Source organism: Podarcis melisellensis, assembly GCF_964234715.1.
Source record: "Podarcis melisellensis genome assembly, chromosome: 3".
Taxonomy (NCBI): Eukaryota; Metazoa; Chordata; class Lepidosauria; order Squamata; family Lacertidae; genus Podarcis; species Podarcis melisellensis.
Window position 1 is genome coordinate 29,507,973 of NC_138530.1, and position 71,516 is coordinate 29,579,488.

At 44.2% G+C, this 71,516-nt stretch overlaps 2 protein-coding genes and 1 long non-coding RNA gene across 3 annotated transcripts; 2 read left to right on the forward strand and 1 right to left on the reverse strand.

Annotated features, from left to right (window-relative positions):
• Window positions 1-362: 362 nt before the first annotated feature.
• On the forward strand, window positions 363-9,495 carry LOC309365821 (mitochondrial amidoxime reducing component 2-like). The gene is made up of 7 exons (XM_081904327.1): window positions 363-661; window positions 2,952-3,125; window positions 3,597-3,759; window positions 6,255-6,395; window positions 7,102-7,163; window positions 7,244-7,315; window positions 9,231-9,495. The coding sequence occupies exons 1-7, from the start codon at window positions 399-401 to the stop codon at window positions 9,352-9,354; spliced, it is 999 nt and encodes a 332-aa protein (XP_081760453.1). The 5' UTR covers window positions 363-398; the 3' UTR covers window positions 9,355-9,495.
• An 11-nt stretch (window positions 9,496-9,506) lies between these two features.
• LOC309366121 lies at window positions 9,507-13,713 on the reverse strand. Its single transcript, XR_014166526.1, has 2 exons — window positions 13,601-13,713; window positions 9,507-10,584 (listed from the first exon to the last, which is right to left on the reverse strand). It is a non-coding gene; the product is annotated as an uncharacterized lncRNA (long non-coding RNA).
• LOC309365820 (mitochondrial amidoxime reducing component 2-like) lies at window positions 13,691-26,926 on the forward strand. Its single transcript, XM_081904326.1, has 7 exons — window positions 13,691-14,089; window positions 15,984-16,157; window positions 17,474-17,636; window positions 18,704-18,844; window positions 22,302-22,363; window positions 22,439-22,510; window positions 26,281-26,926. Exons 1-7 carry the CDS (start codon window positions 13,830-13,832, stop codon window positions 26,408-26,410), a joined length of 1,002 nt encoding a protein of 333 aa, XP_081760452.1. The 5' UTR covers window positions 13,691-13,829; the 3' UTR covers window positions 26,411-26,926.
• The last annotated feature ends 44,590 nt before the right edge of the window (window positions 26,927-71,516 follow it).

Genomic DNA, 71,516 nt, shown 5'->3' on the forward strand with positions numbered 1-71,516 from the left:
TCTGATCAAACTGTGGGAGGCAGTGGAAGACAGGAGTGTCTGGCGTGCTCTGGTCCATGGGGTCACGAAGAGTCAGACACGACTAAACGACTAAACAGCAACACTGAAAAGTCACTCCACCACCCTCCTGCTGGGTCTGCAGCGACAAGCGCCTGAAGAGTCCTAAGATGAACCATTTCCCCTCTTCATGGACGGCCAACAAGGGATCTCACGGCCTGTTTTCTGGCCGAGATTCCCGCCCAAACGCCGCGGCCTCCAGTGGGGCTCGAGGGGCGGCGTTTCCTCTGCCTCCGCAGCAGCAGCGAAAGCGTCGAGGGAGCGGCCTCCTTCTCATATAAACTCGCGCTGGCCTCTCCACGGCGCTGCTTCTCTCTGGCGCTACTACAGCCGCCACCGCCATGGCCGGCTCCGCTCTTCAGTCGCTGCCGAAGCCTCGTCCCGGCTGGCTTTTGGCCTCCGCCGGCCTGGCCGTCCTCCTCATGCTGGGGGCTGCCGCAGCCTGGCGCCGGCGGAGGCGCCTCCGTCCAGGGCGGCGGGAGCTCAAGCCGGTGGGAAGGGTCTCGGGCCTTTTCATCTACCCGGTCAAGTCCTGCCGCGGGGTGGCCGTGGAGAGGGCGGAGGTGACCGAGCTGGGCCTCCGCAACGGGGACCTGGGCGACAGGTGGGTGTGCAAGTCGGGAGGCGTCGCTTTTTCTTGCTTCTGTGGGTTCCCCACCCCACACCCCGCCTCCCAGCCTCCCTTCTAACTTGCTTTCCTCCCAAACTTTTGGAGAAGCGTGTGGACAGGTGTTTTAAGAACACGCGCATCAAATTTTTATCGAATATAGATATCGTCTTTGATCCCAGGATCGTGCGCCTGTTTACTCGGACTAAGTGCATTTTGGGGCTTGCTCCCAGGTAAGTGTGCAAAGGATCAAAGTGTGCATTTCCATGCAGCTAACCCCCTAGGCGAGCTTGCATAAGATTGTAGCTGTTTGCGCAAATCCTTTGCACACTTTCATGGGCATAGCCAGGATTTATGTTGGGGGGGGGAGATTTTATGTTAGTGGGGGCTGAACCTCAGTTAAGTATTTCTATTTATTTTCTTGATTTAGGGGGGCAGCTGCCCCCACTTGGCTACGCCTATGCACACTTCCAGCCCTTGCACACTTCCACAAAAATCTTCTAGTACAGCAGGCTTGCGGGATCTGTTCCATTTACAGTGGTACCTTGGGTTAAGAACTTAATTCGTTCTGGAGGTCTGTTCCTAACCTGAAACTGTTCTTAACCTCAAGCACCACTTTAGCTAATGGGGCCTCCCGCTGCCGCCGCACGATTTCTGTTCTCATCCTGAAGCAAAGTTCTTAACCCGAGGTAATATTTCTGGGTTAGTAGAGTCTGTAACCTGAAGCGTATGTAACCCGAGGTACCACTGTATTTACTGGAACCCTGAGTGCCACAGTCAGAGCCAGTTGTGAAGAACATACCGTTAACAATTCCTGGATCAGGGATTTGTTTTTGAGTAGTAGAACTGCAATGAGTTTACAGTCCTTCCACACAGAAGTCCAGCCCTAATGTAAAGTTGGAAGGGACCCCGACAGTCATGTAGTCCAATGTAGGAATCTCAACCAAAGCATCCATGACAGATGGCCATCTAACCTCTGCTTTTAAAAACTTCCAAGGAAGGAGAGAGCACAATCTGCTGAGGGAGTCTGTTCCACTGTCAAACAGCTCTTACTGTTCAGAAAGTTCTTCCTGATGTTTAGTTGGAATCTCCTTTCTTGTAACTTTGAAGACAAAGCCACTGGTTCAAGTCCTGCCCTCCAGAGCAGGAGAAAACAAGCTAGTTCTGTCTTCCACATGACAGCCCTTTATATAAATTGCTTGATTCACAGTAAAACGAAACTGCTCCAAGTGAGATAAAGGTTACAGCTGCCCATGCCTGTTCTGGAAATAGGTTCTTTTAAACAGCACTTTGCTGTGAAAAAGAGAAGCACATACCATAGTCAAAACACCCTGAAAGTGCCAAGTTAAGCTTAATCTCCTTTCACTCTCCCACCCCCAACACACAGACTCCTGCCCCCATGAGCCTTTTTACATGGAAGAAAACAAGGGCAGTGGCAGAGGGTGGAATATAATGGCATTTTTACCTGGTTATGATGTGCAACTCAGACTGTGAGTAGGGACTTAACCCTTTTCTTCAGAATGTAAGACCTTTTGAATCTTGACACCTTTCACCTTGGCTTTCCTCTTCTCCAGTTGTACAACTCAGTACAGTTCTTGGTGCTGGCATACCCTGTTGTTGGTGTTTTGCTTTCTGTCAGGCTGTATCCTGTCCCTCCCGAAAGAGGAGCTTTCTCCACTGTACAGTGGTACCTCGGGTTACATACGCTTCAGGTTACATACGCTTCAGGTTACAGACTCCACTAACCCAGAAATATTACCTTGGGTTAAGAACTTTGCTTCAGGATGAGAACAAAAATTTTGTTCCGGCGGTGTGGCAGCAGCGGGAGGCCCCGTTAGCTAAAGTGGTGCTTCAGGTTAAGAACTGTTTCAGGTTAAGAACGGACCTCCGGAATGAATTAAGTACTTAACCCGAGGTACCACTGTACTTACCATGCTTCTTTCTCCTTAGGGTTTTTGCTTGGCTTGCTTCTTTCCCTTTTAACAGAGCTTTTGCAAACAGAAAACATCAGAGGAAGCTCTTCAAGACATGGCATTAAACATTATCACCTGCTATTTGCAACAGATGAAAGGGGTGTTGTTAAAGGGGCAGCTACAAGGGCCATTTCAAAAATGGACAAGCGTATTCTTCCTCTTCTTTCGCCTGCTTCACCTTTCAGTAGAGCAAAAAAGTATTGTGGCACCATGAAGACTGAAATGTATGTCTTAAGCTTTTGTGTGCTACTGTCCATTTCCATCAGATGTATAAAGCCTTATCAGCTTTCAATTTTGGTCTGTTTCTAACTCAGGTGTTGGCTTGTAATAAAAGAAGATGGACATACGGTGACCGCTCGGCAAGAGCCTCAGCTAGTATTGATTTCTGTCTCCAGTGAAAATGGCTGTTTAACTCTGAGAGCTCCAGAAATGAAGGATCTTCGTATTCCCGTCCAACTATCGGTCAAAAACCCAGTGCAGAATTGCAGGTGCTTTAGACTTCTCTGTATGTCACCTCTTAGTTGTTGTACATAATATTCCCCACCCCACCAAGCTACAGCAATAGAGCTGGCTTAAAAGGCAATCTTCCATTCTAAAAAATCTTGACAATAACCACAAGGGGACACCTGTGAATGACATTAATTTTTGTGTGCGCGATGCAACTGATTTTCAAGTATTGAGCCTTATTGTCCATTCTGAAGAGTTACCACAAACTATGCTTCTGTATGTAGAGGTTTTCTATATTTGACCCTAAACTGCTTTAGGAAATGTAGTTTTTGAACATGTGAGCGCCTTGGCTTTGTATATGTTTTCTCTAGTAGGGCAAATGACAGGTATGGGTGGGGATTTCCATTTGAGAAAATGATTAGCTCCCCCCCCCTCTCCAGCATTGTAGTATTAATTATTTTAATTACAGTTGTTAGGAAAGATAGTACTGATGCCTCCCGCAAATCTTGCAGGCTGTTTGGCTTTGATGTCCAAGGCAGAGACTGTGGAGAAGAAGCAGCTCAGTGGATCACAACCTTCCTGAAATCAGAACCATACCGTTTAGTTCACTTTGAGCCAAACATGGTTCCTCGGAATTCAAAAGATCTTATGGAACCTTTCCGACCCACTGATAAGGTTAGGAAACAACTTTGTAGTGATTTGGAGCGTGCCACACTCATAGTTTTGTAGTGTGAATTTGCTTTTCAAAGGTTATATTCTTTTGTCTCATGTTTAACCAACCAACCTACTGTTGGTTTAAGCTGAGTAGTAATGACCAATATAAATGGATTGCAGGCAAATAAGTTATATGTGCAGGTTGGTGCTGGAAGACCGCTAGTACAAGCTTAAAGTAACTGAATTTTGGCTCCAGTAGAATGTTGTTTGAACAATGGCATTTGCTATAAGAAGTTTTTGTTGCTTTAGTTAGATGTTTCCTTTACATTAACAGATCCTTTACGTCCTTTGCTTATCCTTCCTCACCGTTTTATCATGTCTAAACTTGTTTTCCAAAGAGGGGCTTGACCAAACTAGTGACCTCTGCCTTTGAAAAGCAAGTGGGAAATTCCTACATATTTGGTGGCTGTTGCGTTGAGGGATACTAAACAGACAGGTGTTTCTAGTTGTCAAGCTTTCTTCAGAGATAAGCATAATGTTGATCACTTACATTAAACTGCAGTCCATGAGCCTGATAATCTCAATTAGCTAAATGCTGCTCTCCTAGTTCTCATTCTCATTTCATTTTTAATTTGTATGCTGCCTTTCTACATAAGGCATAGAAATGGGGGGGGGGGAGTATAACAAAGATCATATGTCCTGCAACAATCTGATTCAATACAAATAATTCATAATGAAAAATGTAAATATATAAAAATAAGCAACTAAAGTAGTCCTGTTCCTGGGAAAGTAGTTGTTTATGTATTAAATAAATTTATAGACTGCTTCACAACGGAAAGCTATTGAAGCAGTGTACCTGCTAAAAACAAAATAGAACATGGAAACATGTTCTGAAAACAATAAAATAAATTCAACTTACTTAAAAACAATAAAACAATTCATACCAGCTCTAGAAGCAGCATGACAATTTCATCAGAGATGAACTTGATTAAATGACATGAGTTACACCCCAGGGAAAGTCTTCCTAAACAAAAATGTACACACCTTAAGTCCCTATTATACCTTTAAGCTGAGTGTCTTCTCAGTGCTGGCAGCTGCTTGCGGTGTTTATTCTCCCAAGCCTTTTATGTATTGTAATTTATTGTGTCTTTTATTGTTTCTGTAAATCTCCCTAGAAGCCTTGTTAAAGGGTGGTATACAATTTTTAAATAACTAAAATGTTGGTACTTGTATACAGCGCTGGGGATTTTCTTGGAAAAAATTGAAGTGTAAAATTTCCCTATGCAAATTGGAAAAATTGGCATAAGGTAATTTGCATCAGAAAGTTTCAGTTTCTATTGGGAAATTATCCAGTGCCCTAGAGCAGTGAAGGAGAACCTATCCCATGGGTCTAATGAGGCATGGTAGATCCCTCCCCATTTGGCCTATAGCAGGCATAGGCAAACTCGGCCCTCCATATGTTTTGGGACTACAATTCTCATCAACCCTGACCACTGGTCCTGTTAGCTAGGGATCATGGGAGTTGTAGTCCCAAAACATCTGGAGGGCCGAGTTTGCCTAGGCCTGGCCTACAGTATGGTTTGGTCCCAAACGACACATCCCTGATGTCACGATAGGTAAACCCACAGAGCCAAAATAAAAAGGGGAAATCAGGAGTGCACTTAGAGCATACTCCTGATTATTTCTTTGAAGCTGAATTACCTGATGGGCAGCTCTGTCAAAAGCTGCCTGTGGGATGTTTAGGAATTCTGGATCCAGCCCCTTGGCTCCAGTTTCCTACCCTTGCCCTACAGAGTGACCTAGTTTAGCATGTTTGTTTACTGGGCTAAAGACTTTGGAACTGCTGCTGTTGCCTAATACTTCTGCAGTTGCCATCAATTAATTGCTGCTATTTGAACTTCGAGAACGTTCTCTGCCACACCAGTACTTGTATAGATATGTCTGCTTTGCGGCAGCCAACTCCAGTATTCTTGCGAGCCATTACATTTACTATCCGCCATAAATAGTCTAAAAAAAAACACCACCATCACACAACATGATTCTTTCACAAGAAGGAAAGGCTTTTTAATCATTTTCCAAGTAGCTACTGGCCCAGAGCATTACATACAAATCCAACAGACCCAATACTAAAACTGAAAAATCTTTGAGAACCATTTTCCCTATACCAGTGGTCAAATATTTTATCCACACCTTCTGCTGTAAGGGGCCTTTAATGGTCATTACCAATTCAGGCTGGCCTTTTAAGCAAACATTTAAATAATCGTTGAACTTTCTGATCCTTTTGTTTGTTTTCTTTTAAATCTGAGCTGTTAATAGTTTTATTCTGCCTCTGCTAGGAGGAAAGTTGTTTTTTAATCACTGCATATGGGATGTTGTTTTTCCCTTTTTGTTCTGTAAGCAGCCCAGAGAATATCTGTTAATGGACAACCATGTACGTTTTAATCAATAAATAAAATGGCAATCAGCCACTGCCAGATTAAATGCTGACTGTCTTGCAACAATCTCTCTCTCTCTAGATTGCCTATCCTGACTGTAGCCCGGTTATGGTGCTTTCTGAAGCGTCTTTAGAAGAATTAAATACCCGATTGGATAATAAAGTTACAATACGCAACTTCAGACCAAACATTCTGGTCACAGGTTGCAATTCTCATGAGGAGGTAATACATGGAATATCCCCCTCACCAAACAATACCTTTCCATTTGTATATGTCAGAGAGATAAAGAATTATATGAACATTTGAAGCCCTGTATTGGGAAGCTTTTACTGTGTGATGTTCTCTTGTGTTTTTGTATATTCTGTTGGAAACCGCCCAGAGAGGCCAGGGCAACCTAGTCAGATTGGGGGTGGGGTGTGTGTGTTACAAAAAAATCAAATTACCGTATTTTTTTGCTCTATAAGACGCACCAGACCACAAGACGCACCTAGTTTTTGGAGGAGGAAAACAAGAAAACAAATATTCTGAATCTCAGAAGCCAGAACAGCAAGAGTGAAGAGTGCAACAGCTGCACAGTGAAAGCAGCAATCCCTCTTGCTGTTCTGGCTTCTGTTGATAGCTGTGCAGCCTGCATTCGCTCCATAAGACGCACACACATTTCCCTTTACTTTTTAGGAGGGAAAAAGTGAGTCTTATAGAGCAAAAAATACGGTATTGTTTTTAAACTGTCACTTGGAGCAAAGTACTTTTGTATTTATAAGGGTGCAAGTTTCTATATGCAAGTAGAACTCTTTAGTGCAGCCTTGGGCTCCTTCGGGAGGAAGGGCAAGGTATAAATTTAATAAGCAAATAAAAAATACGAAATGAAACACATTCTACATGCAAAGCTTACAAATGACCTAATATTGTGAACACTATATTTCCACAGGATACCTGGGATGAGATCATTATTGGTGGTGCAGAAATGAAAGGTGCAATGGGCTGCCCCAGGTAAGCAATGTCGCATTGCATCTGAAGAAGCAAGGAAGTACTTGAGGTTGCTGTTACCTCATTCTGTTTCTTCATTACAGGTGTATACTTACTACTGTTGATCCAGACACTGGCATCATGGACAGAAAAGAGCCTCTTGAAACCTTGAAAAGGTAACAAAAATTTTCTGAGTTCCTCCTCCGTCATCTGAGTAGGTAGACTAATGATTGTGTGCAGCCCTCAAAATGTGATCATGTCTTGAAATTCTGGTTCTGTGGGAATTCTCTCTGCATTTTAGTGAGGCAGTAAACTTGCAAAACTAGACTAAAAATAATACATTATTTGTTGAACTGACCATCCTGAATGCTTACTAATATGAAATCTGTCAACAAAACAACTTTTAAGAGTGCAATGTTCTCTGCTTTTTCTCTTTAATATTCCTAATGATCTAATGGTAATAGCTGAACCAACGAGTATTATTATATAATAGTAAACAACAAATTAATATTTAGAATGAAGCATGCCAGCTGCTTTTCTGGTCAACAAAGCATTCAGTAATGGCAATAATATGTTGTTATTGTAGGTGAGTATGATGGCATGCTTGTTTAGGATCAAGATGACTAGTACAAGCCTCTACTCAGAAGTAACCCTCATTTAGTCCAGTGGTACCCATTCCCAGATAAATGTGCAAAGAATTGCTGTGTGGTGGCACAGCAATGAAACTACTAGCACATTTGGAAAGCTAAGCAGGTTCCGGCATGGTTTCAAAGGGAACGTGGTCTGGGTTTCCTGCCTTGCAGGGGGTTGAACTAGATGACTCTCCTGGTACCTCCCAGTTCTACATTTCTATGATTTGAGCTGAAACGCCCTAACACTTTGACTCCAGCCTTATTTTTTAAAACTAGAAAACGTCTTGTGGCACCTTAAAGACTAACATTTACAGCATTAGGCACAGACTTTCATGGACTAGAGGCTACTTCATCAGATGCAGATTGGACATGGACAGTAAACCTCAAAAGACATATCCCATAAGAAATGTGTTAGTATTTAACGTGCCACAGGCCTCTTGGGTGTTTTTGCTGCAAAAGACTAACACTGCGTAATCCTCTGCAAAAATTTTAAGCAGTAGCTGAGTTGGTTAGAGCATGGTGTTGATAACTCCAAGTTTACAGGTTTGATCCCTCTATGGGACAGCTGCATATACAAGCATTTCAGGGGGTTGGACTAGATGAACCTCAGGGTCCCTTCCACCTCTAGTTCTGTGATTCTAAATATTAAAGAGCCTCTTAATTAAGTCTGCTTCATTTGCTATAATGTTTTTCACAACAGCTCTGATTAATCAACAAATTTGGCCCTCTGATGTGTAAGTAAAACACTCAAAACGAAGTCCTGTTGACCTGAATGCAACCAGTTTCCGTGCAACTAGCATGCAATGGAATTCTGAGCAGGTTTACTCAAAAGTTAAGACCTATTGATTTTCATCAGTGCATCAGTGCACCACTCTAGTACAGTGGTGCCTCGCTAGACGAAAAGAATTCGTTCCACGATTCTCTTCGTCTAGCGGTTTTTTCGTCTTGCGAAGCAAGCCCATTGACAGTTTAGCGGATTAGCGCTACAGCTGTCAAGCGGCTTCCAGCGATCAGCTGTTAAGCGGCTTATCAGCGGAACAGCTTAAGAAAAGGGCGAAAAAAGCGAAAAAAACCCGCGGGGGGGGGGGATGCAAGATTTTTTTCGTCTTGCGAAGCAACCCCATAGGGTAATTCATTTTGCAAAGCGCCTCCAAAACGGAAAACCCTTTCGTCTAGCAGGTTTTTCGTCTTGCGAGGCGTTCGTCTTGCGGGGCACCACTGTAAGTACATTAATTTGGCAGTGGTTTTCTCTCTGTCAGATGTCCTTTCCATCTACTCCCAAAAGTAATTGTTACTAATTTGCCAATCATGAAAGTAACAAAGTGAAACTTTTTATATGCTTGGAAATCCTGTATTTCTATCAGCTTCTTACCAAAATGTTTTCTTAGTCACTTAACTTGAAAACAAGCATATTTAGCTATTTTGTGGATGGCTTATTGTTCTCTAATCTTCTTTACAGTTACCGCCTGTGTGATACTTCTGAACGGCACATATACAGAACACACCCTCTCTTTGGATGGTATTTCGGAATTGATAAAACAGGAACAATTCAAGTTGGAGATGTGGTGTACAAGGCAATCTGATGGTGTAAAATACATCATAAAAGGAACTATTTTGTACGTTTTTTATGAAAACTGTGCCAAAAATAATTGTTTGGGGGCCTTTTTAAATGAATCTTTTCTACCTTATATTCAACAATAATAAATGTGGTGTTTTAAGACAAACCATGGGTTTATTTATTTTTATTAATTTTCAAAATTATTAAAAATCATACCAAATTAAGTTAACAATAAAATATCTTAAAATCAGGTTTCCCGCTTTTGTTCTGAACATACTATCATCATCATTTCTTCACATTGCCAAATCATTTCTTATGTATAGTTGAGTTGACATCCTTCACTTGCCATTAAACATTCTTCAGCTTCCCTCTTTTTTTCACCTAACAGCACCTCCATTACATCTTATAAATAAGTAATCTGTTTCACGTATGCAGTCCTTCAAGCTGCTCTTCTGGTCGACATAGCATTCAGTAATGACAGTAATATGCTATTATTGTAGGTGAGTATGGTGGCATGCTTGTTCAGGATCAAGATGACTAGTGCTTGATTTATGAGAGTATCACTTGATGATCTTGCGCTCATTTTGAAAAGATATCTATCTATCCATATTTTGCAAATTAAAAATATACTTTTATACTTTGGTATGTTCTTCTTCTTGTTGTTGTTGTTTAGTCGTTCAGTTGTGTCCGACTCTTCATAACCCCATGGACCAGAGCACGCCAGGCACTCCTGTCTTCCACTGCCTCTCGCAGTTTGGTCAAACTCATGCTGGTAGCTTCAAGAACACTGTCCAATCAACTCGTCCTCTGTCGTCCCCTTCTCCTTGTGCCCTCCATCTTTCCCAACATCAGGGTCTTTTCCAGGGAGTCTTCTCTTCTCATGAGGTGGCCAAAGTATTGGAGCCTCAGCTTCACGATCTGTCCTTGCAGTGAGCACTCAGGGCTGATTTCCTTCAGAATGGATAGGTTTGATCTTCTTGCAGTCCGTGGGACTCTCAAGAGTCTCCTCCAGCACCATAATTCAAAAGCACCAATTCTTTGGTGATCAGCCTTCTTTATGGTCCAGCTCTCACTTCCATACATCACTTACTGGGAAAACCATAGCTTTAACCATACTGACCTATACTGAAATGTTTAAATGTTTATTTGATTGTCCTTGAATCTTCCTGCCACACACTCTGAGAACCACTGTGATAAGCCAATGGTTTGGGCTTTGCGTTACATGCAAACTGACTTCAAGTTTAGAGCATCAAGACTGAGAAAACAGAAAAGGACAAGAGTTTGTGTTCAGTATCTTTTTCATTGCAACACAGCTTGCATTATCTTCTGTTGTGCGTAGTAGTGCTAAGCTCGTTTGGAACGATGCTCACTTATTCCAAAGTCCCCCCCAAAATTGGCGGAATTTCAAGTTCTCCAGAACTATTCGTTAGGCAAGACCATGCAAAAGGTGAGATAGAGGGTGACTGGACAAGGAATAATAAACAAAAATTAGGCCAGGTGTTAAAGCCACAAGATCTGCTTACAGACTTAGTTGGAAGTGGAGATAGCAGGCTCAGTTTTCTTCTGGGTTGAAGAAAGAAAATATAACTATTGTTCCATTGGTTTGAAAAGAATATTGCTGGACTTTGTTTTGTTTTTCATCTTGTTCAACCACCCCATAACTTGTATAAACCCTGATACAGGGTTGAAAAGTTTGCCACGTTTTGATACTTTTGGGTTCATCCTACCCTGTGAATGTTGGAGGTTGTTTCCTAAGCACCCGACTCCCCTTGTTCTTTCATGTGCTTAGAAGAATTGTACCGATTGCAATTGTTGCAAGTGATCTGATATGGGAAACATTTGAATGTATAAAAAGTGTCCTACTTGCATAAAATCATTGGACTGAAGTAGCAGAGATAAATTATTTGAAAACATTGTCCAAAGTTTTTATAGTAGCTAGTAAACTGAACTAAATGTATACATGTGTATCTAATGTGGAGTCTTTATAGCTTTTTCACATGGTAAAAGTATCTATGTGCCTCGTTTTCGAACCGCCCTGCTGCCTCATATCCCAGTGTAAATGTTCCAGCAAAATGTACAGTGAAGCTTGAAGAAACTGGAATTTAGGTTACAATCCTAAACACTTCTGAGATTAAGCCCCATTGAATTAAATCGTGAACTTACACCTCAGTAGACATGTATAGGATTCCACATCAAGACTGTAGTCTTTTGTATGCTCTCCTGAGAGTAAGCCTCATTGACCTAGTAGGACATTGTACTTCTGAATAAGCATACTGTACAGCAGATAGTGCTGTTAACTAGAAACCACCAGTCTGCGTATTCCTTTGTATGTGAAAATGACAGATTTCTGTCTTGGAGAAGAGTAGCAAAGGTTGATAGCTGTTAGAAGAGCAATAATTATTTCAGTATCTCACCAAAAAATAAAAGGACCAAAATAGTGCAGCTATATACTTTTCTTTCTTTTTTTAAGGCCTTTTATGGTGGTGAGAAGCAACTTCGTTCTACAGCCAGTTTTAGTTATGTTAATAAATGTCTGTGTGTGTTAGGGAGTTTAAAAACAGCAAGAAGAATAAGCTTCAAATGACCCTCATAGTCCCTTCCAACTCTACAATTCTATGTTGTTGGGAATAATTAACTATAAAACACATTTAAAGGCCTGGGCTATGCCAGTAGGTTCCAAACACCCAAGTAATCTTTCTTTTATATTTTACCAGATAAGACTTCAATAAGCTTAACTTTTATCTCTGAACTTTGTCACCATAGTTTTTTCCTACAAAAACAGACTCTTAACAGTATAATTCCCAGCAGATTGTCACTGAGAGAGGGAAATATTAAAGGAGTTGAGTTCTTAGTATAAATGGTTACTTTTTCCAAAGCAGAAGTTTAATGTAGAATGAAACACAACTCAAGCCCAATGTAATTAAATTTGTTTTTTTGAAATATACTTGTCTTAACTGCAGTTCACAAGGGAATTGTTCTGATCTAGCTGTGCAGTATCCCAATATATGTCATTGGACAGCTCATAAATAGTTGATTCCTGCTTAAGCTGAATATACTTGTTCTAAAAACAAATCCTGATAGTCTTCTGCGCAATAAGCCCCGTATCAGGAAGTTTTTAATGTTTGATGTTTTAGTATGTTCTGATATATGCTGTGAGCTGCCCAGAATAGCTGGGAAAATCCAGCACCAGATGGGGTATAAATAATAAAATTATTATTATTATTAAGATTCACCTTACGGTCCCTGGTGGGTTACAACATTGAAGCACAAGATTAAAAGGGTTAAAATTTCTTGCAATCACGAAAATAAGGTGGGTCTGAAAAATAAAACACTTCAAATGTCAAAAGCCAATGCAAAATGGTTCTTGAATTAGCACTGTAATATTTTGTTCTTTGAAGCACCTTCATGTGTTTTCCAGTCAATAAATTATTCCTCTACCTCAATATCTTGGAGCAAGGGGCTATAATGTATGCATGTATAGAGGTATTGCTCTAAAAAGGACTACTGTACTTCAGATGTGATTGTTTCCTTACATGTGAGTGTACATGACTACCTAAATTCTGTAGGCGGCTTTGGAAATTTCAGCTCCCCATAGGACTCTTTCATTTGATGTAAATACATTATGTTGTTACAAAGTCTGCCAGTATGATTTCCCCCCCAAACCAGGCAACATGCCCAGATTTAACCTGAAGTTAGTTTTGGGAAGGAACAATCAGTTTACTTTTCATATATACAGACACAGGAATGATCCCAAAACTGGAAAATATGGCATATTAATCAGTTAATACCCAACTGGAAGAAATGGATGTTTCAAGTGGAAGATGCACTTTTGCACCTACAGTATATGGGAGCTGCCTTCAGTGCCTAAGGGGAACTGGGAGAGAGGTGGACTGTCTTTAGTCTCCCTCTCTGCCATTTGTAGTGAAAGAATGTGTGGATTTGGGAAGGTGACAGAATTAGGGCATCTAACAAAGTCCCATCCATCACTGTGGGTACCATGATGTATAATCTGGTATTCTGGCTGACCTGAAAGGAAAGTGGCAAAGTGTTCCAACACAAAGAGTAAAAACTCATTGATTTGTTTTTTTTTAGGTCTCTGCCTAATAACTTTCTCATGTTGAGTCCTGAAAGTGGAGTGTTTCTATTCTTTCAGCTGTTTTCTTTGGGAGGGGTGTGTGTGTTTCCTCCCTCCCCAAAATACAGCCAAGAAACCCAGCGGTGAGAGTAAGCCCACATGCGCACGCTTGGGTTGCAATCCCGTAGGCACTTACCCAGGAGTAAGTCTCACTGAACTCAATGGGGCTTGCTTTGGAGTAGCTCTGCCCAAGAACGCAATACCAGCTGCCATAGCGTCTGGATAAAGGCGGGGGCGCCTGCAGCGACGGCGCCTGCCAAGCGAGAAGCTGGCAAAGGAACCGGGCCGAGGGAGGCATGGCCCGGCCTAGGCCCGCCTCGGGTTAAAGTTCTCCCGCCTGCGACACGGTCTCCCCCTCGGCAGCCATGGCCGCGTCGCTAGGCCGCTTCTCGATGCCTGCGCTGCCCTCCTCCCGCCTGGCCTTGTTCTGCGCCTCGGTCGCCGTGGTGGGCCTGGGAGCCGCCGCGGCCTGGCGCTGGGGCCGGCGCCGCGCACGCCGAGAGCTGGTGCGGGTGGGCGCCGTGTCCAGCCTCGCCATCTACCCGGTCAAGTCCTGCCAGGGGCTGCCCCTCGAGAGCGCCGAGCTGACCAAGCTGGGCGTCCGCAGCGGAGACCTGCGCGACAGGCAAGAGCGCGAGGGAGGAAAATGGAGGGAGGGAGGCGACGAGGCTCCGCTTCCTTTCGAGAGTTGAGGGGAAGGAATGTGGGGCCGGGGGCGGAGGAAGGGCCGCGCGTGTGGTTAGTCCGTCCTGTGGAGACTTGAAGACTAACGGGCTTCTAATGGCTCCATAAAGCTCTCGTGGACCGCTGCGTCCTCTTCCTTCTCCCGCGCGCCTGTGCAGGCCGCTGCAATTCTTCACGCGTGGGGCAAACTTGGCGCGCAGACAAATGAGGCCAGTTTAGCGCCTCCCTCCCTTATTGGGGTGAGAACCGTGTTGGTTTCGGGTGTCTGCGCGTCGTTTTTTGGGGGAAGGGGGCGGCCCTATTGCAGCTGCTACCCGCGCGCCACGAAGCTTCTTAGGACCCTTGCGCCCGCAGGCGAAGCCCGTTCTGCCCTGAGTGCGGCTGCTGTTGCTACACGTGTCCCAGAGCTTCAGTCAGGCGGTGTCCGTGGGGAATTACAATCTGGAATTCTATGACGTTTGTATTCAATTTCTATACCGCCCTTCATCCGAGGATCACCAGCTGTTTGCAATATAAAAACACAAAAATGCATAACATAGTAAGGTAAGGTAAAGGACCCCTGGACGGCTGAGTCCAGTCAAAGGTGACTATGGGGTGCAGCGCTCATCTCACTTGAGGCCAAGGGGGCTGCCATTTGCCCACAGACAGCTTTCTGGGTCATGTGGCCAGCATGACTAAACTTCTACTGGTGCACAGAGGACCGTGAGGAGTTCCAGAGTGCATGGAAACACCATTTGCCTTCTTACCACATCGGTACCTATTTATCTACTTGCCCTGGTATGCTTGCGAACTGCTGGGTTGGCAGAAACTGGGACAGCAAGGAGAGCTCACCAATCGGCAAGCCCAAGAGGCTCAGTGGTTTAGAGACCACAGCGCCACCCGCATCCCTTGCATAACATAGTAACAGCGACAGCAGCACCACCCCCAGTTTAAAAGGCCTTGTTGTTGTTGTTGGCATCCATCTGCCAATGGAGTGTGCCTTTGGGGTTGAAGGAGAATTACACTGCCAGTGGGTGTAGAGACCGATAGGGGAGAGACATGTTTTGTTGCAGCTGGGTCAGATGAAGGCATCCACATGTTGTGTTCTGCAACAAACCACTTCATTTATCAATAAGGATGCTTGCTTTGATAGTGTGTTAAAAAATTGCTATAGGTTTATAGGTGCTAGCATATAGGGCGTCAAAGCTAGACACGTGCATTTAAGCCAGACCCAGTGTGTAATTAAACTGTGTGCTAGACTTAGCTAATCCCTCAATTAAGCTAAGTGTCAAAAGCCAATTAAGCCAGGACATGCCTCCTGTGTGAGGTGTTACTTTGGAGTAATGAATCGTTAGCATTTCAAAGGATGAAAGGGTAAATCTCATTTGCAAATGGGTGGGTTTCCTCCCTCCCTCAGCTGAGAGTTTAGTTCATAAATACAAGGCCAGTGTTTTAGGTAGGTGGCAGTTTAGAATGGCAGTAAGGAGCTAAGCAATGGAGTGGCAATGGACTGGAGCGAGAATCAAAAAGCAGGGTGCTGATGTCTGTTTTGGATCCAGTGCTGTGGCTATGGGGGAAGCCAGAACCTCTTGGAATGTAATGCTGGAGATCCCTCCATGGTAAACTCCCCTTATAAATCTGTATAATTAAACCATATATCATAAAGACACCACAGTCTCTGTTGTGCCTCGTGATCTAAATGGAATCAAAGAATGCAGATAAGCACTCCTTGTAGTCCTGGAATCTTACACAGCTTGGAGATTGGGGTGGCAGGTAACACTATTTTTCTCATGGCCTGTCAGCAATTTAGGTATAACATTTAAAGGATTAACAATTCTCTCTATGTTTAATCATAGATTTTGGCTCGTGATTAAGGAAGATGGTCATATGGTCACAGCTCGGCAGGAGCCTCGCCTGGTTCTGGTCTCTGTAAATTGTGAAAATGGTCTCTTAATCCTGAATGCTCCAGAAATGAAGGAACTGACCATCCCTATCACTGCTCCTAAGAACAATCCAGTGAAGACTTGCAGGTGATGAATTAATAGGTTTTAGTCTCTCTCTTTTTTAATCGGGCTGAAAACGTTACTTCCACATATTGTTTTCTCTTTGCCTTCTTGGCCTTTGTTGTTAGGTGTCACATGTCCCTAACTGTTCGTGATGGTACTGAACAAGAGTCCGGTATCAAAGACAAAATAATCTGTGCTAGGACCTCTTTCTTAAAACCTGATTCATGATACTCAGATGGTTATATCAAACATATTGTTTTAATTACGCAGACCTGATCACCGTGAGTTCTGCTGTTTTGAGGTTTTTCTAGATAATGTTTTATGGATACTCCAGTTTGCAGGAGGTTGGAATAGATTACCCTTGGGGGTCCCTTCCAACACTATGAGTCTATGATTCAAATAAATAAAGAAGTAATAAGGCCCACAGGCTAATGTGCCCCTGCTTGATTCATTTGTGTTCCCTACCTGAATTCCATTTCCCCCTTCTGTGCTTTCCCACTTCAAGGTGGGAATACACTGGTACCTTGGGTAACACATGCTTCAGGTTACACAGAAATAGTACCTCGGGTTAAGAACTTTGCTTCAGGATGAGAACAGAAATAGTGCTCTGGTGGCGCAGCAGCAGCAGGAGGCCCCATTAGCTAAAGTGGTACCTCATGTTAACAGTTTCATGTTAAGAATGGACCTCCAGAACGAATTACGTTCTTAACCTGAGGTACCACTGTATCTTAAGGCTCACTCAAGTTCATCAAAAGTAGAAGTTTGAATAGGACAATGCTTGTTTACTGGTTCTGCATTGCTCGTCCTCTTTGAAAGCACATGATGCAGCTGGCACCAACTTTCCCATTCAGCTAGCTAGTAATGTGTGCTTCATCCTGGAGAATAAAAGTCTTTAGTGCTACTACTGCTCATCTCAGCAGGAAAGAGTAGAGATGGGGGTACAGATAAAAAGAGGGAGCTAATAGTGATGAGGCCTTGTGATGTTGAGAGAAAAGAAGTATATGTTAAAAGAGTAGAGCACAGGAGGGAGGGCCAATAGAGAGAGGGATTTGTTTTTCTGTAACAAATTTAAATATTCAGACACACCCGAAGTGGTGTGAAGAGAAAATGCACAAAGGTGCGCAATGAGAAAAATAAAGTGAACAGCAAAGGGGTTAAAAATAAAACTGGAATAAAAACACAAACAACATGGTTCTCTTGAATTAGTTAAGTGGACCTGAGGAAGATTTGAGTTGTACTCCCTTACAAGAATGTCTTCTTTTCAATTGAGGATAAAACCAACGTCCTTACAATGGTATTACCTTGTGTAGCACCTGTCTCCATTTTGTAATTTCCAACAGGGTGTTTGGGCTTGATATTCAAGGACGGGACTGTGGTGATGAAGTGGCTCATTGGTTCACCACTTTCTTGAAGTCAGAACCATATCGGCTGGTACATTATGAGACCGACATGGCGCCAAGAAAATGTGAAAAGATTCACAAACCTTTTCAACCTAATGATGAGGTTAGATAAATAAATAAATATTGTTTTATTGTGAGCATTAATCATTTGCCATCCTGCTTAAAAAAAACAAATCCTTGCCATATTTTTACATCTGAATTGATAGCTGATTTTAAAAATGTAAGTCAGGACTAGCCTGGGACTAGTCATCATTCAGCCCGGACACTGAGGTCCAGCTCTGAGTGCCTTCTGGTGGTCCCCTTCCAGCGAGAAGTGAGGTTACTGGGAACCAGGCAGAGGGCCTTTTCAGCAGTGGCGCCCGCCTTGTGGAACGCCCTCCCGTCAAATGTCAAGGAAATAAACATCTACCTGACTCTTAGAATACATCTGTTTGATTTATTGTACTTTTAATATTCTGTTGGGAGCTGCTCTGAGTGGCTGGGAAAACCCAGCCAGATGGGCAGTGTATATAATAATAATAATAATAATAATAATAATAATAATAATAATAATAAATAAAAAATACATAAATAATAATTTACTTGGAGCCCTTGGCCTTTCTGAAAGAGGATGAGCCAGTGTGGTGTAATGGCTAGACTAGGACCTAGGTTTAAATATCTGCTCCGTCATGGACAGTGCTATTTTTGTAGAGGGGAGGTGAGGTGCCTAAACTCACCATGAACACCTCCCTTGTTCTCTTATAATGGCAATGGCACCCATCTGAGAACTGCTGGAACTGAGTTCAGGCTGGGGGAAAAGCCCTAGTCATGGAGTCATTCACTCTCAGCCAAACCTCACAGGGCTGTTGTGAGGATAAAATGGAGGATGAGGGGAACTGTGTATGAGAGACTGTTTTATCGATAGATAAGACTTCATGGGCTATTCATTGCATGGGATGTCACAAATGGCTTCCTTGCATTCTAAGTACTGAAAGAGGGAAGAGATTAAGAGGTGTAAACTGGTGGGATTTTCCAGAGCTAATAATAAATGGCAAGGCAGCTTTTTGCTATTGCTGCTGAGGAATCTGTGGAATGTGCTCATGATGAATGCTTGAGAGGGATGCCAGCAAGATGCTTATTAACCTGCTATTGTAGTGACATTGGTAATATTTATGTATCTTTGCAACACAGGTTCCCTATAGTGACTGTGCCCCCCTCTTAATCATCTCAGACGCTTCCATGGAAGATTTAAATTCCAGAATGGAGAAGAAAATCAACATGCGACATTTTAGACCAAACATTACTGTTTCAGGCTGTGGAGCTTATGAGGAGGTAGAGAAAATGTTGTTTGTCTCCCATTGGTTTCTAAAACAATTCATCGAAAATGTGTGCATGTTTAAAAAGAAACATTTTATGCGAGCATTTGGAAAAGCACCTGAGCTATAGTGTAGCAACTGCAGTATACAGTATGTATCTTAGAATATAGACAGTTACAAGGATTTTATGTTGGCAGCATTTACAACATGTGTAACTGAGGAGAAAGCAATCATTTCCATTTCCAGACTATTTACAAGATGCACTGATTTAAATGCAAACAGTAAGATAGGCTTTTCATTGAACCAATTTGTATTAATGAGCACCTAACCTAAATGTTTCACTTGGAGTGACATTATCCCTGGTTTCATTTTCATTTAAAAATAAGCAATCCAGATAGAGGACACAGGGCACAGGGATAGAATTTTAACCCATTCCTTCCTTACCATGATCCTGAAAAAATATATATACAGCAGTAGAACTGGTGTCGTTTTTTAATTTAAAGTAATAGGCATTGTGCAGGTATATCTCCAAGCCCTAAAAGTGATGAGCTTCAATGTTTCTTCTGTGTGACATTTCCTTTTGGAAAAGGATCTCCTTCTTAGGGGCTTGCCTGCACCTTCCACTTTATTCACTGGTTACTGTACTGTTTAATCTTTGCATAGCTAGCAGAAATATTAGCAGACAATTCAGCAGTCAGTACCCTACTCAGATGCACTTCTAGTGTTGTGTGGTGCTGCATGGCAGCTACCCTAAGGGAAACTAGTATTCCCTCCATAGAAACTTTCTAAGCATTCCTAGCAGAGCTAAGAGCTGGAATGCATATCGGTTTGTTATGGGTTTGCCTCTGAAAATAACACCTCCCATTTCCGTACACACACAACCTGCTGTTGAGATTTTACGTTCTCGTTTTCTTTATGAGAAAATGCTTTGCATTTGGTTCCATATTGCAGCCTTCTCAGCCAAGGTTATCTCACTTGGCCTTGAAATTTCCAAAAGTATTTTATTCTCTGCTGCCGCCGCCTTATTTCTGAAATGTTGCAGGTCAGGATGAATCAGGATTTTCCAGTGTAATATGGTAGAACATGCCAAATCTAGGCAAAAGGCACAGTGTCAAATCTCCCCCGCATTGTGAATGTTTGCACAATACTGCTATTATAATGATGATAGTCTCTGGAAGGCATTGTAGCAATGAGGGTGTGTGTACAAAACAGAAACCTTGCTTATTTGATCACTAACCTGGTTGATTGGTTGGTCTGAAAGACAATAGTTTTGTCTAGGGACAGATTAATATCCCTTTAGCATTTTGGGGCACCAGCAGCTGAGCACACGGAAGGGAGAAATGGAAGTCCTGGAAAGTTTGGGCTAGAGTCACAATGGGCCCAAAGTGGAAGCTAATAACCAGTTTCACATTAAGGCAGTATAAGAGATCAACAGGGGTGCAAAGGTGAGATGGAAGCAAGGGTTTAAAATGAGGAACCCACTTAAATGAGGATAGCAAGAAAAAGTGCTGGGAAGTACCAGATAGGAGGGCAGGGGTGTGGACTCTTCACCCTCAGATGTCTCACCACAAAGGTGGACCAGTGCAGAGATAAGGAGGCTCCTGCTTTGAGGCTGAGCCTGCAAGAGGGGCCTAGATGACCCTCGGGTTTCCTTCTATGATTCTACTGAATTATGATACAGCTCTTTTGGAGGCTGCAGCTTGGTTAGTTAGTTTATAGTGGTAATATTGCCATCTTGTGGTGAAGTGTGGGAGAAGCAGCTTTGGCAGCGTGCCATTGTGATCTAAATTTCGAGCTCTTAACTGGGAGTAAAAGAATGGTGCCTCTCTCCTTCAGATCCTTAAACAGCTCATTCTAACCAAAATGGACTCCTACTCCTTTACCTCGCTTCTTCAGATCCTCCTCCTCCTAGTCCCTCTTCCGCCCTGTGCCTAAACATTCAGTGAAGCCCTCATTCAACCCAAAATGACATTCAGCCTTCCCTCAGAAGCAGCTGCACTGATTGTCAAAATCCCACAACTGGCTTTCCTCCCACAAGAATGGGAACTTTTACATAACCAGGCCATAGTGAGAATGAGATTGTGCATGTGCACACACATTTGTGAAGGTGACTAGCTATTTGGGGATCCATTGGAGACTGAGGGGAAGAATGGCTCCAGCTTCCCCTTCATTCTTTCCCCTCCCCACGATTCAGTTCTTCTCTTTCATCTGTCTTCCATAACCCTTTTCTTTCTTTGTTGTGTGTTGCAGAATCTTCTCTCATGCTCTCTGCATCTACATGCCAGCTCCCTCCCCTCATTTTCCCTCCTGAAGCATCTACCCAGCTGCCCACATGTACACTATGTGTCCCTTTTTCTTTTCCCCTTTACTTACTAGATATAATGTCAGGACAATGAAGAAGTGGTGACGCAGGGTAGTAGTCAACTAAGATATAGGTAAAGGTAAAGGGACCCCTGACCATTAGGTCCAGTCGTGACTGACTCTGGGGTTGCGGTGCTCATCTCGCTTTACTGGCCTAGGGAGCCAGCGTACAGCTTCCGGGTCATGTGGCCAGCATGACTAAGCTGCTTCTGGCGAACCAGAGCAGTGCATGGAAACACCGTTTACCTTCCCGCCAGAGTGGTACCTATTTATCTACCTGCACTTTGACGTGCTTTCAAACTGCTAGGTTGGCAGGAGCAGGGACCGAGCAACGGGAGCTCACCCCATTGTGGGGATTCAAACTGCTGACCTTCTGATCGGCAAGTCCTAGGCTCTGTGGTTTAGACCACATAGTTGGGATTAAAATCCGCTGTTATTAATGGACCTAACATGGCCATATTCGGCAATATCAGCAGGTCTACTTTGATTTAAACTTAGCTGAATACTACCCACGATTGTCTTCACATAGGAGTCATGTAAAAAGCATGCAAGTCTCCAGATGTTGCTGAACTACACTACCCATCACCCCTGACCATTGGCCATGCTGGCTGGAACTGATGGGAGTTGGAGCCCAACCCACCTGGAGAGCCACAGGTTCCCTGTCCCTGTGCTATTGTAAGTTTTTGTCAGCATGTGGTGACTTTCAAGTTTTACCATATTGGGTTGCTTCCACAAAACCACTTTATCGCATGAAAACGGGGTTGGAAAGGGCCTTTTTGATGCCTCTTCCACTTAAAAACCAGTCATGGGAATTTGGTTTTGAAGAATGTAATAACTAGCCTTTCTGGCTCAGAAGAACAGTCCATGTAAGTAACTGGCCCATCTGCTAGGCTAAATAATTCCAGATGATGCAAAAGAAAAGTACTAATATAATCCTCCTTTCAGTCTTGTGGTTTAGCAACATCTGACCCTTTCATTAGAAAAAAACGCATCATTTCCATTTTAGTTTTAAGCAGCTGCACATCAGCAAATAGGGGGTGAAATCTGTTGAACTTGAGTATGAGAAGTTTAGTATGAAAGTAAACACAAATTGTTGCTTGATTTTCCTTTAGGACACCTGGGGCAAAGTTATAATTGGTGATGTGGAACTGAGAGAGGTGATGGCATGCGGCAGGTAAGCTTGGGGTTGGCAAAGGGAATAATCAGCTGTTTGATCCTGTTTACTACAAAATGTCGTTTGCCATTGCAGGTGTCTTCTTACAACTGTTGACCCAGAAAACGGCATCATAGACAGAAAGGAGCCACTGGAAACACTAAAAAGGTAAAGTATGACAGCAATCACGAACAGTTACACGTCTGGCATAGTGTTGGGGTGCTCCTCATTTATTGCTGGCAGCAAAATGCTGGTCTGTATCTTCGCCAATTTAACCCAGGTTTACTTTTATGGGGGGTGGGTGGGATTGATTTGGGAAGGGGAAACACTGTTGCCAATGACCTGCTTGTGATATCTCAATAACCCATTTGGAAGTTAGGCCCCTATCTGGAAACACCATTGCTCAGTAGATGAGTGGCACTGCTTCTGAAGCTAATCCTACGTACTGTGTTCCTTGAGCAGTGGCCTAGCATGGGGGGTGCAGGGGGGGCCGGCCGCACCGGGCGCAACATCTGGGGGTTAGGGGGCGCAAATCCACAGGTTAGGGGGCGCAAATCCACGGGTTAGGGGGCACACATTACTTGCTTTGCCCCGGGTGCTGACAACCCACGCTACGCCACTGTCCTTGAGACTTACACCCAAGTACCTTGTGTAGGACTGATGCGTATGCCACTTTTTAAAATTTAAAAATATGGCCTGTTTTTGTGTAGTATACGTTTATGTCAGTCAACCTTACCTTTCTGCGTTACTGCATATATTTCTAGGCCTTCATAGATTATGTTCAGCGCTGAAGGTAAACGAGTTCATTTGACTAGAGAGAACTCAGAGTAACTTCTAAGTTAAACATACAAAGGATTGTCCGCTGAGTCAAATATCTTTAACTTTTCAGTTTTGCATCAGGGTATTAAGAGGCAGCCAGTGATCTAGACTACCATTTGAAAGTAATTTCATGACTGAACTCCTTCAGCTTCAAACTGATGCTCAGAAAACAGGTATAGCTGCATCTAATGCAATAGCAAGCAATTTGCATACAACTCCCCTGTTGCATGATATGCTGAAGATCCCATTTGGGGGATAAAAAGCAATGCAACAATCCTTGCCTATTGAGATCAATAAGGTGCCTTCACTGTACTCTTTTTGGCACCCGCTAAAAACATTCCTCTTTAGACAAGCCTACACAGAAGCTTAGAAAGTTAAGGCAATTTTAATCTGTTTTAGTACAGTGGTACCTCGGGTTAAATACTTAATTCGTTCCGGAGGTCCGTTCTTAACCTGAAACTGTTCTTAACCTGAAGCACCACTTTAGCTAATGGGGCCTCCTGCTGCTGCCGTGCTGCCGGCACATGATTTCTTTTCTCATCCTGAAGCAAAGTTCTTAACCTGAGGTACTATTTCTGGGTTAGCGGAGTCTGTAACCTGAAGTGTATGTAACCTGAAGCGTATGTAACCCGAGGTACTACTGTATTTAAACTTTGTAATTTTTCTTGATTTTACTGCTTCATCTTTTGCAAACTGCTTTGCCCCCCCCAATTGAACAGTGTATAATTTTTATGAAATATGCAAACAAACATTGTTCAAATTTGGATCTGCTATGGGTCAGGGCTAAGCCAAGTGGAGACTGTTTTTGCTTGAAACCTCTCCATGCTTATCTCAAATGTCTAGTAGTGTAATTTGCCAAATCTCTGTACAGAACAGGGGTGGTAGACCTGTGGTCCTCCAGATGTTACTGGACTCCCAACTCCCCTCATCCCTGACCATAGGCCATGTGTGCTGGTGCTGATGAGAGTTGGGATCCAACAGCATCTGGAAAGGTTCTCCACCCCTGATACAGAATGTCTAAGACAGCACTGGTAATCTCTACATTCAGTTGAAGATGATGGGAAACTTGATGCAAACATGAGGCTCCATGTGGCAAGCCATGCTAGATGCAACAAACAGGGAGAGGTAGCCTTTCACTTACATAACCTAACATGTAAACCAGCCTGAGTGTTGCCCACTGAAACACCACAGAGTACTGTTGCTATTACTTCTCCTAATATTGTTGTAAACATTTATTTAGCATCAGTAATGCTGCTTAGTTCTGGTATGTCCCACGGAGGACCTTACAATCTTCAAACAAAAACACCTTGGAGGTCCCAGGCCACAGAGAGGTTAGGCTGGCCTCAACCAGAGCCAGGGCTTTTTTGGCTGTGGCTCCGATCTGGTGGAATGCTCTGTCACAGACACTAGGGCTTGACATCTTTCCGTAGGGCCTGCAACACAAAGCTGTTCAACCAGGCCTTTGGTAATTCTTCACAGAACTCTAGCCCAATGGTTGCCATCAATTTGATTTGAACTGATTTTATAATGAATTGATTTTAGAATGCTGTATTATTTTACTGTTGTTAGCCGCTCCAAGCCCGGCTTCGGCTGGGGAGGGCAGGATATAAATAAAATTTTATTATTATTATTATTAAGTATAGTACCCTTAGAAGAGCAGAATATGAAGGGCATTTTCTTAGTTAATTGTAGTACAGTTGTGCAACACTAATTAAATTGCGCTGCAACAATTATTAATTCATTCACTCATTGCATTACATTTCTATACTGCTCCCCAGTAATTTCGTGTGAGCTTATTGCTTAATTAATTAATAGTGCAACTCTAACAAGAAGTAAGTTTTAATTGAATTCAGCAAGACTTGCTCCCACATAAGTGGAGCTACGATTGCAGTCCTAAGCATTATTTGATTAACCATTTCAGGCCAGGTCTGAAAATTAAGGGGAAACTTGGATTTTTTAAAAAGTCAGTTTTGGTTTCAGCAGGTTACCATAATAGGAAATGTAAAAGAGTACCTTAAAAACAACAGTTACTTTCTTGCAATGAACATTAATTGAAAGTTATCTCATGCTTCCCTCAATATCTCAAAAAGGCACCACTATTGATATTTTGGTAATATACAAATGTATTTAATTGTATTGTTTAATTAATCATCTTCCTCTAAAACTATTAATCAACCAATAAGTCTTGCTTGGCTGACTGCTCTAATGATAACACAGAGGATCTCACAGGTTTCTGTCCCATAATCTGGTCTATCATATAACATTATCCGTCTAAATTTGCAGTAATAAAGCTTGAAGGTCTTATGCGGCACAGTCAGCGTCCAGGATTTTGCTAAGCCTTTAAGCCATTATAAATACAACTAAGTGTAAACTTTCAAGGGGGGCACCATAAATTTGGGCGAGAGAAGGTCTTCCGCAATCATCCCAAGAGCTCATCTGGCAAATGCAAAGTGCCTTCCTTGTCTGCGTGGGGAGAGTTTAGCATGACAGGACACTAAATCTCAGCCAAGTAAATGGTGAAAAGAAAATAATTCTCCTACCACTCTATCTCCACAATGTCCAAACAGCAAAAGTGATTCCTACCCCTCCATGCCCCCCATCAGTTACTTGACAAGCCCACAGCAGCCAGGGAAATAAATTTCAAAGTACCCAAGAGGTTTTAAAAGCCATTTTAACTCTTTCAGCTCCCTTCACAATTCACTTTTGTAAGACACCTTAGGAAAGCGAATGAGACGCTATTCTCAAAAGATGGAAGACTCTGCACGTCATTTAAAGTACCACTGTTACAGCTACAGACTTGGAACGTCGCCATGCGAAATACTTTTCTTGAGTGTTGTTGCCAGGATTAAACCACCTGTGTGGAAAGCAGGTGCCCTGACAGCTGAGCTATGGTCCTTCCTTAGAAGAAGTGCAGGATAAAAATAAATACATGTAAAACTGGAACCTATGAGCCCCCTCAAAAGTTTTAAAATGTGGGGCAGCTGTGTAAAGAAAGAGTCACATTGTGTGGGTAAATTTAAAGGTAACAGTGTTTTTCTCACAATGTAACCCGTTTCTTCACACGCTAACAGTCCTTTGCCATAATTTCACTAATAAAGGTCCTATTTTTTTCTTTGCAGCTACCGCATGTGTGATCCCGCGGACAAGCATCTCTACAAATCTGCCCCCTTGTTTGGGAGCTTTTTCACAGTATCTAAACTTGGAACCATTAAAGTTGGAGACCCTGTGTATAAGATAATCGAATGTTAGGAAGGGGTCAGAGGACTCTTTGCCTTAAAGTGCTTGTCTGTTCAGCAGTTTTGCAATGTTGTTATCATAGGGCACAAACCAGCCAAATCTCAGCATTTAAAAATTCCTACTGATATCAGTGAAAGAAATTTAAGCACCTATGTGTCTTGTTCATTCATTTGCCAAGTGTTTAGTTTTGGCTAATTTGTGCCCATACTTCCTGTCGGTTATAATTTTCCTTGGCTTCTTAGAGAAAAAGACCTGCATTGTAATTTGTAACTCAGATTCGTATAATGTTACCAGATAATTGTTTATTACCAACATTTTGAACTGAACTCTCGAAAGACGTCGAAACTTTATGGGGGTGGAAACAGGAGTCCTGTGGTATACTGTGAAGACTAACAGATATTTCTTTGTAGGCAAGATCACTTTGTTATACCCATGGTATTATCCTTAGTGTCCCTCTCTTGGTTTTTGGTCACTGTTTTGGAAAGGCAGCATTTAAAATAGATAAATAAATATATATCTGTTAATTGATTGTATCTGCACATGGCATCATAATGAACTACGTTAAATGTGTCCAGGCCTAATTTTTTAGACATGCCACAGCTCATAATTCTTACTGCCGGGAAGGCCATGGTCCTTGGAGGGCAATCTGAGTTAATCTGTGATAAATGGTAGACTGATGGATCAATGATGTGCTTGATAAGACTGTGTTTGTTCATGGGAACAGATGGCACCCACCTGCAAGTTCATTTGATTTGAATGAATAGTCACAATTAGAGAGACTGCAGTTAAAGACATGCGATCCTTGTGTTGTATATACATTTGAAGGCACTTTGTAAAATGCATTCTTGCAGTGCAATCCTAAACATGTTTATTCAGAAGTAATTCTCATTGAATTCATTGGGGCTTGCTCCCTAGTAAGTGTGCTTGTGATTGCATTTACTCAGGAGTAAGTTTTGTTGAACTGGGAGGTACTTCTGGGTAGACATGTGTAGGATTACACTGTTAGTGTTGCCTGTGAAAAGACCTAACTTTGAGAGTCCTTCCTGAAAACCTTGAACAGTAGATTCAGCTGATACTTAAAAAGATGTACTGCTAACTTTATCAGCAGCCCAGTGCTGCTCCTCCCAGCACAGAGAGACATTTTTTAAAATTAAGGGCAGATCTACATAAATTGTGGCACAGTGCTTAAACTATTAGATGGACGCTCCACTCAGATCAATCTGTAAGGCGTTTGGGGGTGGGGAGGGTGTGAACAGAAATGGCAAAATGCTCATGTGCCAATTCCAATATTAATTTTAGTGATCTGAATTAAAGTGGAAGGCAAGTGGAGTGAAATACCAGATACAGTGAAGCCCTATGCATGTCCAAAGTCCTAAATCCTAAAAAAAGCTCAACAACTTTGGGGTAAAATCATAAAAAAGCTCATCCACTCCAATCCTAAAAAACAACTTTGGTTGGCCCTCATGCATGTTCACTTCATCAAATCTGGCCCTCTTTGAAAAAAGTTTGGGTACCCCTGCCCTAGAACAATAAAATAATGAAGTAAATATGCTCATTCTTACTTCCACCCTGGGATTTGGGCTTTGCAGGTGGGACGTCTATGCATGGCATTGCATTAGCCTCGGGTGTTAGTCCTTGCATAAGTAGACTGAGGCGACAATTCCAATCCTCTTTAACCTGGGTGCAAACCCCATCAAATTCAACGCAAGTTACTTATGAGCATATACAGTTAGGGTTACATTGTGAGGCTGCAATCCTACACACTTAACTGGGAGTAAGTCCCTTGAAGGTCAAATGGTGCTTACTTCTGAGTAGATATACATAGGACTGCACTGTTTGGCTGCAATTCCAAAGCACCTATTTAGGAATAAGTCCCACTGAATGCAGCGATTAAAAAGGAATCACTGCAGCAAAGTGATGGTAGCATTCCTCCAAGTTTTGTATGGACACCATATATTAATTTATATGCCCAAGGTATTTAGATCAGGCATAGGCAAACTTGGCCCTCCAGATGTTTTGGGACTACAACTCCCATCATCCCTGACCATTGGTCCTGTTAGCTAGGGATGATGGGAGTTGTAGCCCCAAAACATCTGGAGGGCTGAGTTTGTCTATGCCTGATTTAGATCTTTGTAAGACAAAAATGCTCCATATTCTGAAGTGTCCCCATTGCAAAATGGAAACCCTGTTAAGTCTCATCAATTGTATTTGTACCTGGTGGCCCCCTCCTTTTGTTCCTTAACTATAGATGCGGCACCCAAGAAATGATGGCGCATGAGGCAGGAGAAACAGATCAAAAAGGGGCCCCACCATTTTAGCTTCTTGCTTGTTCAGAAGAGTAGGCTGGCTATAGCAGCCTCACTAGCCTTTGAGCGCATGCTCTGTGGGCTCCCTGTGACAGCTGCCGGGATCTTCTTTCTTTCCTGGAGCTCTGGTTAGTGTCAGTTAGGAAAGCTTTTGGTAAACAACTGACTAATTGATCGCTCAGCTTTCACATAGCTACCGCCGTGCTGCGCCCACATCTGTGTACCGTTCCTGTCACCCTCATGCCATAACATTGGAGAAATGATGGCTGTTTCTTGGAGATTCTTCTGTAGGCCTCGTTGCCAAGACCAAAGCTGTAATGGTTTGTTATTATGACCTTTTGTTATTCCATTAGGGCTCAATTGCTCGGAGAAGAAGGGAAAAAAGACGTGTGCATACTTTAGGAAAGTTTTCACCCTTTCCATTGACCTGACATCACAGTTTATACTAGAAAATGTATTAATGACAAAGTAGTGTTTTCATGTCAGGAGGACCAACTTTAACAGCTATAATCTGCCCTTAGTCATCATAAATATAAATGTATTGGTAAAACAGATCTTGTTAATGCAGCCAAGATAAATGCTAGGCTATATTTCAAACCAATTGAAGCGCACAGAAAGAGAGGCTGTGTGTGTGTGTGTGTGTGTGTGTGTGTGTGTGAGAGAGAGAGAGAGAGAGAGGGAGAGAATGTGTGAGTCAGCTGAAAAACACACTATTGTCAAATGGCTGTTAACATGATTCCGCCTTTGCTTGTTTTTCTTTTTGTAGAGCAGTAATTATCTACTTGAGGCCTTTGGATTTCTGGAAGGAGAACACAAATCTTTAAGCTAAGGAAAAGACCACTTATAGGCAGTGATGTGGTGCTAGATTTAGAAGTGTAGCTCCCTTAGCCATGGTTCTGGAAGGTTATAGCTCAGACAATATCTGACCAAAGCTTCAGACTTGATGGAATAGTGGCTGTTGATAGTCCTGCAAGATGCTTCCATGGGGGTGAAATATTAAGTGCTTCAGCAAAAACTCCACATTAGATTATTTCCCCTCAGTTAAGGGTTTTCAGTTTGGTGGCCACATTCTAGCTCAGTTGGTTAAGGTGTGGTGCTGATAACACCAAGGTTGCAGGTTTGATCCCCATATGGGACAGCTGAATATTCATGCCTTGCAGGGGGTTGGACTAGGACCCCTTCAAGCTCTACAGGTCTATGATAATTTCCCATGGACAACCTTCCAGGGGTCACATAGCCCTGGTTGGTGTTGCAAAAGTGGGTGTGGCTAGAGACAAGCCACTCTCCTTCAAGGCAAGCAAGAGGTATTAGCATAGCTCAAGGACACATTCCATCCAGGTAGAGGCAGGTGCAGTGCAGAGCCAATGAGGGTGTGTCATTTGAGGTGGATGGTCTGGGCAGAGTCCTCTGGGTCAGATAGGGCTGGTGCTCCACATTTGGACCCTGTGCCTGATGTTCTCCGCGTGGCCCCTAAGCAGTGTCTCTTTCTTCCTCTGCTCAGTTTAGAGGGGCTCTACCTGTAGTGTTGCCTCAATTTGCCTGCTGAAAGTGAGTAGAGTGATTCCACCCCTGTCTAGAACATGAGGTCATTCAATGTCGCTGACTGGTATACAATTCAGGACATGCAAGATAAAGTATTTCAGAGAGTGCATAGTTAAGCAGTGGAATTCAAATCTCCAAATTGTGGTCAGGGCCATCAACTTACATGGCTTTAAAAGGAGATTAGGCAAATTCATTGAGAATAAGGCTATCAGTGGCTATTAGACACGATTGGTATATATTGCTGTTAGGGTCAGAGGCAGTCTGCATCTGCTGGGCATCACAGGTGGAGAGAGGGCTGTTGTAGTCATGTCCGACTTGTGGTCTTCCTATAAACACCTGGTTGGCCACTATGGTGGAAAAGGATGCTAGATTAGATCTACCTTTGGTCTCACATTCAGCTGGACTCTTCTTATTTTTTTAAGTAGGTGCAACTTGAGTGTATATGTCTGATGTCTGGAACACAATTTTTCTTCCTGAAGCTAAATAGTCCTTAATATATATTTACAACCCTACAACAAAAAGCAAGTTGGAAGCCTAAAGAATTACCTCTCCACTTTGCATAACATAAAATCAACTACTTTTTAAAAAATGTAAATACATAAAAACATTTACAAAAAAGTATACTTCAGATGCATAAAATTACATGCTCCTATATACTGAATGGGGTGCGGGTGGCGCTGTGGGTTAAACCACAGAGCCTAGGACTTGCCGATCAGAAGGTCAGCGGTTTGAATCCCCGCAACAGGGTGAGCTCCCGTTGCTCGGTCCCTGCTCCTGCCAACCTAGCAGTTCGAAAGCACTCCAAAGTGCAAGTAGATAAATAGGTAAATGATAAATGGTCACTTTCAGCAGCAGGTAAGCCAAAATGCATCCAAAACCAAAAGTCCTGTTGGGATGCATTTCGGTTTGCCTGCTGATGAAACTGTGTATGTGTGATGATTGATAATATTGTCATTTATCTGTTTTAGACCTCTAAGTAGTAGCAGTTGCCAGGACATTGTCCTGTTCACCTCTGTATAGTTCCATCCTTATTTCAGACGTTGGGGTAGATTTTGAGGTTTAGCTGGTGAGTTATTGTGATGTTGAAAACCAGATATCACCTAGCTTTTACACACATTGTGATTCTCAGTATATTGCCAGCTCAAATATTATGAAACAATTATCATGATGCAGATTTCAAACCAGTGTTGGACGATACATTGATATATCGCCCAGCCCTAGTGTCCACTTCCCAGAGAGGTGAATGATTTCGGGGTGGGGTGGGGGAAGCTTCTCTGATTTTGGCTTCCTTTGGGAGGAAAGATCATTGAGAACTTACAACACTTTCCCAGTATTTGCTTTATTAACAAATACACAAGTTGAGCATAGGAGGAGACAGCTAGCATAGCACTCCTAAAACCATCAAATTCATTGCCATACCTCAGATCTTCAAAGAGGGACATCTGCAGGCCCAGATGCCATTTCTTTAGCAGTTCCCAGATCTGCTTGCACTCTGTGTCTTTCGGTCATTTCTCTGTTGCAAAGCACCCCATTTTTCTTATGTTCCTTTTCAACACACATACCATACTTTAACAATGAGTTTCCATAGACAGATATTCCTTGAACATCCTGGGTCATTACCATGCATTTTGCCCGTCAAAAGTTATGGCCAACATGGCTGGCAATGCTTATTCCTGGTCAACATTTATAGCACTTTGTTATACAGCAGACCTGCAGTTTCAGTGGACTGATAGATAGATGGAAAAGTGTGGGTGGCATTCAATGCTAGAACTATTCTGGGCAGACCCATGGAAGTTAAGAGATATGGCCAACTTATGCCCATTAATTTTAGTAGGGCTACTCTGAGCAGGACAGGGTTGAATGCAACACTACATCTTTTATGCACTGATGTTTCATCACATAGCAGGAGAGCAAAGACCACGGCCCTGTTCAACCCTCTCAAATGCTTTATCAATATGAGGAGTACACATGTGGTTCTTGTGGGGCAATTCTTCATCATTACCCTTCCATATCAAATGTAACCTATCCAGGCCAGCACCAGCAGCCACCAGGAATGCGCTGTTCTGGTTCAAATACCACCCCCTCTCTGTGCGTAGTAAAATATAAAGTGGGTGACTGGCTCAAGGTTATTGTATAATTGCTGAGCCCAGCCTTCTTATGGTGTCAGTTTCAAGCAGTCTTCATATGGTTAAAGAAAGTGTGTCGATGAGCCCTAAGCAAGCCTTCAGGTCTCTCTGAGATCAGCTCATTTCTGTTTCTGGGGAAGGGGAAAGCACAGTGTAATGTGATGGAGCACATAAGGGAAAAAATTACACATGTGCCCTTTGTTCAATGGGAATGACAAAGGACATATTTAGAGGCTCAGCTTTTAGACCTTAATCCCTTTGGAAAACAATATGCCTCTCAGGAATCCTGGAAGTAGAATAATGGTACTCTGTGTTGTTTAACTGCTCAATTATTTAACTACAGTTACTTAAGTCTCTGGAGGGAAGGATGTAATAAATCTTTAAGTATTTGTTCTGGTTTATGGCTGAAGGGAAACTGTATAGCTCTAAATCAGATGGTGTAAACATTTACAATGGCATATTTTTCCTACATGGGGGCATCTTGGCATAACATTTGGGAAGACGGGCTTCCAGGTTCTTAAACTTTGCATCCATTTCTCACATGACACTTGGAAGGTAATAGGTGTGCGTGGATGTCATCTTCAGATTCCTGAACTTTTTGTGGAGCCAGGATAATAGCTACGTCTGCTTCCAAGAGAAGATGCGTAGAGTCAGCCAAAACTCTGGGGCTGCATCTGGAAGTCCGAATTCAGAAGACACGTGCAAGCTGAAATCCATGAAAAATTAAGGCATTGGGTAGAGAACCTTAGATCCAAGGGCCATACATGATCCTCCAAGTCTCTATCTGGCATTTGGAGCTCTGGCCAGACCAGCCCCCCCCCCCAGCCCCAGCCCTCATGGGCCCTGTTCCACACCCTCCTCTAGTGATTTTACCTGGCCATAAAGTGTCTTTAGTTTTGCCCCCATTATCACCTCAGTTGAGTTTACAAGGACAACACTAAGACTGAGCAGGAGGAAGCCGACAGGCAGCAGTGCTATCTCTGAATGGGAGGTAAGTAAGAGGATGGGGGTGTTGGGGGCTGATCATCAAGGTCAGATGGAAATTGGGCAGACAGTGTCCCATTTGCTTTACTGGACCTGCCTCCACCAGCTGCAGGCAACCTTAGGGGTACAGGTTACCCACCTGTGCATTAAGGTATCGCTGTGTCTTCTGGCTCTTCTCACAACACACCACTTGCCATGACAAGCATATTATTTGCATACATTTATAACAACAACAACAACAACAACAACAACAACAACAACAACAATTTATTATTTATACCCCACCCATCTGGCTGAGTCTCCCCAGCCACTCTGGGCAGCTTCCAATCAAGTGTTAAAAACAATACAGCATCAAATATTAAAAACTTCCCTAAACAGGGCTACCTTCAGATGTCTTTTAAAGAGAATATAGCTGCTTATTTCCTTCACATCTGAAGGGAGGGTGTTCCACAGGGCGAGCGCCACTACCGAGAAGGCCCTCTGTCTGGTTCCTTGTAACCTCACTTCTCGCAATGAGGGAACCGCCAGAAGGCCCTCGGCGCTGGATCTCAGTGTCCGGGCTGAACAATGGGGGTGGAGACGCTTGTTTAGGTATACAGGACTGAGCCCGTTTAGGGCTTTAAAGATCAGCACCAACACTTTGAATTGTGCTCGGAAACGTACTGGGAGCCAATGCAGATCTCTCTTTATGATTTCAATGGAATTGTCACAGGCGCTCCTTTTCACTGAGCTCCAAGAAAGTTAGCAGGGACAAAGAGCTAAGAGTTTTGGGTTGCGTTTTTGCGGAAAGGTGGCAGTCTGTAAAAGTTAACAAGCTGGAGAGAGGATCAGAGCTATGTTTTGGAGCTTGTTTGATTTCTGTTTGAATCCTAGGCTGTGGCTATGGGAGAAACAATAACCCCTTGGGGTTTTGATGCTGTCAGCCCCCTCCATTGTAGGCTCAGTTTGTATATATGTGTAAATAAACCACATATCATAAAGACACCACGGCCTTCATTGTGCCTCATTTCCTGAGCTCCTGGAATCTCGCACCACTCAAACCTGGGGTTGTTTGTAACAGTATATTACAGATGTGGATGAAATACAATCTATGTTCTCATCTATCATGAATAATGCCTGAGCATTAAACTGATGCAACAAAGAAAGAATAGATTTATATTAGAGAGCAAACGTGCTTTGACCCCTGAGGGGTCTTCCTCAGAAGTCAAGGAATCTGTTAACACTGTGGTCTCTGTAGTTGATAAAGTAAGCTGACCAGATACATATACAGTACATAAGGTTCCTTTGCACACCTGGTGTGGAGGTGAATGCGAAGATATATCTTGCTGCTATGAAAAGGTGGCACATTTCTGCTTGTGCCCAATCCTATGTGTTTTAAGGCATCCTCCAGATCTCTGATTATGAATGTCAACTGCACACATAAGATATCACAGGACGTGTGTTTGTGTGTGTGTGTCCCTAATTCAAATTACAGTGTTTTCTTCTTATTGAAATGTAGAGGGCAGTCAAGCTCAGCAGAATTGCTCAAAGTAAAGCAAAGAAATGTCATCGGAGGTTTTGCAAAAAATAAATAAAACTGCACATTTCAAACAAAGCTTTATTGGGAGACAAGTTTATAGCAGGTCAGGCCCATCTTCTCACACTAGAGGCTGTTGAAGGGGTTCACCAGGCACGGAAAGATTCCCCCCCTGTTGCTCACAGATTCACAGCCCTGGGGTGCTGCTGCATCAACTAGGCTGGTGCCTGGACTTCCAGGTATCGAGGGTTGCTAGGATCCCTTTTCACCAACTCCATTTGGGGAAAGACTTCAGCCCATCTGCTGAATATTGTCCTGTTTCACACCTCTTAATATGAAATTATTCTCTTTGGGAATACAGCTCTTTCCCTGCAGAGCACTGCATAGATATGGACTTGATGCAGAACAATAGCAATCTGCCATGGGAATGAAGGAGGCAGCATGAGTCTATACATATTACTTGAGTATGCCCCATTGGGTTGCATCCAATGAAGACATTATGCAAATGAAATGAGTTCTACCCATGGACAGTAGTGTAGTGATTACTTCAGAAGGTACGGTAAATGGCTTTTCTGTGCGCTCTGGCACTCGTCACCGTGTCCTTTTGTGCTAGAAGTGGTTTAGCGATGCTGGATATATGACCTGGAAAGCTGTTTGCAGACCAACGCCGGCTCCCTCAACCTGAAGTGAGATGAGCACTGCACCCCATAGTCAAGTTTGACTGGACTTAACCGTCCAGGGGCCCTTTAAAAGGTAAAGGTACCCCTGCCCGTACGGGCCAGTCTTGACAGACTCTGGGGTTGTGCGCCCATCTCACTCAAGAGGCCAGGGGCCAGCGCTGTCCGGAGACACTTCCGGGTCACATGGCCAGCGTGACATCGCTGCTCTGGCGAGCCAGAGCTGCACACGGAAACGCCGTTTACCTTCCCGCTGGTAAGCGGTCCCTATTTATCTACTTGCACCCGGAGGTGCTTTCGAACTGCTAGGTTGGCAGGCGCTGGGACCGAGCAGCGGGAGCGCACCCCGCAGCAGGGATTCGAACCACCGACCTTTCGATCGGCAAGTCCTAGGCGCTGAGGCTTTAACCCACAGCGCCACCTGCGTCCCTCCCAGGGGCCCTTTACTTTTACCTTTTTACCGATGAATTTAGTAGTGCAGGGTCCCCTCACAACAGCCACAGCCACATTCACTCCCAACCACAGCACCTCATAGCCATGTCCCTTCTAAGATTATACAACCACCTAAAGTTATGCAATAATCATCTAATTATACAATAATAATACTTAAAGATGCTGTTTAATGGTAAATGAAGATCAGCTAGATCTTCTATTTTATGTGCATGTACATGGCTATATGATTTGGAGTGCTCCAATATCTTCTTTGGGGGTGACTTAAGTTGTGCTTTCCTCGAAGTTCCATTGCAAGCAACAAAACTTGCACACCTTTCTCTTGAAACAGAAGCACCTTGTGGTTTCAGTATTCCTAAATGCCTAGCTTTAAAGCAAGCCGAACAACAACTCCTCATGGTTTTTCCTGCATGCCTTCTTCTCCAGAGTGACCCTAGGAGCCAATCCTCAGTGGCTGACAAGCCTCCTTTCACTCTGATTGGCTCCCGTCAGCACAAAAGGTGAGAAGATTTGTTCTCAGTGGCTAAAAAAAAATCTCTTTCATGCTGATTGGGCAGCATTAGGACACTGGGGGTAGCAAGACCTGCTGCAGAAAGAGCAACAGGTCTTTAACATATACACACACAATTCCAGTGACCTCAGATAACTACACTTCTGCTCATGCAATGGAACTTTCCCTCCCTCTCCCTGTGGCCTGCATCCCCGCATCTGCTATGGAGATTCAGGGGACCCCTCAGAACAGATTTGGGGAGGAACTGCACAGGAGGAGGAGGGGGAGTTCCATCATAGGAGCAGAATCCGCCGAGTTCCGTGACCCTTATTCCCAGCTCAATGTGTAAAGGGAATTCACTGCAGCTCAGAGAGCTAGTGTGGTGTAGTGGTTAAGGAGCAGTGGACTCGTAACCTGGTGAACTGGGTTCGCTTCCCCGCTCCTCCACATGCAGTTGCTGGGTGACCTTGGGCTAGTCACATTTCTCTGAAGTCTCTCAGCCCCACTCACCTCACAGAGTGTTTGTTTTGGGAGAGGAAGGGAAAGGAGATTGTTAGCCACTTTGAGACTCCTTAAGGGGAGTGAAAGGTGGGATATCAAATCCAAACTCCTCCTCCTCCTCCTCCTCCTCCTCCTCAGTGGTAGAGGACGGACTCTGCCTGCAAAGGGTCCTGGTTCAATCCTTGGTATCTTTAGGCAGGGCTGGGGAAGATGGGTGCTCAGTCCAGCCTTACCATTAGGCAGAGAGAAGCGGCTGCCTGAGGCCAGGGCATTTAATTTGGCAGGTCTGGCCTGAGAGAGCCAGAGATGACAAAATGGCGTAGGGACTTCTTGCTTCAGGATTCCGAAGGCCTGAACCCTTTATTCAGATAGAATGTTCTACAGGGAACTTTCCTTACAGGGATGCAGCTTATAAAACTGGATGTTGCGAAAGCTTTTGACAGCTTGGACAGCTATAACTGCTCCCCAGGCAGCTTTATAATCTGATTTAGAAATTGCTCCCAGCTGTTGCGAATGTATTAATCGGTGTGATAATTTTGTTTTGTTGCCTGTTCTAATCGTGGGAGATCCCAGTTTGTGAACATCTGGACCGAAGAAATAACCAGGGCAACAAAATTAAAAGGTGGGGGGGAGGAGGAGAATGCATTATGGCTGACACGTCAGGGGCACAGCTCTCTGCAAGCCAACAGGCATTGAGCTAAAAGGCATGCAACAGCCTCTTCCTTTCCAGTCGGGCTGCAGGAGGTCTGCAGTTTGCAGGGCGTAACCCATTTCTATTGGAACCCATTTGGCATTATGGTCAGATATTAACATTCTACACCTGTGATCCCTGCTGGCCCTGATTCCTGCCTGGCTGGAGGTAAGAGATCCTTAATCCTGCCTGTGGTATCGGATAACACAGTGATGCAATTCTTAAAAAAAGACACATGAGAACTGCAACAAAATGTTGCAGAATGTGTATTGCTCCTGTTCTGCGATCCAGCCAGTCAGTCAGCTAGCAAGCCATGACTTATTTAATGATATTCCATTTTCCTTCCCTGTCTGGTATTCTGTTTCCATCAGCATTCTCCATCAGCATTCTACGGCCACTGATCATTCAGTTGTTTTTGAGGTCCCCACTCACCAGTTTCTAACAGAGCAACAAATTCTAGCCCCCATGCATTGGCCTTGTACTAAAATTGCTTTTTCAGCTCTTTTAAGGGTATCATCAAGGCTATGAGTCTTTTGAAATCCTATGCAATGCAGAAAACCCCCCACAGAATTTTGACATGGCCTGCATATGTCAACCTTCTGTGAATTTCAGCTTACGCTAAAATGTTGATGCTGTTATTGTTCTCAGACTTATGGCTCCAGATATATAGTCAATGAACAGTTACAGATAGGTAGCCGTGTTGGTCTGCCATAGTCAAAACAAAAAAAATTCCTTCCAGTAGCACCTTAAAGACCAACTAAGTTAGTTCTTGGTATGAGCTTTCGTGTGCATGCACACTTCTTCAGATACACACTGAAGAAGTGTGCATGCACACGAAAGCTCATACCAAGAACTAGTCAATGAACAGTTACGTTTGCATAACAAAGGTTAAGGATTACATGAAAAATTGTAGGTGCTGCCAGCCTAGTTTAGTGATTAATGAGCTAACTATATATTATGTACTAATGCATGTTAATAGTGCCTTTTAAAAAAGGCAAAGAAAAGCCAAGCCACTTTGAGAGGGGGATTTTAGACCAGGGAAGTAGAAGGAGCAAGTGGGAGATGGTATATAATCTGCTGTTTGTGCCAAATTCACCCCCTTGATTTCACCATGGAATTCAAAACATGTGTTTGCAATTGTGCAGACAGAACATATTGGACTCTTCAAATATTTTCTCCTGGGGCTGTCCTGAGCAAATTCACTTTTTAAAAAGTTATAAATATGCCTGTAAACATTCTTAAAAGAAATTGCCACAAATGCCACCTGAGACACATTCACAAAGAGACTAAACATCCATATATCTGGGGGATTCCACCAATACGACCTAGATGCCAGTGCTCAAGATGATCAGCTGCATATGCCCATTTACTTTGAAGCAAGCCCCATTTTATTCAGTGCGCCTTACTCCCAAGTATATAGGAAGACCCTTGAGTTGCTGCTTTACATCAAGTCAAGCTATTTGTCTATCCCAGTATTACCTATTCCAGTAGGCTTTTAACTTTTTCAGACCCTCCTTTTTGCCCAACATGAATTTGGGGATCCATTTTTTTTTTGGGCCACAAATTTGCATGGTGGCCATGCTGCTCTTGCAACCCACCTTGGATCAAGCTGCCACCTGGTTGTGAGTCCTGACCCACCAGCTAAAGGGTCCACCTGAGGAGGCAGCAGCTCTCCAGGGAGTCAGATAAATGTTTTTCCTATACCCTGCTGCACAATCCTTTTAACCAAAGATGTCAGGGACTGAATGGTGGGGTGGTAGCTTCGGCAGCCATAGCATGTGCCTTACTTTTAAAGGCATCATGCACTAGCAGCTTAAAACACAGCCAGATTGGTTCCCTTTTGCTGCATTTCAAGCCATGTTTTACATTGTTCTGTGCACCATTACCTGGGTTATGGGGAGTGGGGGGCGCTGTGGTCTAAACCACTGAGCCTCTTGGGTTTGCTGATCAGAAGGTCAGTGGTTTGAATCCCCACAATGGGGTGAGCTCCCATTACTTTGTCCCTGCCTCTGCCAAGCTAGCAGTTCGAAAGCACACCAGTGCAAGTAGATAAACAGGTACCACTGTGGAAGGTAAACGGCGTTTCCGTGTGCTCTGGCTTCCGTCATGGTGTCCTGTTGTGCCAGAAGCTGTTTAGTCATGCTGGCCACATGACCCAGAAGTATGCCTGTGGACAAACACCAGCTCTCTTGGCCTGAAAAGTGAGATGAGCGCCACATCCCCACAATCGCCTTTGACTAGACTTAACTGTCCAGGGGTCCTTTACCTTTTTTTTTTTAACCTTACCTGGGTTGTTTCCCTGCATCTGCAATTTCCCCAAACTCCTGGTCAATGAAGGCACCATCTGTGCATGTTCAATGGATGGCTTCCATTTTCAAAGGGGATGGAAGCTGGCTTGAGGGAAAACGTATCAAATGTGAGTCTTTATCAGGAAATGAAAAGGTACATATGAATTGTGGCTAAAGGTCACATCCGCCCTTTACATATGAAGCACATGATGTCTCCCAAAGAATCCTGGGAACTATAGTTTGTTAAGGGTGCTGGGAATCATGGCTCTGAGAGGGATAAACAACAGTTCCCAGAATTCTTTGCAGGGGTAAGCCATGTGATTTAAATGGTGTGGATGTGACGGTCATGTGAACTTGGCCTCTGACACCGATGGTGGGAGAGCACTGGGCCTGGAGCAAATGGTCATGTGTACACAGTCTAAGCGATTCCCTTCACCAAGTAGGCATAGGATCACAGCCCAAGTCACTTCTGAAGGTTCAAAAAGTTATAGCTAGGGGATATATACATGAAAACAAATACTTGTCACCCAAAAAAATGAGCCTTATCTGTGGTGGCTCCCTGTTTGTAGAATGCTCTCCCCAGGAATCTTGCCTGGTGCCTTCATTATATATCTTTAGGCACCAGGTGAAAATGTTCCTCTTCAACCAGGCCTTTGGTTGATTAACATTCTATGGTGGGGGCTTTTTCTTCCAAAAAATGTGTTTGTGGGAGGGGAGCTATTGGTTTGTTTTTATTCTTGTTTTTCTTTCATTATGTATTCTTGTGTTTTGATTTTGTATTTTTGTGTTGTGTATTGCCCTCTGATCTTCTGATGAAGGGGAGTATACAAATTTAATAAATAATAAAGTTATAAAAATATACCACTATCCTTCACGGGTGGTTTGAATAGCACTATTTACATGAAGGTATGTGAGCAAAGCTTTGGCCTTCGAATGCACTGACTTTTTCAACCGATGATGTTGCCACCATCAGCATGAAAAACAACCACATACGACTTTGAAGTTGTTACAAAAATATAAATCTCGTTGGATATATTCATGAAAGTTCATGAGACCCTCAAATAAAGCCCCCCCCCAACTTACCAGCTCTATAAAACATATTGCTTTTTTCCTCCTCCTTCAAACTGGTATTTTTATATTAGCTCCCTTTAAGAAGAGACCAGCTCTTGTACCGTAAAATGACTCCAGATGGAGACCTTAGTGTAGTCCATTGACTCCACGCGCAATGTAAACACAAAAGGGAGGCTTATACTTCTAGTTCTCATCTTTGCGCAGGAAATAAGACGCATGCCGCTGGCTTAAGGAACTGTAGATTTATTCCACTAGAAATGTCTGTTTTACTATGTGCTTTTCCATCGGCCTCCAGAAGGGCCTCAGAAACGAGTTTGGTGAATGGACCTTGTATACTGGTAGATACAAGTTGATAGACAGTCTGTGGAAAGTAGCCCCAAAGGACTCTGGGCTACAGTGAGATTCCATGGCCTACCACATCTGGCGGGTCAACGTTTCACTGGCTTTGAAAATCTCTGCTGTTCTCTTCCAGCTGCCTGCACCACATCCCTGCCAGAAGGGGAAGTTATTTCCCCATCCCACTTAGCAGATGGGGAGCATTTGAAGAGCAAAGAGGGGCTAACTGACTCAGCCAGTGCTGGGGTGAAATATTCAGAACACATCCATGATGATAATAAGGATCATCTGCAGAAAATACTTGCATACAGTTGTGTACCCTCCAACATTTCTCTCTTGAAAGTAGGGACATCCGGTTCCATAATATATATTTTTTAAAGATATTTATTAAAAAATTTTATAAGAATACATAAAAACATATAATAAACAAAACATTACAAAACATAAAGTATAGAATATAAAGAGTACATAAAAAAGAAAGAAAAAACATTTTTCTTTTGAAATTCTAAGTTCTTAACCCTGTTTCCTGGCTTCCCCACACCTCCCTTCCCTGTGTTCCTGTTTACCATCAAATTCAGCAAATCCCTGTCCTCTTTTAAATCCCATTATCTGTTAAAATATTTAAATAAGTCTTATTTCCGTATTTTCATCCCAATTAGACTCCTTATTACATAATCATCACTTATTCACTAATGCCATATTATTTTATATCTCACATCCTTTTAGCACTCATAGATTTTATAATGTGTCTGCAGATAGTCTTTAAATTTCTTCCAGTCCTTTTCCACCAGATCTTCTCCCGGGTCTCGGATTCTGCCAGTCATTTCTGCCATCTCCATATAGTCAATTACTTGCATCTGCCATTCTTCCACAGTGGGTAGGTCTTGTGTCCGGTTCCATAATAATAATAATCTTACTGTTTATGCCTCATGCATCTGACTGGGTTGCTCCAGCCATTCTGGGCAGATTCCAACATATATAAAAACATAATAACACATTAAACATTTTTTAAAAACCTTCCCTATACCGGACTGCCTTCAGATGGCTCGGGCGTCAGATAACTCCATATTCTCCAACTTTTCTCTGATGAAAATAAGGGACATTCTGGGATCAAATCAGAAACTGGGATGGCTTCTGTAAATCTGGAAAATAGGGTCTGCTGCTGCACACCACCCCCATCTCCAAGCAGCGAGAGATTCCAGAGCTCCTGGCATTTATGCAGGGTTCAGTTTCCTTGGAATGAAGGTCAGCAGAGACCTGAGCCTGAGATGGAGGTGCTCACAGCATTAACACCCCAAAATATCTTGCTCCTCCATTCATCACAACTTTGGATCTGGCCCTGGTTGTTATTCTTCTACCTACTAGCCAGGTGGAGGGAGAGCCCTATGGCACAGAGCAATTTATTGGCTTATGCTAACCATGGTGCTTGACTCGCCCGCCCCAGCCACTGCCTAAACAAGGGACCTGCTTTCATACCTTCCGCCTACCCCCCACAGATACAGGAACCCAAGAATTGGAAGGGACTCAGGGCAACACCATAATAAGGCTGATCACCAAAGAATTGATGCTTTTGAATTATGGTGCTGGAGGAGACTCTTGAGAGTCCCATGGACTCTCAAGATCAAACCTCTCCATTCTTAAGGAAATCAGCCCTGAGTGCTCACTGGAAGGACAGATCCTGAAGCTGAGGCTCCAGTACTTTGGCCACCTCATGAGAAGAGAAGACTCCCTGGAAAAGACCCTGATGTTGGGAAAGATGGAGGGCACAAGCAGAAGGGGACGACAGAGGACGAGATGGTTGAACAGTGTTCTCGAAGCTACCAGCATGAGTTTGACCAAACTGCAGGAGGCAGTGGAAGACAGGAGTGCCTGGCGTGCTCTGGTCCAGGGGATCACGAAGAGTTGGACACGACTAAACGACTAAACAACAACAACAGGGAACAGACAGACTGCCCCCCCCCAAAGCTCACAACAATATATTTTCCTAGGATTCACACCATGTGGGTGGAGATGGATTTCTCTTTCTTTCTTTCTTTCTTTCTTTCTTTCTTTCTTTCTTTCTTTCTTTCTTTCTTTCTTTCTTTCTTTCTTTCTTTCTTTCTTTCTTTCTTTTTTTCTTTCTTAGTGGAAGGTGATGTCCCCCGGCCCCAGAAGATCTTGGGGACTGAGGCAGAGCATAAGGAATCAGGCGGCCATTAAGCTATTATGTTGCTCTCTTTCCTCACCAGAACAATTATTTTTAAAGCCCCAATAACTGCACGTTCTCTGGATTTATTACTGTGTTTTCCTCAGTTATTTCCCCCTCAAACACTAACATCCCATAAGAGGTTTTTCTGACTCAATACCTTTGAGAATTGGAGGACATTTGCTCCCATCAACCTTAAAAATTGGATGATTTATGACAGTCAATCTCCTCCCCCCCACCCCAATTTCTAATTTTATCCTCATCATCATTATTTAAGCAGCACAGCATATTGAGACACCAGAGGATGGGGGGGGGCATGTTTTGGCTGGCTGACCATTCCTAACCAGTTATGGTGATTGTTGATATGGGAAAAAGTCTTTATTCCAATTCCTCATCCTGTGTATCTCTTCTATTTTTACTTCCACCTTTTGCCTCAAACATCGATATGGTATTAACGCCAATGGGAATGGAGGATGCTGCTGTAAAATGAAATGTAGTCCACTTCTCAAACATATCCCTGTTGGTTGTTGTTTTTAAAGAAAGCTTGTTTGGTTACTGATTCTGGGCCATTCCAGAGTGGCCTTTGGGGTGGGGGTGGGGTTGTATTTTGCAACATGTCACTGAGCATAGAGTCAGAAGGGACCCTCAGGATCATCTAATGAAACCCCCTTGCAATGTAGGAATATGCAGCTGCCCCTTATGGGGACTGAACCTGCAACCTTTGTATTCTCAGCTCCATGCTCTTAACCAACTGAGCTATTGCACTTTAAGAAACAAGAATGCATTCATGGTGGATTTATCACGATCCAGCCACACATCATTCTGTTTCATTAGTTGTTCCGTGATGCTTCCCCAAGGTCCCTGCATCACTACAATCTGGAGGAGCATCTTGTGCTATGGTGCTATTGAAGGGGCACAACAACAACAAAAAGAGTTACAGGATTTCAGAAGAATGTTTGGGTACGTGCACTGATTGGAAATGAAGCAGCGTGACCACCCTGAAACTTCTGCAGGTGTAAACAGTATTGACAGCCTGATATCTGCTGCAGCTCCAGTTCTGCGGAATAGCTTCCTGCTGAGATACAACAGGCTCTTGCTATCTGTACTTTCCAGGAGCATTTTGAGGGCATTTTTGCTCCAGCAAGTTTTCCCAGCTGGGCAAATGGTTCTTAGGGTTTCAGTCTTATTAAAAAAGTGTTTGTAGTGTTTCTCTTTTTAGTTATCTTATAAATTGCCTTGAGAGGGCGGGTTAGAAGGCAATTAATAAATCAGTGATGATGATAATAAATAAATATAATAATAATAATAGCATCATGAGTACAAATCATCATGACAGCACAATAAATAAGGCCTCTGGAGGGGCCTACAATGTCGCCTTCAGCCAAACTCTACAAAATGCACAGCATGGAGAGGAAAAGAGTGGTTCTAGTTCTCTCTCCCCCCTCCCAATCACCGCACTGGCATATCTTTAGATACCTTAAACGTTGGAAAAGCCACAAGATCAGAAACTTTCTCTTCCAAATCCCGCTTTCATTAAGAATTGTTATAAGATGACATTTACAGAACAGAACCACGCTATATCGAACAAAGATAGATCTTTGGGGAGTTGTCAAGGCTGAGAACGAGCTCATTCCCACCATCTCTGTGCTCCAAATAATTTTCGGAAACTAGCGTCTAGGGAGCCCACCGAGGTACATGCTGAGAGTAGGCTGGGGGGGGGGGGAGAGAGAGAAGGAAAATGAAATGGGGTTAATGGGGAATGTTTAGAGGGCTGATACTGAACCCACTGCATTCCTTCCATGGATGTTAACAACCCCTGCAGCAGACCAAGAGCGAGATCTGAATATGCACTTGCATTATAGACCCTTATTTCTATCCAATGATCCCGACTCTCTAACTTGACTATTTGGATCTGTCCTCCCAAGGGACTGGCACATCCTCACTACAGTGGTTGGGTTTGCAACAGGAACCAAGATATGGCACGTTTCTCCTGTCCCATGGCATTCCCTGACCTTGGGAAGTCTTGGAAAAGGGCAACAGAGCTGGCGTCCACATGGGTCGGAATGAAGCAGTGGCCTCAGGTGGCAAAAACAGAAGAGGTGGCGCCCCTGCAGACTCCTTGCCCACCCCCCACCCCACCGCTGCAGAAGCAACCCAGGTAAGGGAGGCTTTGACAGGGGCAGAGAAGCAGAGTGTTTTGCTGACTAGCATTGCTGCTGGTCTCACGCCCTCCTAGGGCTGGAGAGAGACCCATGGCAAAGCTTCCCCCTTACTGAGTCAGCGGGAGCCAGAGGTGTTCCATTGCCCAACTTTGCTGATGGGCGGGAAGGGAGCTTTGGGAAATGGCAATGGGTGTTTTGCCTCAGGAGCTGCAACATCTTGGTCCACCCCGGAAGTGCAACCCCATTCAGATTCTGCGATTCCACCCTGCCATTTTGAAATCATGTGTTTGTAACCACCTGGCTCTGGGCAAAGAAAGGAATTGAAGGGAGGCCAACCAAGGAAATCCATGTGCACCAAAAGGGTGGAGCAGGTCAGATAATAGATACAGCTCCAGAGGAGGCTGCTCTGTTATGGCTACTGGGGCACTGTCCCACTAACCTCAGTATGCCTTCAGCCATTCTTCCTTCCCACCTGCTTACCTGCCTTATTTACAACCAGGCTAAGGGATGGCCCTGGCTGTCAGCCTCCTCCTCCTTAGTCTCTGTGTTGCCCTTGTAGAACCTGGCAGGGATGAGGATGGGGACAAAGCTAGACTGAACAGACACTGCCTGTCATTGGCTCTGGCTCCCCCTGCTGTTGGTCTCCCTGCCTTTCACCCTACCAGCCACAATGGGCATCAGCCACAGCTGCAAGACTCCATTGAGTCCAGCGTCCTCTTTCCAACAGTGGCCAGGCAAATGTCTTGGAAAGCCTACAGCTCATCTCTTAGGCTGTAATCCAATGCCCACTTTCCTGGGACTTGCTTCTGGGAAGAAGCACCTAGGGTTGCACTGTTTGCATCTTAACTTGACCCAGACTTACCAAGTGGCAGTGAAAGGTGATTAGGAGACCAATTAATTAATTAATTAATTCCGTTGTCTGTTTTCCCTTCAAACTCATGATTCTATGATTCCGTGTGGCAAGCTGCATCATTGCAGCCTCTCAGTAGAGGGCTAGATATCGTACAGCACAGTCATACTGCTAAGTGCTGCCCCCATGTGGTGAGTCATATCACTACAGCATCTCAGTGCAGAACCTTCCGGACTGGTTTTCTCCAAGCTGGCTGATGGCTCTTTCTGGTCAAGCTTCCTGTCTCACTGAATGTTGCTTGAGCAACAAGGTCTTCCTGAGCTCTAGTGTGTCTTGCATTTTTGGTCTTGCTCTTTGTTCCAAAGTCCTTTTGGTCCTGACTCCCAGTTCCAGTCACCCTTCTGACTCCACATCATTCATTGCCCCGTGTTCAGCCCTGAGTCCCTGACACACTATTGTTGAAAGTGAACACCAGTTTAAATCCTGATAAGGAAGACACCTGGAGGAAGAACCCATCTCCGTGGTTGGGAGCACCTTTTAGCAGTTTTGGCTGGTATGACAGCTGTGCCCATTTCTGCATCAGGAAAGCTTTACCACAGTAGTCCTGTAGCACCTTCTGCTTGTGGTTAACGCTTAGCTGGAATGAAATATTCAACGCAGCAATAGAGAAATTAAAATAATAATTTATTTGTCAGACAAATAAATGAGAGGCTCAGTGGTATATGGTTACCAAGCTCTGGCCTGGCCTCCTGCCATTCTGGCCAGCACTTATATTCCCTTAATCCAGCCCCCTTTGCTCCTCCTGTGGCTGCCTCTGTCCAATCAGCCTGGTTGAAATTCCTATTGGTTGTTTGCTAGAACCAATCACAATAGATACACCCATATCCTCCTGTCCTTATATGGAACACAAAGAGCTATATATTGTTACATCTATAAATGACAAATAAGTAATAATATATCTTACATGGAATCTTAATTACCAGCTCACCTCTTGCCCTCCTTGCCCTATTGCCTTCTAAAACAAATGGTTAATCTTAAATTTTTATCTTCAACAGATGTCAAGGATCTTGAGTTCACATCAACATTGAAAGATCTCCTTCATTGAAGGTTTCTAAACAAATGCCTGACAACTATATATCAGGAGTGCTCGATGGCGTCTCCTGTCTGGCAGGAGGCTGGGCTCATTTGCCCCTCTGGTCTCCTATTGCAATATGACTCTAAGAATCTAGCATTTCTTAAATCCTTTGCATAATTACATTTAAGCCAATATATTTAAGCTAATATATTTCATACATTATCATAGGTAGCCTTTTAAAAGGAATAAGGCCTTTGTAAAGTAAAAAGGAACTCAGTAAAAAAACAGCTTTAAAAGAAGCCTCTTTAGTTTACACCCCTCCTTTCACCCCTCCTTTCCCAGCCTCAAAATAAAATAGAAAGAAGCTTCTTCTTCTCCAGCCAAGCCAGTTGCCTTTTTCACTGCTCTAATGAGAGGCCCATGGTATCATTTTACTATTTGCCCATTCCTAATTGTGTTTTCTCAGCCTTTTTTATCTTCTGTAACATGCAGGATCAGTGTCCTTGCTCTTAGCCTGTATTCCTCTTTTACGACTTTGAGAATTGTTTTTCCTGCTATAAATCAGGGGGGCCCCTTGTCTTGGAGGAATTGCCAAGGTTCTTTCTGCCTGGCATGAAACATTTGAAAATCTTTTTTTTTTAAGCTCATTTTAAAATACAAGCCTTGATTGAAATATATAAGCTTTGATAAAAATGCAGGCTTATGATTAGATGCCTCATTCCCCCCTTTCAAGCTCAAGGACCTTCATCCCAAGTGTCCTTGATAGCTTGACCTTCATCATATTCCTGAGGTAAAGCTCTGTATAGGGCCATGATATGAGGTAGAGTTTCATTTGAAACCATCTTGCTAATTGTACTTCTAAAACATGAAATGATACATGGCATCATACATAAAACCATTACTACTACTGTCAAGAAAAACAAGCAAGACAATAGTATCCCTTTGAGTCCTGTGACATTAGGTAACCAATTGGTGAGCCATCCCATATCCCATCCTTCCCATGTTTGTACTGGGACATGTGCTATATTCTCCATCTTTGTGGCCAACACACGGATTGCCTCACCATTATCTGAAATGTTAAAGCAACAGACATTCCCTGTCAAGTTCAAGACTCCACATAGGCCTCCCTGCCTGGCAAGTACATAATCCATTCCCATTTTCAGCTGCAAAATGGCGGCTCTACTTTCATCCAACTGTTGTGCAATAAGTCTCAAACTCTGGGCCGTTGCATTGGTTACAAGTTCCACTACTGCTTGCAATCGAATTATTCTATTTAGATTATAAATAGGATCCCGTGCCCCTTGTATGAGCTCACCAGGATTCCAGGAGGCAGGATCATAATAGGCTATAATGCGCTCTGGTGGCCAATCATCAGTACTGCTCCAACTTTGGGTACTTCCTCCTGCTATATGAGAAATATCAGCGTTTCTTCGTGTACGCTTGACCGAACTAGTGGGCATAATCCACATTGGTGGTAATACCCATCCCAAGAAACAAGTCCCACTCCATTTGGAAGGGAGTTTCTTGTATGCCCATTCTCCACATATCCACCACAACCATCGGGTCTGAGGTTTTTGGTACGTGGAGTGCATAAGGCGAAATATCAAAAGGGGTAGAGAGTTCACAGTGCAGTATGTTAGATTGCCTTTTTCTGTCACAGTTATGTTCCATACCACTTTCCATGCATGAATAAAAGGAGGTGCACAGGGCAAGGTATTCCGAGTTCGATACGTAGTACCGTTTGCCCAGGTTTGAGTATTCTTAATATAATCCCAAGTATAGTGGCAATGAGAAGAGCCTATCATGGTAGGATCAGCTGCATCTGATGATTTATGCACACAGATTTCCCCTTGCACAGGTATAACTCGTATTGGTTTAGTTGAGTTCCATCCGGGGAAATTCTGTACTTCTGTTTGGTGTGGCATTTCGCTTACCATACCAATGGCACTTAATGGTATTGGTAATAAGGGCATACCTCCCTCTGAATCATCTGGCCCAAGAGAGCAAACAAGGCAATTAGTCCTATTTGCAACATTGGCTACCATCTCAGCTAAGCCTACCCACATATTGTGGTCATGGCGGAATCCATATTTAGCAAATTTGGTCAGATTCATGGACCCTTCCCCTTCCCAAGGGATCAGGATTAATAATGAAATCATGTTGATGTCTAGCATATGCATTCCTTCCACAAAAGATTACCTTATTGTGATAGCAAATAATTATTAGCCCCAATATAATTCCCCCAGTGACAGAAATGGGGAACCACCAAGACCAAAACATATATCCCGAGGATCCCCAATGAGTAATATCCCTGATAATTGTTCCACAAGGGGGCAGTCAATCAATTGTATAAGAGAATCTTCCCGTTCACAGTTGCTGGTTCTGACGCTCCTCAAGCTTCAGGCGTGCGCAGGTCAGCCAGCTTCCAGGTTGTGGCTGCAGCAGGCCGGTCGTCAAATGTTGCCCGTGACCTAGCCCGTTCCCGGTAGGGCTAGATACAGGGGTTTTTGGAGAGAGTCAGTTTTAAAGGATTAGAGGGGTCACCTTTGCATGTCCAACTGCCTTCAGACTTCTTCAAACAAGAGTGATGAATCCAGGGGGTCACCTCAGCTACCTTCACCGCTGTTGGAGTAGAGAGCAAGACGGTGTAAGGTCCACGCCACTTAGGTGCAAGTGGATCGCGTTTCCACTCTTTCACCCATACGCTATCGCCAGCCTGGAACTGATGAATCGGCTCGGCAATGCTGCACGGCGTGCGTTCGAGGGCCCACCTGTTAAGAGAAACAAAAACACGGGAGAGAGATTGCACTTGTCCCTGTGTCACATGGTCTCCTATTTGTTTAAGGTCAGCTGGAATATCCTGAACAAAGGTGGGCGGTCTCCCATACAGGAGCTCAAAAGGTGACAACTTAAGTCTTTTTGTGGGTGCACACCGAACACGAAACAGTGTTATGGGTAACACATCTACCCATCCCAATCCCGTTTCCTGGGTTAATTTTGCCAATTGGGTTTTCAGAGTCCGATTCATTCTTTCAGTTTTCCCTGAACTCTGAGGCCTATAGGCTGCATGCAGTCTCCATTTTACTTGTAGGACTCGACATACTTCTTGTACTACTTGATCAATGAACGCTGGCCCATTATCACTTCCAATGCATCTAGGTAATCCAAACCTCGGGATCAATTCAGTGAGGAGTCTCTTAGTTACCTCTCGTGCCTTTTCAGTTCGGGTGGGAAAAGCTTCAACCCATCCGGTAAGAGTATCTACAAACACAAGGAGATACTTGAATCCCTTAGAAGGGACCAGCTCTGTGAAGTCCACAATTAGGCTTTCCATGGGGACGTATCCCACATGCTGAATTCCAGGAGGTTGTACCGGTCCCTGCCTGGGATTGTTTTTAGCACAAAGAACACATTTCTGTGAAATGCAAGTTGCTAATTGTGATAGATTAATAATATACAACTTCCGACTGAGACTCTCTCTGGTTGCAGTACCGCCAAGGTGAGTAGATTCATGATAATTTCTTACAATTGTGCCTGCTAGATGATGAGGTACATAAATCCTATTGTCCGGCAGGATCATCCAACCGTCCTTCACAACCGCTCCTTCCTGTTCAGCCCACTTCCTCTCTTCTGGGGTATAGTGAGGTTTAACTTCTTCTGGAAGTATCTCTGGTATGAGGGCTGCTATAAATCCTCCCACAGGCTTTTGGGCTGCCTCTCGGGCTGCTTTGTCAGCAGCATGATTTCCTCTGGTTATTGGATCCCTTCCTCGTCCATGACCTTTGCAGTGCATTACAGCAATCTGTTCTGGAGCCCATACTGCTTCTAACAGAATTTCTACTTCAGGTCCATATTTCAAGGCCTTCCCGTGGGCTCCTATTAGACCTCTTTCTTTCCATAGAGCTCCATGTGCATGCAAGGTTAAGAAGGCATATTTAGAATCAGTATAGATGTTTGCCTTACATCCAGCTGCCAATTGCAGAGCTCTAGTTAAGCCTATAAGTTCAGCTTTTTGTGCTGAGGTGCCAGCAGGCAAAGCTTCAGCTTCCACAACTTCCTCATTGGTGACCACAGCATATCCTGCTCGTCTGGCACCTTCATGCAGGTAACTGCTACCATCAGTATAATATACAACATCTGGATTTTTCAATGGCTCATCTTTCAGATCAGGTCTACTGGAATAAACTTCATCCATTATTTGAAGACAATCATGTGATTCTTCATCATCTACCTCTGGTAGGGGCAGCAAAGTCGCTGGATTGAGCATATTCACTACTCGTAGATGAATCCTGGGATTTTCACACAATAGGCCTTGGTATCTAGCCATCCTTGGGTTCGTTAGCCAATAACTACCCTTATATTCCATGAGTGTCAGAACAGCATGAGGTACATTCACATACATCGTCTGGCCGAAGGTAAATTTATCAGCTTCTTTGACAAGGCTTGCAGTGGCCGCTACTGCCCTTAGGCATGGAGGCCATCCTTTTGCTACTGAGTCCAATTGTTTAGACAAATAAGCTACTGGACGATTCCAACTTCCTAATCTCTGGGTCAGGACTGCCGCTGCAATCCCATTCTGTTCATGTACATACAGCTGAAAGGGTTTTTCCGAATTAGGCAATCCAAGGGCTGGGGCCTCCATAAGTCGTTGTTTGATAACTAAAAAGGCTTGTTTCTGCTCAGGTCCCCATACGAATGGGTCCTTTTCTGCACCTCGAGTGCTTTCATGTAAGGGCTTGGCCAGACTGCTGAAATCAGGTATCCATAGTCTACAGAACCCTGCTGTTCCCAGGAATCCTCTAAGTTGTTTTCTTGTGGTAGGTTCCTTGATAAGGCAAATAGCTTCTTTCCTCTCTGGTCTCAATGCTCGTTGTTGGTGTGAGATGTCAAAGCCCAAATATTTGACCTTTTCTAAACATAACTGTGCCTTTTTCTGGGAAACTCGGTAGCCAGCTTCCCAGAGCAAGTGGAGCAGTTCCTCTGTCCCTTCTTTACAGGTATCAAAATCTTTTGCCGCTAATATAAGGTCATCTACATATTGCAGAACCACCTTTTCTCCCGGTATTGAGGGGTAACTTGTTAGATCCCTCGCCAAGGCAGTGCCAAATAAAGTTGGGGAATTTTTAAATCCCTGGGGCAATCTTGTCCAGGTTAGCTGGCCTTTTGTTCCTGTCAAAGGGTCTTCCCACTGGAAGGCAAATATAGGTTGGCTCTGTGGTGCCAGCCGGCAACAGAAGAATGCATCTTTCAAGTCCAATACAGTAAAAAATGTTGCTTCTGGTGGTATCAAACTCAGCAAGGTATATGGGTTTGGTACATTTGGGTGCAAGGTCTCGATAGCCTGGTTTACGAGCCTCAAGTCCTGCACTGGCCTGTATTCATCTGTCCCAGGTTTTCGAACAGGCAAAAGGGGTGTGTTCCATTCTGATTGGCAAGGCTTAAGCAGACCATATTTTAATAGGCGGGCCAAATGTTTCTGGATGCCCTCTGCTGCTCGCCGGGGTAAGGGATATTGCCTTACAGATACAGGGGTAGCCATAGGTTTTAGGGTTACTACAATTGGAGCTATATTCTTAGCCATTCCTGGTGGGCTATTTTCGGCCCATACTCCTGGTGGCACCTGTAGAGTTCGGAGGAGCTTGTTTAATTCTGTATTCAATGTGGGTTGGACTTGCAAGGCTGACATTAGGCGCCATGATTGTTCCTTAGGTACTGAGAGGGTAATTATTCCTGCTGCTTTTGATGGCAGTTTCATTTCTGGACCTCGAGGAGTGAAGGTGATTTGGGCCTGCAATTTGGACAGCATATCTCTGCCTAAGAGAGGTATTGGACACTCAGGTATATACAAAAACTGATGGGTTAAACGATGTCCCCCAATCTGGCATTCCAAAGGTTGGAGGAAAGATCTCTTAGCTGACTGTCCAGTGGCACTTTTAATGACTACACTTTTGGATGCCTTTTTCTGCAATAGTTCTGGGAGTACTGAGTATTCAGCCCCAGTATCAATCATAAAGTCTATTAAATGGCTCCCTAATTGAATCGTGACCGTGGGCTCCTGGAAGCCTAACTTTATGGAGTCCGGTCGTTCCTAGTCTTGGGTAAAATCCTCTTCTGCCAGTCCAATGAAATTGTCTCTACTCCGTCCTTGTCCTGGTCTCTGATATCTTCCATCTCGGATCATTCCCCGTCCCCGTCCCTGGTTTCTTGGGCCGGAGCCTGGGCCTGGGCCTGGGCCTGGGCCTGGGCGTACTTCTTCCAGCCTCAAGGGTTCAGGACACTCCCGCTTCCAGTGACCCTCCTTCTTGCAATTTGCACATTGATTCCTTCCCAGTGGTGGATTCTTTCCTCGCCCTCTCCCTCCATTTAAGGGGCGGTGGTCTTGCTTCACTGCTGTGGCTAGCATCACCATCTTTTCCTTCTGCCACTTCTTCTTCTCTTGTTTCTCAGCCTCATCCCTATTCCGATAAACTCGGCGTGCAATGGCCATAATTTGGCTCATCAGCATCCCTTCCCATCCTTCTGATTTCTGAATTTTCTTACGAATGTCAGAAGCGCACTGGGCCACAAATGTAGCAGTAATCATTCTGCTGTTTTCAGGGGCTTCAGGGTCAAAAGGAGTCCATATACGATAGGCTTCCTGCAGCCTCTCTAAAAAGTCTCCCGGACTCTCATTTGGTTTCTGTTCTACTTCTGAGACTTTAGACATATTAGTGGGCTTCTGACATGCCCTGCGGATACCTTGCACAAGCGTCTGGCGGTAGGTGGTAAGTCTGGTCAGGTGAATTGCATTGTTTGGATCCCAATTAGGATCTTCCAAGGGAAAGTTGTCTTGGAGATGACGGTCAATATTAAAAATATTTCCCACTCTGGCCTGCTCACGCAAATATATCTGTGCCTTTTCAATTATGTCTCTCCTTTCCTCAGTGGTGAAAAGAGTATTTAGGAGCTGGCGACAATCTGTCCAAGTAGGGCTATGAGTATTTACTATTGAAGTCACCAAGTCCATCATAGCCTGAGGTTTTTCTGCAAAAGATGGGGTGTGTGTTTTCCAATTCATCAGATCTGTAGTTGTGAATGGAATATATTGCAGGGTCGAAGTTCGAGGTGGCCGTGGTCCGGGTTGCCCATTAACCAGCACAGGCTCCTCAAGTGCATCAAATACTCTTCTAAGAGGGGCTACTACGTGACCTTTCTCTTCACTTTGCTCTAGGGGCCTCAAATCATAAGGGATGGTATCTGTTCCAAGGCGTTCTTTTAGCAGCTTTATACGCCTGGCTGTATTGCTTGCTGACCGATCAAGGTCTCCCTGTAACTTCTGTAATATTTCTCTGGGACTTGGATGTACAGGGGTTTGGGGTGGGCAATCAGTTGTTCCACTAAAGGAGACTGTAGATGGAGGTCTATTAGGAGTCACAGGTGGAATAACCACTTCTGCTTGGGCTTTATTATAGGACTCCAATGCCTCCTGAAGATATTTATCATAATCTATCAAGGAATCAAGCTCTGTGACTCCACTCCCATTATTCATTCCAGTTTCTTGCCTCGGGGTTACAACTGGTGGAGTGTTTGGATTAGGCTCCCTTCGATGTGGAGCATAGGGGGGAGGTGGAAGCACCTCTTCCTCTGGTCCCTCAAAAATAGGTTTAAGTTTATTTGGCAAGATTCCTTTCCTAGCTTCAGCTTTTACAGCCAATAATTTGCATCGTTTGACTTTGCATTCCCTTATCCATGGAGGATTTTTATTTAATGTGCTCAGCCAGGAATCTATATATGGAAATTGTTCTGGGCACCCTCCAGTTTCTTTGGCGATATCAGACCAAAGTTTGTTTACTAAATTTATATCAAAGGTTCCCTGGGATGGCCATCCAGTACTTTGTTTTGGCCATTCTAGTTCACATAACGTTCTCAAGCGCTCTGGCGTCATTTTGACTCCATATGCCCCTGAGAAGGCTTTCTTAAAATTATTTAACATACACTCAAGAGGTGTATTTTCCCCCTTTGAACCCCCAACTCCCATTGTATGGCCCTGTGAAGTATCCACTCAGTCACACACAGACGCGCTTTGTGGGTTTCCTTGCCTAGTGAAGTCGCCTTACTAGGAACCGAAGTACTGCCCACTCCATGCTCAGGTCAGCTACAGATTGCTCTGTACTTTCTCACACATACAATGCGCTAGATACTTCACCACACTCTACCTCCCAATTTTCCCTTTTCCTACACCAGATCACCATCTGATGTACCCAACCACCTAGCGTACTCAGTTCCCACTTACTGAGACGCAGAAGTTTGATCAAGACTTCTCTTCCTCCCAATTAATTGGAGGGCCAAAAATCCCTTTGTGCACTTACCCTTGGTTGGTTCCCTGTTTCCCCCGGTCCGTCGCCGCCAGTGAGCAGGGTATCAGACAGACGAGACTTCTACGTTCCCCCTGGAAAAATTTACCAGTGCGTGCTGGGTAAGCAGTTTAGAGATCCTCTCTCTTGTACCCTGCCCAGTAGGGCGAAGGGGCTGCGTTCCAGCAGACCACTTATCCGAGTCACAGGCACCATAAAATGTAGCACCTTCTGCTTGTGGTTAACGCTTAGCTGGAATGAAATATTCAACGCAGCAATAGAGAAATTAAAATAATAATTTATTTGTCAGACAAATAAATGAGAGGCTCAGTGGTATATGGTTACCAAGCTCTGGCCTGGCCTCCTGCCATTCTGGCCAGCACTTATATTCCCTTAATCCAGCCCCCTTTGCTCCTCCTGTGGCTGCCTCTGTCCAATCAGCCTGGTTGAAATTCCTATTGGTTGTTTGCTAGAACCAATCACAATAGATACACCCATATCCTCCTGTCCTTATATGGAACACAAAGAGCTATATATTGTTACGTCTATAAATGACAAATAAGTAATAATATATCTTACATGGAATCTTAATTACCAGCTCACCTCTTGCCCTCCTTGCCCTATTGCCTTCTAAAACAAATGGTTAATCTTAAATTTTTATCTTCAACAGATGTCAAGGATCTTGAGTTCACATCAACATTGAAAGATCTCCTTCATTGAAGGTTTCTAAACAAATGCCTGACAACTATATATCAGGAGTGCTCGATGGCGTCTCCTGTCTGGCAGGAGGCTGGGCTCATTTGCCCCTCTGGTCTCCTATTGCAATATGACTCTAAGAATCTAGCATTTCTTAAATCCTTTGCATAATTACATTTAAGCCAATATATTTAAGCTAATATATTTCATACATTATCATAGGTAGCCTTTTAAAAGGAATAAGGCCTTTGTAAAGTAAAAAGGAACTCAGTAAAAAAACAGCTTTAAAAGAAGCCTCTTTAGTTTACACCCCTCCTTTCACCCCTCCTTTCCCAGCCTCAAAATAAAATAGAAAGAAGCTTCTTCTTCTCCAGCCAAGCCAGTTGCCTTTTTCACTGCTCTAATGAGAGGCCCATGGTATCATTTTACTATTTGCCCATTCCTAATTGTGTTTTCTCAGCCTTTTTTTATCTTCTGTAACATGCAGGATCAGTGTCCTTGCTCTTAGCCTGTATTCCTCTTTTACGACTTTGAGAATTGTTTTTCCTGCTATAAATCAGGGGGGCCCCTTGTCTTGGAGGAATTGCCAAGGTTCTTTCTGCCTGGCATGAAACATTTGAAAATCTTTTTTTTTTTAAGCTCATTTTAAAATACAAGCCTTGATTGAAATATATAAGCTTTGACAAAAATGCAGGCTTATGATTAGATGCCTCAGTCCATGTACTGGTAATGGCAAGACAGTGGTGCACACTGTGTAGTTGTTTTGTATTCAGTGGTCTGTGTTTGCCTGAGCTTGAGTCCGGACTAAGGATTCTGAGCACCTGTGTTTTGATTCAATACATGATATCCAATCACAGAACATTTCAGTATTTGGGCCTCTGCCATTGGCCCTTGAACTCTGAGTCATGATTCACAGCTTGGAAGTTTAGACAGCCAATCACGTTGGGAGTGGGAGTGGCCCAGGACTTCAAAAATGTATATAAGCAGTTGTTTTGCTGATGTTGTCCAGTTCTGTTAGTTCAACAAAGGTTCTTGCTGTCATCACTGTGTCTTGCCCCGTGAGAACCTACCTACACTTCAGTGGTGCTTTCCCTTGGGCTTGGTCCAGAAATTGCAGCATTCTGCACTAATAGGAGTGAGACCCTGTCAGCGTATTACAGCCCTGCTTGGACATCTTCTCTGGCTGCCGATTTGTCATCCAGACCAAATTCAAGATGCCACTATGAGTATGTAAATCTCTTTTATCTTAGCCCATTTGTGCCCACCCAGCCACTCAGTGTGTGGAAACTGGCACTTCAACCAGTGTCACATAAGGTTCATTCTGCACTTGCAAGGAATCAATCCTTCAGCATGGAAGCACCTGCTCTTTGGAACTCCTTGCCTCTTGATATTAGGCAGATACTTTCATTGTATTGTGTGTGGTTTTTATCTCTGCTAAGAAGTTTTGGTTTATTTAAGCTAGCCTACCCAGAATCCGCACTACAGGTTGAACTCCCGTTGCTCTTTCTCATCTTCTGCCAACCTAGCAGTTCAACAGCATAATGGGGCAAGTAGATAAATAGGTACCACTGTGGCGGGAAGGTAAGCGGCATTTCCGTGTGCTCTGGTTTCCGGCACTGTGTCCCATTGTGCCAGAAGTGGTTTAGTCATGCTGGCCACATGACCCGGAAAGCTGTCTGTGGACAAACGCCGGCTCCCTCGGCCTATAGAGCGAGATGAGCGCTGCACCCCATAGTCACCTTTGATTGGACTTAATCGTTCAGAGGTCCTTTACCTTTATCTTTTACCCAGATACATAATTGTATCGGGTATGTTTGTTTCTATAACTGCTGGTTTTAACTGATATTCCAATAAATTTTATGTCTACTTATTTTTAAAGTTTGGGTTTGTATGTAAACAGCTGGAAAGGTTCATCAATTCAGCAGTATATAAAATTGATTAATTAATTAGGACATGGAGGCTTATATGAGTGGAGGTACTCTGTGAGTAACCTCGGCCCACCTCAGTAGACATCCCTGCTCAATGACATCTGCAAAGCACTTTTGAGGAAAACAGCAACGAGAAGCTTATGTTCTTGAGTCTGAGTTATGAAGGAGAGGTTTTTTTCCCCATCCCTGCCAAAGACAATAATCCCCCCCCCTTCTTTCAAAATAAACATCGCCCTGGAATGTGCTGCAGCAAATGGCTGAGGTTGTATTATATTTCATGCAGCTTTCTAAACAATTTTCAACCCTTGCTGGCTCCCTGTCAAACAGAAGGCGACCAACAATAGCACAAGCCCATTAAAGCTGAGAAGGTTCCTTCCTGAGGTGAACATGGCCAGAAATAGTCATCTTGGCTCGCTTTTCCATTTGGCACTGGGGACTAATAATGCGTGTCCCACTAATGGAAATTATCTAATTTCATCCGAGCGCAGCTCCAGAGAGATCTGGGCTGACGCACAAACAATCAATACAGCCACATTCTTCTTGAGGAGTGGAACAATGGGAGGCTGGTGGAACCGTGTGGAACAACGTCACCCCAAAGAACAAACAGAAGGTGTAAAAATAGGCATCTAAAGCAGCCGGGTTGTTCTTCATTCACAGGGAAGAACAGTTTGTTGACTTCTCCGCTTGGCACACTTGGTTAGATGTGCAAGGGAAGGCCGCCGAGAACCAAGAGAATAAATAAAAGCCACTACTTTTCCATCTGGGTCTGAATGTCCTAAGAAACCCAGAGCGTACATTACACATGCCTTCCGAACACCAGCCATGCAATTCCCACTAGCAACGCAAAATCATTTTTCACTGAGCTGCTCATATACTAAGACTGGAAAAAGCTAGCTTTTTGTACGGTTTTAAAGAGTGGATTTATAAAAATCCAAGTGTTTTAAACACATTAAAAATCAAGTGGTCCTCCCTTCTACGCCAATCATGTCCACACATTTCAAGCCTAGTTTCAAAAGATTCTTTATTATTTGTTGTGTCGGCAATATTTTCTCAAAAGCTCTGTAAACCTACATAGACCTTCTCTGAAAATTATCAACAAATGTCTACTTGATCAAAGAAGGGATTGGTTGGGCTTGATGACACCTAGTGCTTTTTTTTCAAGGGGTCTTCAAGAGTATGCAGTACTAGCACCTCTCTTTTTTTGGTTAAAAAGTGTGACACTTACTGTAACATCTTTATGGTGAGTGCTGGCACCTATTTTTCTAAAGAAAAAGCAGTGGTGTCGCTTAAAAGTTCCTAGCCCACTGAACATGAGAAATAAAGATGGTCTCCTTCCTAAGGGTAAGGTAAAGGTAAAGGGACCCCTGGCCATTAAGTCCAGTTGTGGCCGACTCTGGGGTTGCGGCGCTCATCTCTCTTTATTAGCTGAGGGAGCCGGCGTACAGCTTCCGGTGAACCAGAGCAGCGACGGAAACACCGTTTACCTTCCCGCCAGAGTGGTACCTATTTATCTACTTGCACTTTGACATGCTTTCGAACTGCTAGGTTGGCAGGAACAGGGACTGAGTGACGGGAGCTCACCCCGTCGCGGGGATTCAAACCGCCGACCTTCTGATCGGCAAGTCCTAGGCTCTGTGGTTTAACCCACAGTGCGTATCTCCCATCATACCTGAGTATTGGCCATGCTGACTGAGGAGGATGGGAGCTTTGGTCAAACCATGCTACAGGCTTTCCACCTCTGCCACAGAAGAAGGGCACCTATGAACTGTATTAAGGTGAGGGAAGGAAATGAGGGGAGGCCTGGGACATGACGTAGCAGCTACTGGGAAAGGAGTTCGATGTAGACAAGAGATTACTGCAGCCAAAGAAAAAAAGAAGAGAAGCAAGCAATGAAAGTAGGAAAATATACCGGTACCTCTTTTGCAAGTATGGGAATAAGATCGCATTATGAAATGACAGCCAATCAGCTAGTTATTTATTGCATGCATATCCTTCCCCTCTTCCATTATGGAGATTAAGGCAGCATACATGGGATTCCCTAGCCGTCTCCCATCCAGACACTGACCAGATCCAGACCTGCTTAGCTTCAGCAGAACAGCTGTATGACATGCCCCAAGACCACATCCTTAAGACTTAGATTGAGGATAAACCTGCATGACTACAGGAATGTCAGTAATAGAGGTGAGGGGTTAACTGTGGCTCTGGGGTAGTCAAATGAGGTCTTCAGAAAAAGTCTGGAGCAAATGAATCAAAAGAGGCTGAAGAGGAAGAAACAGGGATAATAGTCATAGAAACAGAATGGTAAGGGACCATGAAGCTCATGTAGTCCAACTCCCCCCCACAATGCAGGAATCTTTCACCCATGACTCTGAGATTAAGAGTCTCATACTCTACCAACTGAGCTATCCTGCCTGGTGAACCCTCTAGGGCAGGCTTCCTCAACCTCGGCCCTCCAGAAGTTTTGAGACTACAGTTCCCATCATCCCTGACCACTGGTCCTGCTAGCTAGGCATCATGGGAGTTATAGGCCCAAAACATCTGGCGGGCCGAGGGTGAGGAAGCCTGCTCCAGGGCTTAATCACAGATGGTGTGCAGCTTGTCCTTCTATTCTTTTTGCACCACACTGTTCGATTCATGAATATTTCCACAGGCAAGGTACCAGACCAATGGACTGTGCAGCCATTCCCCAAGCCCCGCTTCCAAGGCGTGGGATCCCAGGAATTTGCTGCAGCGGCATTTTGTGTGCTGCCTGCTGAAGCGCAGAGGTTGAGAGAGCACCAGGCCAGCGGTCTGCAGTTTTACAAGCTGGAGACCAACACACCACACCGTGGCAGCTCCAATCAACGTGAGCGCTAAGGGGGAGTCTCTCCGTCCTCCTTCCTAGTTGCCTTTGAGCAGGGAGGGAGCTCAAGTGTTTCAAAGCCCACAGGAGCTTGAAGAGAGGAAACGGCAGAAGAGCCGAGGCGGTAAACAGTTGCTCGAGGACTTGATCTACCCTTCAGTAGATTCAAGCTCAAAGGCAACCCTAAGGGGCTTGTATATGAGCTACACAATCATACATGTTTATTAATTTAAGCTGTAAGAATCCCAGTGGAGGCAGGAAGCCTGGCTGTGTTTTGACTGTGATGAAGCAAAAGGGGAGGCAATAGGACATTTTAAAGGGCTGCTGTTATGTTGGGGTTGGATGAGTTTCTTCAATGTACAGGGGGTGGGGGTGGAAGAGGCTGCCAGGGCAATGGCCCCGGGCACATCTTTTAAGGGGGCACTGCGCATCTGGCTCCTCATGCCGCTCTGCCAACCTGCGCCACTTTGCAAGGCTGGGATCTGATCTGAATGATTTGCTAGGTGAACCTGCCTTGTGCCAGCTATCTCATTTAATATTGCCACTCTGCATCCACTGGTAGAGGATTTCCAGGGTTGCAGACAGCAGTCCTTCCCAGACCTACCTGCAGATACCAGAGCTTTAACTTGGGTTCTTTTCCAGGCAAAACATGTGTTGTACTACTGAGCTTCTCTAATGCTGCAATCCTATGCACATCAACCTGGCATGAAGCTCCATATGAGACTCACTTCTGACTTGGTATGTGTAGTGTTGCACTACAAGTTAGCTTATCTTATGATGCAGATCTGCATGATTTTTAATCTGTGTTACACTCTTGGACAATGGAAGCAGTGCGAGATTTTACTTTCTTGGGCTCACTGCAGATTGTGACAGCAGCCACGAAATTAAAAGACGCCTGCTTCTTGGGAGAAAAGCAATGACAAACCTAGATAGCATCTTAAAAAGCAGAGACATCACCTTGCCAACAAAGGTCCGTATAGTTAAAGCCATGGTTTTCCCAGTAGTGATGTATGGAAGTGAGAGCTGGACCATAAAGAAGGCTGATCGCTGAAGAATTGATGCTTTTGAATTATGGTGCTGGAGGAGACTCTTGGGAGTCCATGAACTGCAAGAAGATCAAACCTCTCCATTCTGAAGGAAATCAGCCCTGAGTGCTCACTGGAAGGACAGATCGTGAAGCTGAGGCTCCAATACTTTGGCCACCTCATGAGAAGAGAAGACTCCTTGGAAAAGACCCTGATGTTGGGAAAGATGGAGGGCACAAGGAGAAGGGGACGGCGAAGGACGAGATGGCTGGACAGTGTTCTCGAAGCTACCAGCATGAGTTTGACCAAACTGCAGGAGGCAGTGGAAGACAGGAGTGCCTGGAGTGCCATGGAGTCCATGGGGTCACGAAGAGTCAGACATGACTAAATGACTAAACAACAACAACAACAACACTCTTGGACTGTCTGTTTTCAGAGGCAGGTGAGCTCTGCTGTCCAGAAACTGCAAATGATGACCTGGCTCCTTCTATATATATATTTTTGTAATGGGTTATCAAACAGCACAGTGCAACCACCACCTGGCTCCATCTATTGTTCTTTTCCTTGAACGCATGCCATCACTCACTGGCAACCCGACAGCATCTCAGGTCCTTCCAAAGTCTAATAAACCTGAATTATAGTAAAGCAAATCTGAACTTTTGACCTTTTGTGCATTGCTTAGCCATTAAGGAAATGTCCATTCTTGTTTCTGTTGCAGAGGAAAACCGTCTGCATCCAAACTAATACTGAGAGGATCTTACATTATCCCTTCCCTCCGCCGGCACAACGGGACAGAACAGAGCAGTCTTACAATTGCACCCTGTAATATTGCCAGTTGACCAGCAGGCGGCGCCAGAACATTCATTTTCCAGCGTGACCTTTCTCTTTGGGGACAGGTGTGCATATTAACCGGGAAATTGCAATTCTTTCCCTCAAAGAATTCTGGGCAGCGGGCACTGTAGTTTACCTCTCAAAGAGTTACAATTTCCAGCAGCCATTTTTTTTTTTTTTAAAAAAATGATTATATTTCAAAAATATTAGGGAGGTACAAGTCCATAAGACGATGTAGTAATAGATCTCTAAGCTTGTAGAGTTGTTTTAGTTCCCAGCAACCCTTAATAAATAAACTACAGTGCCCAGATTTCTTTGAGGTGGAAAATGTGCTTCAAACGTGCTTTAAAGGAACAGTGTGCCTGCAGCTCTTACCACTAACAATTACCTTCCTGTCCAGTTAAACTAGGTAGAGCTCTCTGTTAAAGTCAAGGACCTGGAGCCATTTCACCACAAGGAAAAGCTCAAATGGCTGTACAACAATAATAATAATAATAATAATAATAATAATAATAATAATAATAATAACAACAACAACAACAACAACAACAACAACAACAACAACAACAACAACAATAATATTTTATTATTTATACCCTGCCCGTCTGGCTGGGCTTCCCCAGCCACTCTGGGCGGCTTCCAACAAAATATTAAAATACAGTAATGCATCAAACATTAAAAGCTTCCCTAAACAGGGCTGCCTTCAGATGTCTTCTAAAAGTCTGGTAGTTGTTGTTCTCTTTGACATTTGGTGGGAGGGCGTTCCACAGGGCGGGTGCCTCAATAATAATAATAATAATAATAATAATAATAATAATAATAATAAGATTTTTTTCCAGCCAGAACTCTCTAGTGGGCACCATTGCTGTTCTGGCATTTCTTTTTCTAGAAAAATAGCACTGATGGATACTCACATACGACCAAGGTTCAAGTCCCTGCTCAGCCGTGAAGCTCACTGAGTGACCTTGGACCAGTCCCTGCCTCACAGGTTAACCTACCTCACAGGGTTGTTGTTGTTGTGGAGATTAATTGAGGAGGCGTGGGGAGAATCATGTGAGCCACTTTGAGCTCCTTGGAGCTATAAATGTGATAAATCATAATGTGAACAGAGACAGGGTTCCCTGGCTTCCTGCTTCTATAATACTAGAATTCAGGATTACCCAAACGAATCAATCCAATGGAATTTGATTTGCAGAGAGCAGCGCTACAGCCAGTGGGAAGCCAATTTCAGCCCAGGGCTGGGTTTGAGGGCAGTGACTGTTCAATAGGGCAAGCTTCTCTCTCATCGTGAAGTAGGTGAAGTAATGTACAGTGGTACCTCTGGTTACGTACTTAATTCGTTCCGGAGGTCCGTTCTTAACCTGAAACTGTTCTTAACCTGAAGCACCACTTTAGCTAATGGGGCCTCCCGCTGCTGCCACGCTGCTGGAACACGAATTCTGTTCTCATCCTGAAGCAAAGTTCTTAACCCGAGGTAATATTTCTGGGTTGGTGGAGTCTGTAACCTGAAGCATATGTAACCTGAAGCATATGTAACCCGAGGTACCACTGTATATTGCTAGCCCAAGAGCCCTCACCGAGACCTGAAGCCCAGAGTCTAAAATTACCTGCCTGCACTGCCGTTTTCAGCAAACTGCCGTTTCCAGTGAAGGTAAGAGCAGTTCAAAAGCGGAAGGATGGAGTAAGTGGGCTCTTTCTCCTCCTGGAAGCAGAAGGTGACCATCTGGCAGCCCAGTCTGTACTACATTTACATAGCAGTTACATTCCAAGGCACCGTGCATTAACTGAAGTTGCATATATTGGGAACACCATTGAAAAAGCCTGCAAAAACCTCCTTGCTCAGACTCCAACTCGCCACTGGCTTCAAAGGTCAGTGCAAAGGCTTGTGGGATTACTAGATGCTGTTTTGCACCGTTTTTGTTGCTTCTGCCATCTTTGGGGGTGTCGTTTTTTACCCTTTAAGTGCCACTTCCAGGTTTGCAATAATGTGTGTGTGTGCACAGCTGTGTACATATTGAACATGCATAAAATGGTTGTTGCCTGTACTGCAGATCCTGAAATAAGCAGGAAACTGGCTCTCATAAACACCAGCCAGCAAGAATGATGGGAGCTGTTGTTGCAGAGGCACCAATCCCCATCTGATCCAAATCAATGCCAGTGTTGTCCTGACCATTTTCCGATGGATGCGACAGGCCTTCTCATATGGCCTCATTGTTTTCATTTCCCTCACCTCGTTACACCAAGAGTGGCTAACTTGTGGTTCTCCAGATGTTGTTGGGACTCTAACTCCCATCAGCCCTGGCCAGCCAATAGACAGGGATGATGGGAGCTGAAGTCTAACAACATCTGGAGAGCCACAAGTTAGACACTCCTGGGCGCTTGACTACACAGACCTCATGATGACACATTCAATGGATCTTAGTAACATAGGAAGCTGCCTTATTCTCTGAAATATACTCGGAGTCGAGTGTGGATTTCATGCTCTTTATTCAGCTCATAGTGGTGAGGAAGAATGAATGTTCCCCCCCAAATATCTGCTTTATATACATTAGTTACACAATGGGCTGCATGTGATTGGCTAATTCCGGGATTCTCCTGTAGGCCAATCAGGTTGTGGATTCACTTCCACCTGAAGCTGGATTGGGTGGCTCCTGCAGACCAATCATACTGCTGCATTTTGGATCCTATTCAACTCACTACATAACATTCTCAGTCAGGACTCAGGACACCAAACTCAGTATTGTCTACGCTGAATAGTAGAAGCTCTCCAAGGTTTCAGACTGAAGACATTCCCAGCCCTGCCTGGAGATGCTGGGGATTGAATCCAGGCCCTTCTGCATGCCAAGCAGATGCTCTGCCCTTGAGCCATGATTTCTTACAGTCCTATTGTGTTAAATTGGGCTCAGCTGGCTCAAATCCAAGTATTTCCCCCTAGTTTGCCATGCCCATGTCATTATTCCTAATTAGCTGATAGGGTTATCAGTGCAAAACAACAAAGGCTTAATTCAAATTAACTGGGGGTGAAATGCAGTTTTGGAGAATGGCCATTTTGAGATTATTTTAATTTTTGAACTCTGTTGAACTTTTCTCGGAGTGAGCAGATTTAAAAATTGCTTTCCAATTATTTAACAAACAAAAGACTTAGGCAGCCCTATCTAATGCAGTGGGAAGTAAATCCCACTGAATCCTATGCAAGTTATGGGTGCGTAAAATTGAGGGTTTGTGGGTGTTCTGCAGTGAGACAGGGTAGGAAATAATTAGAAATTCTTTGGTGGGATGAAGCCATTGGAGGGTAGAGTGCCAGATGGAGGCAGCCTGGGTTCAAATCCTGACTTATTGGAGAAGTGTGTAGCCTTTTTCCACCTACCTTGTAGGGTTGTTGTGAGAACAAGAATGGCTTGTTCAATGGCTACATGGCTAAACTCTGTTTCCATGGTCAGAGACAGTAATGCTTCTGAAAATAATAATAATAATAATAATAATAATAATAATAATAATAATAATAATAATAATATTTTATTTATACCCCGCCCATCTGGCTGGGTTTCCCCAGCCACTCTGGGTAAAATACAATACCCTATTAAACATTAAAAGCTTCCCTAAACAGTGCTGCCTTCAGATGTCTTCTAAAAGTCTGGTAGTTGTTGTCCTCTTTGACATCTGGTGGGAGGGCGTTCCACAGGGCGGGTGCCACTACCGAGAAGGCCCTCTGCCTTCCCTGTAACTTAGCTTCTCACAGTGAGGGAACCGCCAGAAAGCCCTCGGTGCTGGACCTCAGTGTCCGGGCAGAACGATGGGGGTGGAAACACTCCTTCAGGTATATGAGTTTCTGGAATGCATTGGGGCAGGAAGGAGGAGAAGGCTCTTGTGCTTGGTCCTCTGTGGTTTCCTCACAAGCATCACTGACTCAGTCAGCCACTGGCCTGATCTAGCAGGTGAGAGAGAGAGAGAGAGAGAGAGAGAGAGAGAGAGAGAGAGAGAGAGAGGAGCCATGCCCTTTAATAGAAGAAACATAGGAAGCTGCCTTATACTGAGTCAGACCATTGGTCCATCTAGCTCCATATTGTCTACACTGACTGGCAGCAGCTCTCTCGGGTTTGAAGCAGGGGTGTCTGTCTGCCAGCCATCCTTGCAGATGCCAGGAATTGAACCTGGAATCTTTTGCCTGTCACTGAGCTCTCAGCCCCTATTGGACAATACTTGGTCTTCACATCCCAGAAGGCAAAGTGAGCTCTAGAAAAGTAATACAGTGGTACCTTGGTTCCCAAACACCTTGGGACTCAAATGCCTTGGTTCCCAAATGTCGAAAACCTGAAGTAAGTGTTCCAGTTTTTGAACGTTTTTCGGAGGCCGAATGTCCGATTCGCTTGTCGGCTATTGCTTCCGGGACGCCTGCACCAATCAGAAGCTGCGCCTTGGTTTTCAAACATTTTGGAAGTCAAACAGACTTCCAGAATGGATTAAGTTTGGCGCTTTTGTTTTTGCTATTTATTTTGCGTTTTTGTTTTTGAGCCTTTTTTTTTGGTTAATTTGGTTTTTAACTGTGTGGAACCCAGTTCAGCGACTGATTGATTGATTATGTGACTGCAGAAATGGTCAAAAGCCCCCCATTCAAAGAATGACTATCATAAGTGCAGGTAAGAAAAAAAAATAATTTTGATTTTTATCATCTACAATACTGTCTTATTTATTTTATAGTACAGTACAGTGGTACCTTGGGTTACATACGCTTCAGGTTACACACTCTGCTAACCAAGAATAGTGCTTCAGGTTAAGAACTTTGCTTCAGGATGAGAACAGAAATCGTGCAGTGGCGGTGCAGTGGCAGCAGGAGGCCCCATTAGCTAAAGTGGTGCTTCAGGTTAAGAACAGTTTCAGGTTATGAATGGACCTCTGGAACGAATTAAGTACTCAGCCTAGGTACCACTGTACATTGATTATTGTTTTCATTTTATGGATCGATGGTCTCGTTAGATAGTAAAATTCATTTTAAATTGCTGTTTTAGGGGTTGTTTATAAAAGTCTGGAACTGATTAATCCGTTTTGCATTCCTTTCTATGGGGAAAGCGCACCTTGGTTTTGGAATGCTTTGGTTTTGGAACGGACTTCCGGTACGGATTAAGTTTGAGAACCAAGGTACCAGTGTATAGCCAAACGATCCCGGGTCAATGCCTCGGGAATCCTGCTTCCAAACCATTAGAAACCCAAATTGCAGGATAAGGCTGCAGAGGTCCTTTCACTGAGCAGCGGCGAAAGAGGACAGCAAGGGGAAGGAAGGCCGAGGCGACCGCAAGAGCGTCACCGGGGGCTGACTGGGTCGGTTTCTGGAGGGTTTTGCAAGGGAGATAAAAGCGCCGGAGGGTAATTGCAAGAGCGTTTATTCTGGCCCCGCGGCCCAGCGTGGGCTGCCTGCAGCCACTTCAAAGAGGTGTTTTAAGCAGCAGTCAAAGCTCAGCAACCAAAAAGAACATCGCACTCCCTGATGCTGCAACCATCCCGCTGCACGACCCTGAAAACAGGAAATGCCCAATATGATCGCATATATTTCACTTACGTTGCAGATTTTCAGCATCCGGCAGGAATGCCCGTGTGTCGCTTTGGCACCCAGGTCCTTTGCAGGCAAAGTTGCTTCGGAGGGTCCCCAACCAACCCCCTCCCACCTCCCCTGGGCTCCCGTACATTTCAGAGCCGCCAGGCAAACAGACGTCCATCGGGCTTTCCTAAGCAATGGAGGAAATTTAATCTGGTGCGCCTGGAAACACAGGAGCCCTTTTCGAAATGAAAGCTGGCAGCCGCTCACGTCTTGATCCGATAGTATTTGCTCGAGGTACACCCTAAGGATTGAAGGGGTTGCCCCAACCATTCTGGGCGACTTCCAGCAAAATATAGAAACACAATAAAACACCAAACATAAAAACCTTCCTTATACAGGGCTGCCTTGCTATAGGATCAGGCTTTAAGCATGCTTTGGATTTCCATATTGTGGGATGGACGCGTGGCCTTGAGTCAAACCGCTTGGACTTTAAATGATATATGGACTGAGCCATTATTTAGACCGACGCGCAGCGCGATCCTAACCTAACCCTGTCTACTCATCAGAAGTAAGTCCTGCTAAATTCGGTGGGGCCCACTTCTAAGCAAGTGGGTTTTGAATGGCAGCCTTCATCGCCGTGACACTTTTAGGGTTGTGCTAGCACTAGAGGACGCCGGGAGCGCGATTAATTCAGGGCTAGGTAGCCTGAACCTAGACAGCATCTTAAAAAGTAGAGACATCACCTTGCCAACAAAGGTCCATATAGTAAAAGCTATTGTTTTCCCAGTAGTGATGTATGGAAGTGAGAGCTGGACCATAAAGAAGGCTGATCGCCGAAGAATTGATGCTTTTGAATTATGGTGCTGACTGCAAGAAGAACAAACCTCTCCATTCTGAAGGAAATCAGCCCTGAGTGCTCACTGGAAGGACAGATCGTGAAGCTGAGACTCCAATACTTGGCCACCTCATGCGAAGAGAAGACTCCCTGGAAAAGACCCTGATGTTGGGAAAGATGGAGGGCACAAGGAGAAGGGGACAACAGAGGACGAGATGGTTGGACAGTGTTCTCCAAGCTACCAGCATGAGTTTGACCAAACTGCGGGAGGCAGTGGAAGACAGGAGTGCCTGGCGTGCTCTGGTCCATGGGGTCACGAAGAGTCGGACACGACTAAACGACTAAACAACCGCAACAGGTAGCCTCTGGCTCTGTAAATATTGCTGGACTCAACTCCCATCAGCCCCAGTAAGCTTGGCCAGCGGTCACGGATTATGGGAGCTGCAGTTCAGCACCATCTTCAGAGTCCAGAATCCTCCCCCCTGAATTAGAGGAGGCAGGAAGGTGATCTCTCTCCCCGTCTTTTCACTCCACTCCAGTTCCCGCGGGGACGAAAATGCCATTAAAATCAGTGTGGCGCCCCCCTCTCCCAAGGATGAACACCTGAGATTAAGGTGTTTAATCGCCTTAAAAGAGCCAATGCGTGTTTTTTAAAGCCCCGCCAAGGACTACGGTACCGATTTAGTCACCGGTTAGACTCCTTTTTACTTAGATCGTTTTGTATCGGTTCATACCCGCGCGCGCGTGTGTACGCGTGTATGTCTATGTTTACTTACACCTACAGAGAGACTCCAGCTCAGAGGAAAGAAATAGAGTCATGGGATGCCTTTGGGATGGGGGTCATCTATAAAAGGCAGCCTCAGGAAACGCCTAAACTGAAGGGGTAGGAGAGGAAGCGCAGGGGGGATTTAAGGAAAGCCAGAGAAAGAGGAGAGGGCGACGTGTTGGAGCAACGCCAGGCCGCCTTCAGTTGGGGCAACAAAGCAACCAGCCAGACCAAAAACCAGCAACAAGCCGCATTCTCCGTGCTGGGGCGAAACTCTCCTTCCTTTTGCAGATGGGCAGTTCCCCTCTCATCTTCACCAGCCTTTCTTTCCGACCATATCAGCATTGGGTGCGCTGCGAAGGCCCACCTTTGTTTGGAAACGCCGCACGAATTTTTGCAGGGGGTTTTTTTTGGCTCACGCAGGTGCAAGGCGACCGCCGACGACTTAAGGACTTCTTTTTCTCTTTGTGAAGATTAGACGTTAACCCAAGCCCGGTCACACGTGCATGTGACCTTGCACGTGTGAATTATTATTAGTAGCATTAGTATTAATTAAATTTGTATGCCGCCCTATGCCCGTAGGTCTCAGGGCGGTTCACAACATAAAATTTCTTTCTCCCAATCCAAATTTAAGCACTTGCTTCCGTGTAGACCTCTGTAGGCTTGCGCTCTTAGTAAGGCTGCAATCCTATCCATGGCTGCCTGCCTGTTCCCCCCCCCTCAAAACTATAATTCTCAGCACCCTTAACAAAACTACAGCTCTTGTGTTTTTCTTTTTCCTATGAAGAGGGAATGTGCTTTAAATGCACCACGTGCACGCAGCCCATAACTTGGAACGTAAGAACAGCCTGCAGGATCAGGCCCATCTAGCCCAGCATCTTGCTCTCACGGTGGCCAACCGGGTGCCCACGGGAAGCGCCCAAAAGGAGAACATGAGCGCACCGACCACCTCCCCACTTGTGCTTCTTAGCAACGGACATTCAGAGGCATATACAGTCAATCCCATTTCAAGGCCATCCAAGTTGGTGACCCTTGCTACTTCTTGTGGCGGTGCGTTCCATAGGTTAACCACGCGCTGT

What these genes read in the sequence shown, in the direction of transcription:
- LOC309365821 (XM_081904327.1), top strand. Translation starts at nt 399, where the DNA reads ATGGCCGGCTCCGCTCTTCAGTCGCTGCCGAAGCCTCGTCCCGGCTGG. An exon ending in AACGGGGACCTGGGCGACAG is followed by an intron (nt 662 to 2,951) that starts GTGGGTGTGCAA and finishes TTTCTAACTCAG; the next exon opens with GTGTTGGCTTGTAATAAAAG. An exon ending in GTTGCAATTCTCATGAGGAG is followed by an intron (nt 6,396 to 7,101) that starts GTAATACATGGA and finishes ATATTTCCACAG; the next exon opens with GATACCTGGGATGAGATCAT.
- LOC309365820 (XM_081904326.1), top strand. Translation starts at nt 13,830, where the DNA reads ATGGCCGCGTCGCTAGGCCGCTTCTCGATGCCTGCGCTGCCCTCCTCC. An exon ending in AGCGGAGACCTGCGCGACAG is followed by an intron (nt 14,090 to 15,983) that starts GCAAGAGCGCGA and finishes GTTTAATCATAG; the next exon opens with ATTTTGGCTCGTGATTAAGG. An exon ending in CTTTTCAACCTAATGATGAG is followed by an intron (nt 17,637 to 18,703) that starts GTTAGATAAATA and finishes TTTGCAACACAG; the next exon opens with GTTCCCTATAGTGACTGTGC.